Source organism: Lupinus angustifolius, chromosome LG17 (assembly GCF_001865875.1).
Source record: "Lupinus angustifolius cultivar Tanjil chromosome LG17, LupAngTanjil_v1.0, whole genome shotgun sequence".
In the NCBI taxonomy this organism is placed as follows: domain Eukaryota; kingdom Viridiplantae; phylum Streptophyta; class Magnoliopsida; order Fabales; family Fabaceae; genus Lupinus; species Lupinus angustifolius.
The window spans coordinates 6,086,250-6,152,939 of record NC_032025.1 but is presented as its reverse complement, the minus strand read 5'-3'; the positions used below and the strand labels follow the sequence as shown (position 1 = coordinate 6,152,939).

Here is a 66,690-nt window from a genome sequence, read left to right as displayed (position 1 = left end):
TATATATATAGTGTTACATATATGTTTTTAAGATATGCATGGTCATATTCGATTTGTAATTTTTGATAATGATTTGCATATATCTTTTTATGTTTTTCACTCTGGATCTGCTTTGTATTTGATTAAGATTGCATCCATTTTTATATGTTGATATATATATGTAATATATCTTTTTTGATTTGGAATTATATTGTGGAATTAGATTTGTTAATCATAAAATATATCAAATCTGAAGGTTTTAATTCCAAGATTATATTTTTTTATAATGGACTTATATTGTTTCACTTTTGTCTGGTAATTATTTTTGAATTAATTGATACAATATGTTCCTAAAGTAACCTCTATATTGGAAATTGATTAAGATTACACAGATGAGTATGAGATTATTTATGCGAATTGTGTTCGGCCCAAAGGAAGACACAATTTGGCCAAGTAATAACATACATGTGATGATAAATAAGTAACAATTATAAAGTTTTTTTCCATGTGAATAATAGTCGGTCCAAAGAAAGATTACTGTTTGACAGAACTAATTGTTAATATTTGATCATTACATTGAGAGTACCACTTGCAAGTTAATTTATGTGTCCAAAGACTAGAAATTAATGTTGTGCTAGGTATCTTGTGATGAGTCTATTATGTGAACATGTCTTGTTTTATATATATTACCTGACTTGTTTATTTAAATGGTTGCAATACTTATGGTTTGTTGCACTGAGTGGTGACTGGTTGCATTATTAAGGTGTTGCTATTGTTGAAGCATTGTTTCCATTTGGACAATGTTTCCTGTCATGTATAAAATAATAATATCTTTTTATGGAAAATTTAAAAGGGCTGGAATTCGAAATGCAGTCCTTGTGATTCGAATGATTCAATGCTACCAATAGGCTATAATAGATATATGTATTTATTGTGGATATAAATAATATAAGTTTTGGATTAAATGTTGAATCAAACTCAACTAAATGATTTTTATTTTGAAAAATAAAATTGTTTGACATTTTAAGTGAACCTATTAAACAAAAAGTAGGCAATGTGACATCTTTTATGTGAATTATTTGAAATAAATGTCAAATACTAGTGCATATATGTATCTATGCAAGTATTAATCAGCTCAAAGGAAGATTATTATTTGGCCGGATTATATACACACATATGATGGTAAACATGTGATTATTTTAAAGTTGCATATATGAATGATAAACCAGTCCAAAGAAGGGTTTATTATTTGGCATGTATTATGATTAATGTTTGACCATTACAAGCAAGAGTATCATTAGTGATTGATATGAAATATTAAGCCAATTGTATGTTTGCATTTTATGCGAATAGTGATCGGCCCAAAGCAAGATTACTATTTGGTCCAAATTACAAATATGCTTGTAGGAATAAATATGTGATAATCATATGGCTTTCTATGTAAATAATAAGTCGGTCCAAAGAAAGGTTTATTGTTTGACAGAAGTGATTATTAATGTTTGATTACTACATTGAGTGTACCACTTACAAGTTAATATTTTTGTCCAAAGACTGAATATTAATATTGTGCTAGGTAACTCGTGATGTATCACATCATCATTTGAATTTAAGTATTAAAGTTGAATGTGACTTTAATTGCAAGAATAATTACAATTTGTTTTGTTCTTTTACTAGTGCTGCAAATATTTCTACTCAAATTAAGAGTATCCCATTGCTGAATGGGACAAACTTTATGGTCTATAAGGAATCTGTAGAAAGTATTTTTGGCTGTATGGATTTAGATCTGGCACTTCAGGTGGAGAAATTCATTTCTACTCTGGACATCCTCGTTGAGGTTAAAAATGAGAAATTGGAACACTCTAAACGACCGTGTCTAATGATCATAAAACGCTTTATTCCAGGAGCTTTTCAGGGCTCTATTTATGAGGGTTAGAGTGCAAGGAAGTTCCTTGAAGAAATAGAAACATACTTTGCCAAAAATGAAAAGGCGGAGATGAATAGTTTTTTTAGCTAAACTCATGTCCATGAAGTATAAAGGCAAAGGGAATATAAGGGAGTACATTATGGAGGTGTCTAATCTCGCATAAAAACTCAAGTAACTTAAGTTAGAGCTTGGTGATGACTTGTTCTTGCACTTGGTTTTGATCTCGCTTACTGCACACTTTGGGCCATTCAAAGTGAGTTATAACACTCTGAAGGAAAAATAGTCTCTCAATGAGTTTATATCTCAATGTGTGCAAGATAAAGAGAGGCTGAAGAGGGATAAGACTGAAAATACTCATTTGGCTATGACTTCTCAGAATAAGAAAAGAAAGAACAATAAGGATGTTGCGAAATGGTTATTTGTACTTTCCTCATAAAATGTGGAACTGTTCTGCAATACACTATACTAGGAAAACCTGGCATGAAGAGTATTGCTGAGCAATGAAACCGAAATCTTAGGGATATGGTGAGAAGTATGACTAGTCATTCTTCTTTGCAGAGTTTCATTGGGGGAAAGCTTTAAAGATAACAGTTTACATCCTTAATAGAATGTCAAGTAAAACAGTTAACAAAACCCCCTGTAAGCTTTGGACTAATAAAAGACCAAGCTTAACACACTTAAATTTTGGGGTTGTCCAGCTGATGCGCGACCTTATAGGCCGCATGAAAGAAAATTGGACTCAAGAACAATTAGCTGCTATTTTATTGGCTATACTGAACGCTCTTGAGGCTATAAATTATATGAACCCACTTCAAGACTTTTTTTTATGAGAAGGGAAATGCAAGATTTCTTGACGAAGTTGATTTTGGGAAGGAAGAGAACATAAAAAATGTTGTCTTTGAGGAAGAATCTGTCACTAATTGTGAACAAGTTCTTGTGCCTATTACCATTCAAGAAAAAACTTCGATAATAGTAGATAATGTTCAGAATATTGTTCCTGGCCATATTCTTGAACAAGACAACAATGAGGTTCTCCCTCAAGTAGCTATAGAACAAATTCAACAACCTCAAGAAGTAGAAATGTCATTAAGGAGATCCACTAGAGAGAGGAGAAGTGCAATTCCTAATGATTATATTGTATTTCTTCAAGAACATGAGGATAACATCAGGTTAACAGAAGATGATCCATTGAACTTCTGTCATGAAAAGTTCTAACTCTCAAATGTGGATCGATGTCATGAAAGATGAGATGAAGTTTATGCATGATAATGACTTTGGGATCTTGTCGAATTACCTGAAGGTGTGAAACCTATTGGTTGCAAATGGATATTTAAAGCCAATAGGGATTCGAAGGGCAATATTGACAGATATAAAGCTCGTCTAGTTGCTAAAGACTTCACTCAGAAAGAAGACATTTATTATAAAGAAACCTTCTCTCCAGTATCTTCGAAAGATTATTTTTGAATAATATTGACACTAGTAGCTCATTTTGATTTAGAGCTATATTATATGGATGTTAAGATTGCGTTTCTAAATGGTGACATTAAAAAAATGATCTATATGGTGCAAACATAAAACTTTGTGTCAGTTGACTCAAAGTCAATGGGATGCAAATTAAATAAATCCATATATGGCCTTAAACAAGCTTCTCGTGAATTGAATCATAAGTTTCATCAAGTTATCACCTCGTATGCTTTTGAGGCAAATAAAGTTGATGATTGTGTGTAGCACAGGTTAAGTAAGAGTAAATTTATATTCCTGGTATTATATGTCGATGATATACTGCTTGCGAGCAGTGATATGAGACTATTGCATGAGACCAAGAGATTTATAACAAAGAATTTCGAAATGAAAGATCTTGGGAAACTTCTTTTGTATTAGGTATTCAAATACTAAGAGATCACTCTCAAGGTATCCTAAGGTTGTCACAAGAAAGCTATATAGATAAAGTCCTAGATAGATTTGGCATGAAAGATAGTAAACTAGAGGGTACCCCTATAGCTAAGGGAGACAAGTTTAGTGTCGAACAGTGCCCCAAAATTGACCTTGAAAGATACAAGATGCAAAAGATTCCTTATGCATCTGTAGTAGGAAGTCTAATGTATGCTCAAGTTTGCACACGTCCCAACATAGCGTTTGTCGTGAGAGTTGTTGCGAGATATTTGAGCAATCATGTAATGCATCACTGGAAGAAAATCGAACGTGTTATGCGTTACTTAAAGAGAACAAAGGAGTACATGCTCACTTATCAGAGGACTGGAAATTTATAGATCATTGGGTACTCTGACTCCATTCTTGGGTGTCTAGACAATAGACACACCACCTTTGAATATGTGTTTTCTTGGCTGAAAGTGTTATCTCTTGGAAGTCTGCTAAACAGACGCTCATAGCTCCTTCAACCATGGTTTCGAAGTTCATGGTTTGTTTTGAAACATCAGACCATGACATATGGTTGCAATTTTTTGTCAGTGGCTTACGTGTGGTTGATGGTACTAAAAGACCACCGAGAATTTATTGTGACAATAAGTTCGCGATCCTTTACTACAACAATAATAAGAGTTCTACAAGTCAAATTTAATTGACATCAAGTTTTTGGTTGTTAAAGATACCTTAGTTCATTGGAAGTCTATATGTTTTATGATTTACTTTGGACGTCATATATAGTTTTATGCATAATAAAGTTGATGATTTATTATTCTACTTTGAACTTATGTATTGTAACTATTGTGTTGCAATTAAGGACTTTGGATTTATCTTACTAAAGAATAAAGAATGACCAGTTGGAAATAGACATGTTTAAGATCACATTGCATGAAATTTCCGTGTCACTCATTCATATTTGATCTATGTCATTTAGTATATTGGTATAATGATCATCATGATCGAGTCACGTTTGAATATGATAAAGGCCACAGTGGTTCCATAGTTTATATATGAGATGAACTAGATTGTATTAAGGAGAAGTCTAAATATAAATAGCATATAAATGCGTGCCTAAAGAATATGTGATATAATTGTTTCAGGAAAAATATGAAGCCCAAGTGGGAGATTGTTAGAAATTCATAATTTCTAATTTAGGTGGACATCATATATTTAATACAATTATATTGGCTATTTATTTTGGGTTACAAAATAAGTGATCTAATTTCTGATAACCCATAGAACTTCTAAAATTGATAATGGATATAAGCTTAATGAGTGAATACTCAAACAATTGACCTATAGGGGATAATGAGAACCCTATAAGTTAACTCATAAGGAACGGTTATGGTCCCCAATACACCAAATCATCACAAATAGTTTTCACATCTTCCCATCAGAGACAAAACGAAGGTCCCAAAATGAATTAAGGATTTGGTTGAGGAAGACCATCATACCAAAACTCTCTCAAAAGGTATATCAAATGAGTAGATCAGAGAACATAGATTCATGTATGACTTTCTATCATTGTTTTATATTATGTGTGAGAATCATGAGATTCAAACTCTTACGATTGATATTTCACCAATCATCAGGAAATATCTAACAATTGATAGTATAAAAGTTCTTACAATATGAGTGAATATATTATTTTCTCTATCAATTAATACAAAAACTTAAATTCATTCAAAATTGAATAGTAATAAATACAATGACCATAGATTCAACTAATATACTCATTATCATGCGGTATGATATAAAAATTATATCAAGCATGCAACTAAATTGATGAAACTAGAAAAATATGGTCAAAACTAGTCACATCGTATAAGTGAAAACTAATTTGTGCAAGAAAGTTTTCCATATTTTGTCAAAATAACATTTGAACCTTGAACCCCATTGTTTGCAAATAATAATATTTATGCTTCTAAATTTATTAATACAATGTATAATTAATTTTTATGCAGATTAGTTAGTATGTTTAATTATGAAACCGAGAACATGTGGTTGCTTGGTTGCACCAGCAACATCAAGAGTCACCAAAGCATGGCCACACGAATTTGTTCTTTGATTTTTGTTCCATCCCGGTCATAATCAGACAATTAACCATGAGTCTCAAACATAACGTCCATTTCCCTGCCTAACCTCTCTTGTCCGCCTTAAGTAGGTTCCCCCGTGGTAGAAACTATAAGAGCTCCCGACATAGCATTAACTGCTCATGACATAGCATTTAATGTTCATGGCCTAGCATTTAATGCGCCTCTGACCCACCATTTAATGCACCCCTTACCCACCTTCAATGTCAGATAACAGACTGCCTGCCACGCCGCCTGAACATTCTGCCTGTCCCCGAAAATTCGCGCAGAGCAGATTCGTAGGACAAGAAAGGACGATCTGAGTATGTTCCTTATGTCTGTTAGATGCTGACCAATGGCCAGATGCCAACTCAACATTCACTACGCTCTATAAATAGGAGACCACACATGGAGTATAATTAACTCTCATTCCTTCATTCATTCATTGCTACACTTCTTGCTCTAACCTTTCTCTTATTTACTCCCCTTCTCTCTCTAGAATACATTACTGCCTTGATTGTCGGAGAACCTTTTCAGGTACCTCCCCGGCGGGTCCAGACGATTATCCGACCAAGTCTGCTACTCTCCTACATGTTCTCGATCATTCATCATCAGCTCTCGACCATCCGTCCTCCATTATTGATCATCCAGTCCCAACAACAAAGAACATTGGTGCCGTCTGTGACTTACCTACAACATGGTGACCACCCGTAACCAAGCTCAACCACTTAGCCATGCAGAACCACTCAACCCGAATCACAATACCCCTTCCATTGAACGTTGAACACTAGTGCAACCATCTCACCAGGCTAGCCAAAGTCATCCCCCAAACACCATCCTAGAAGCACCCACTACCCAATAACTCCTCCACATGATACAAACCCAAGGCCAAATTATCCAGTAACAAGCCCAACTACTAGCCGAGTTGCGCCAACATCGACCAGAACCCAGTAATGGACCTTCACGGCCAATTGCCGATGAACACTCCACTAAATCCACTGAAGCCTCTAGGATAGTAGCCCCCCAAACACAAAAACCACTCACATAACTCACCCCCCGACCATAGCTCCTCACGAGCAAGACATCCTTTCACCGAAACCATTATGTCTTCACCACTCCCAAAACAACTTACCCAAACAAACAACATCGAACAATACGACGGAACAAGTGACACACGAGATCATCTGGATACCTTTGAGGCCTCAATGCATTTCCATGGGGCCACCGACCCCATCATGTGTCGAGCATTTTCCGTTACTCTGAAACGGGCTGCCCTACAATGGTTTACCCGGCTTGCACTGAACAGTATCGACCAATGGGCCACTCTCGCCAATGGATTCAACATCCGCTTCACAGTAAGCAAAGAGAAATCTCACTCTTCCTACACCATGTCCGGTATACGACAGAAATCACATGAACCCCTCTGAGCTTACCTAGACAAATTCAACTCAATAGCCATGAAGGTTCGCACCCTGAGCCCGGAGGTGGCTGTGTATATCTTGGTGACAGACTTGTAGGATGGCCTCTTCATGCAAGAATTGGCTAAATATTCAAACCTCACAATGGAAGAACTCTGATCTAAGGCTCAATAATTCATCAATATAGAAGAAACCCATCCTAACCGCCCACCCACCGACCATAGAGAATACCAACTCCCCTCATGGGAAACCAAACGCCCAAAAACACACGAACACCCTCGAGATGATCCACACCGACATCCCAAAAAACCCAAATACCCCTCTTACCCCCCCCCCCCCTCAATGGCAATCGAACCAAAATTTTGCAAGAAGTTATGGCCGCCCATTTAGTCCAGCTCCCCAAACCCAATCCAAGCAGGAGATTAGGGACCCAAGACCGCTACAAATATTGTGACTTCCACACCTTCTTTGGCCATGTAATAGAAGAGTGTACCCAACTGAGGGACACTATCGAAGACATGATCCAGGTCGGGCATCTCCGGAAATTTATAGCCCGGGCCCTCCAAGAACGACAACCACCTCTTCGTCGTTCCAACCCTCCTTAGAGACGCCCCCCAAACAATCAACATGAACGTCCTCCGAACAGTGACCAGAAAGACCAATATCGCTCCAACAATAGGCGACAATGGAGCCCAGTGGACATCAACACCATATCCGGCGGATTCGCTGCTAGTGGTACATCCAGGTCAGCCCAAAAAAGATATGTCCGAGAGACAATGCATTCAACTGTCTAAAAACCTCGCCAATATCAGGGCCACTAGGCATCACCTTCGATCTCCTTCAAAGACCGTGATTATGAAGGCGTCATCCATGGTCATGACGATCCCCTCGTCATCACCGCCAAAATGAATAATAAAAAGGTGGTACGTTCGTTTGTTGACCAAGGCAGTTCGGTGGACACCATGTTTCAAGACCTGTTCAAAAAAATGGAACTCATAGACAAAGACCCGTTGCCATATGATGGACAGCTTGTTGGTTTCATTAGACAAGGAATCAACCCCTAGGGCTATGTTGATATATGGCTGACTGTCGGAGAATACCCTCTGACTCGGACAATTCAAGAAAAGTTCTCGGTCATCGATTTTGTCTCGGCCTACAAGGCCATACTCGATCGACCAACGCTCAACCATCTCGAAGCAATAATCTCCACTCCACACCTCTGCATGAAGTTTCTCTTATCTAACCTCCGGGCATGCACGATTAGGGGAGATCAACATAGCGCAAGAAGTTGCTATCAGACGAGTCTTCGACCAAATCAAACTTCAACACGAGCACCACCCCCCAAGAAAAAACAATGGGGCGTGCACCTGGCAAAGTTAGATGTCAGGGCAGATACAGAAGACCTACGACCTCAGCCAGAGGGAGAAAAAAATTCCCTTCAACTTGGTCCTTTGAAAGAAAATCTAGTGTATATCGGTCGTACTCTCGATGAAGCTCAGAGATCAAAACTGATCAAATGTCTGAAGACCAACAAAGATTTTTTGCCTGGTTCGCTGCGAATATACCCAGAATAGACCCATCTGTTGCTTGCCACCGCCTCACGAGAAATCCAGGAGCGCGATCGGTGGCCCAGAAGAAAAGAAAGATGGGCGCCGACAGAGCAACCGAGGTAACTCAAAAGATCTCAGAATTACTAGAGGTCGACTTCACCCGAGAAATAGCATACACCACTTGGTTTTCAAATGTCGTGCTGGTCAAAAAATCATCGGGGAAGTGGCAGATGTGTGTGGATTATACAGACTTGAACAAAGTGTGCCCAAAGGATCCATACCCCCTTCGAACATCGATCATCTCGTTCACAATTCTTCCGGGTATTAGTTTCTGTCATTTATGGAAGCTTATTCAGGGTATAACCAGATTCCCATGTACCCCCTAGAACAAGACAAGACCACATTCATTACACCCAAGGCGGCTTACTATTATACGGTCATGCCGTTCGGTTTGAAAAATGCGGGGGCTACATACTAGAGGATGATGAACACTATTTTCGGAGATCAAATTGGAAAGAACATGGAAGTCTACATGGACGATATGATCACCAAGAGTTTGCCAACGGAGGATCATGTGAGTATCCTAAATGTTGTCTACGGCCGACTACACAAGTTTAATATGCACCTCAACCCGGAAAAGTGTACATTCAGATTCGAAGCCGACAAGTTTTTAGGATTTCTGTTTACAAGCCAGGGTATTGAAGCCAACCCAACAAAATGCTAAGTAGTCATCAACATGCATAACCCAAGATCAGTTAAGGAAGTTCAGCAACTTAATGGGCGATTGGCGGCCTTGGTCAGATTCCTTCCAACATCCGCCAAGCATTCCCTCCCATTGTTCCAACTCCTCAAAAAGAGCAATAACTTTACTTGGTCGGAGGATTGCGAATCAACTTTCCAAATTTTCAAACAATACCTGGCTACCCCTCCCATGCTTTCAAAGCCTGCACCCGCCGAGACACTATACGTCTACTTGGTAGTAATAGACGGGGCCGTACCCATCACCAGCAAGGCATTACAAGGCCCATAGCTCAGGTATCGGAAGTTAGAAAAGGTCACATACGCCCTCTTGGTGGCAACAAGACGACTGCGACAGTATTTTCAGTCCCATCTGGTGGTGGTCAGAACTAATGAGCCTATCCGCTAGATTTTGCACAAGCCTGAGCTGGACGAGCGGATGACCTCCTGGTCTATGGAACTATCCTAATTTGATATACGGTACAAACCCACAATGGCTATCAAAAGCCAAGTCGTGTCTGACTTTGTTGCCTAATTGACCACACAACCAGGTAGTTCCGAGCAAATATGGACCATATATGTTTACGGTTCATCCAACCCTCGGGGTAGCGGAGTAGGGGTTTTGTTGGATAACGGCCAGGGGATGACCATTGAACACTCGTTGACCTTCACCTTTCCCACATCAAATAACCAAGCAAAATATGTAGCATGCATTGTCGGTTTGTAGTTGGCCAGAGAAGTCGGGGCTGAGAAAGTCTCCATCTGCAATGATTCCTAACTTGTAGTCTCTCATATTACAGGGGCCTATCAGATAAAAGACGTGTTACTCGGAAAATACCTAGCCAAGGTTAAGGAGTTTATGGGCAAGTTCGAAACGACCTCTATACAACATGTCCCAAAGGAACAGAATATCCAGGCTGCCATTCTGTCCAAACTAGCAAGCACGAAGAGCCCAGGTAACAACAGGTCAGTAATTCAAGGGACAATCCTATAGCCCAATGTCATGGTTGTCGAGCAAGCACAGATCCCAAACGAATGGACCGACCCAATCATCAGGTACTTACCCAACAACGATCTACCAGCTGATCAGAAAGATAGACAGAGATTCCTCAGGTATAGTTCACGGTTCACCATGGTACAAGGTTGCTTGTACCGCCGGGGCTTTTCTACTCCCATGCTCAAATGCCTCGGCCCTTATAGGGCTCAGTACCTCCTTCAAGAAATCCACGAAGGGAGTTGCGATCACCACCCCGGCGCAACATCACTCACTAAAAAGATACTCCAGGATGGGTATTATTGGCTAACCATGGACAAAGACGCCTCCGAATTCACTATGAAGTGCACACCCTGCCAATTGTTTGCCGACCTCCACAAGGGCCCTTTAAGAGTTGACAACGACAATGACCCCATGCCCATTCTGCAGATGGAGTATGGATATTTTGGGACCATTTCCACTAGCAACCGGACAACTTAAATTTCTGATAGTGGCGATCGACTACTTCACTAAATGGATTGAAGCTGAACCTCTGTCCAACATCATGACAACCAACATCCAGAAGTTCACTTGGAGAAATATCATAACAAGGTTTGGGATACCTGCTGTAGTAGACATTGACAACGAAACTCAGTTTTATGACCGGAAGTTCAAAGAACTGCTGACAGGCCTCCACATCAAACAACACTTCACTTCATTTGAACATCCTCAGAAAAATGGTCAGGCAGAAGTGGCCAACAAAGTCCTCCTCCGTGGGATAAAAAGAAGACTGCAAGAAGTTAAAGGAGCCTGACCGGAACAGTTGCATCATGTCATCTAGGCTTACCATACAACTCCTCACTCCACCATAGGGGAATCTCCTTTCAACCTTACTCACGGGTCAGAGGCTATGATCCCAGTAGAGATCGGTGAACCCACCTGGCGAACATCACACTTCGACGAAGCCACCAATTCGACCATCTTAAGGCACAACTTAGACTGGATCGAAGAGAAGAGGGACCGAGCCAGAATCAGAGAAACTATCGTCAAACAGAGAGCCACCGAGAAATACAACCGAACGGTAGTACCGCGAGACTTTGAAACAAATAGTTTAGTACTCAAGAGAGCTGACATCGAAAAAACAAAAGGCAAACTGGCACCTAATTGGGAAGGACTGTACCGGGTAACTAGCAAGACTAGCAAAGGGGCGTACAAACTCGAAGACCTAGCAAAGAAGAAAATCCCTCGTACTAGGAATGCGACAAATCTTCGACAATTTTATGCTTAACAATGCAAACCCCGTGCCAAACCTTTATAGGACTGAGCAAAATAATGTAACTGAATCCCACTTATATGTTAACGAGGTATTATTCAGATGTCTTTTCCAAGTTCTTTTAGTCGTCAGCAATACACCCCTCAGAGGCGTGGGCCAGTCCCCCTCTGATGGCAGTTCAAATTCGCCAACCCAAGTCAGGACCAAGTCCTTTTAGTTGCCAGCAATACACCCCTCAGAGGCGTGGGCCAGTCCCCCTCTAACGGCGGTTCAAATTCGCCAACCCAAGCCAGGACCAAGTCATCTTGGTTGCTGGTAATACACCCCTCAGAGGCGTGGGCCAGTCCCCTCTGATGGCGAACAATTCGTGAGCCCAAAATAGGATCAAGTCCCCTAAATTGCCACCTTCCCTCAAAAAGATGGACCAATCCCCCCTTCATTAAACAATTTCAAGTTTACTAAATGGATAGCCCAGTTAATCAAGACTTGGTGGTTATAAAAGTTTATTAAATGAATAGCTCGGTTAATCAAGACTTGATGGTTATTAAAGTTTATTAAATGGATAGCCTGGTTAATCAAGAATCGATGGTTATTCAAGTTTTCTAAATGGATAGCCCGACCAATCAAGACTTAGAGTTTATTAAACAATTTCAAGTTTACTAAATGGATAGCCCGATTAATCAAGACGGGGTGGTTATTAAAGTTTATTAAATGGATAGGTTGTCAAACAATCGTTCAAGGTTCATTATGTTGCTAGTCAGACAATATAAACACGAGAGCGACACACAAAGTAAATAGGTAGGGTAAATCAACATTTCATTCATTTGCAAAATCCATAGAAAATACAAAGATCCTACAGCTCCCTCCCCACTAAATCCTACATGGGACCGGAAGCTTCACTGGGTACTCCCCATCATCAGTGGTCAACTCTCCCTCAGGAGTAATCATGGCATTTATCCGAGTTCACGACCAGTCTACATCCGGTAGAACCAGCCGGACCTGAGCAAAGGCATTATCCCACCTGTCATTCGCTGCAGCGACAACATCTTCCTCCAAGTCCTGGTATGATGCCTTCAGCTAGGCCAACTCTTCAGTCAACCAAACAATGTCACCTTTGTTTGTCTCATTCCGTTCATCGGCTAGCAGCAACTTCGTCTCCAAATGATGCTTCTCCCCTTCAGCTCGGCCAAGGCGATCGCACAGGGCCCCAACTTCCCGTTGGAAAGACCCCATATCGGCCTGGGCCTGCAACGCCGCATCCCAAGCTTCTTGAAGTTGGAGTGTCATAGCCGACAACAGCTCCCCAGCAGTCAGGTTCTGCTCCTCTTGGACTTTAAGCGCCTGAAGGTATTTCTTCTCCAGCTCGTGGAGTTTAGCCGAATGCTTCTCTTGGAGTTTAGCCAAAGCATCCTCCCCGACTCGGGTAGCCAACACCCCATCACCCTCGAGGTACTTAGCCACAGAAGCAGCCAAACCCCGACCTCCCGAACCCTCCTCAAAAGACCCAGCACGGGTAGTGAGTCCATATTTTCCAAAACCCAGGGGTTGAGCAGCCCGGTCTCCACCACCTTGGGAACCCGATACAGGAAGGAGGGCGTGGCGACTACCTTTCCTTTACCACTGCTAGTGGTTTTCCCCTTAGCAGGTTCCTCCGTGCGAGGATCACGGGGACCCACAAGCACAACTTCTTCCCTGGTTAGGTCAAATGGGTAGGCATCAGTCAGGGTGAGCACATCCACCGCTTTAGTTTCAGAAGGAGGAGGCACCATTTCCACCAAAATAGATGACTCCCTGCGAGAAAATTATGCATGAGTGGGCAAGTTAAACCTCACCTTTTTTGGTAACCTCAGCACTCTTCTTCTTCAGGGTGACCCTCCACAAGAGACATGATCAATCGGATTGATCACCCATAGCAGCTGTTGAATAAGAGGTAAAGGAGTAAGAACAAGGTTGCAACTAAGAGGGGGGTGAATTAGTTGACTTAAAAATTATGGCCACTTTTTCTGCAATATCAAGAGTTAACGTGCAGCAGAAAATATATGCAGAAAAATAATCAATATAAAATGAAAGAGATAAGGGAGAAGAGAATACATAGTGATTTTTATACTGGTTCACCTTCTACTCCACCGAAGGCTACGTCTAGTACTCTTGCAGCACAAGAGATTTCTTCACTAAGAATTATGAGTTGTAATTACAATATCTCACCCCGAGATTTCTATGTACCTTACACACTCCCTAATTCTTATTCACTCTTGGAAAACACATTTCCAAGTGACTCTAATCCCCTTTCTTTTCACACCCCGTGAAAGAAAGTATTATGTAACAATATTGAAGAATGTACAACAATGGCAGATTGCCTTTACAAGTATGAAAGTAGTATAACTTGCAATCCAATCAAATCTTTATATATACCAAGTAATAATGCTCTTTGGAAAACTTTGAAACACTTCTAAGCAACTTCATAAAAATGACTTTGAAAGTTTGAGTGCAAGTTGCAAAAAGTATAGAAAAATAACTTCAGAATAAGTTTAAGAGCTTCTAGAAATTGTATAAGAGTTGTGTGTTTGTGTTGTGAGAGTTAGAGCCTTTATATAGACTTTCCAAACACTCATGGTGCCTTTCTGAAAGTGTAGGAGTTGTTTGAAGTGAAGAGATTTCGTCTGGAATGAAAATATTTCATTTTGAAATCTGAAACCTGATGCAACAACTCTCAGTAATCGATTACTAACAGTGGGTAATCGATTACCCAAACTCTCTGTCCATTCTTCTTTTAAAAAATGAATTAGAGTAATCGATTACTCCAATTTGGGTAATCGGTTACTCAACTTTTTCAAAACTGGTAATCTGTTACTCAAAGGCGATAATGGATTACTCTGGACAGTTTTAAGTTGGATAACTCTTTTCTCACACACGTAACCTGTTACTTAGATGAAGTAACCCGTTACGCACTATTTTTGAAAATTGTTTTAAGTATTTTTAAAGTGTTCTAACTTTCTTTAAAAAATAGTTTGAGCATTACTACTTTGCATATTTAAGAGTTTTTAGGATATAAGTACCTATAGAGACTTAATCTAATTGTCTTGAAGCTTTAATATTTTTTGTCTTCATAAGTATTCTTCCTTTTCTTCTTTTTGGTGATGTTGGTGTCTTCATCAAAACTTTACCAAGGTCAGGAGCAAAGATCTTATTCACAAAAGGTATCAAAACCGGATAAAGGATACAAAGAGATAAAATAATACATGCATATTATATCTGTAAACCCAGATGCTCACCAACTTCAGGCTAAAAAATATGATCTCTCTGAGCCATCTTGTAACAAACTACTTCCCGACCCTCTTTAAACCAGTTAACCATCTCATCCGCCACCTCCCTTTCCCGAAGATTCAGCTGGTCGTACAAGAAAGTGAAGGACTTGGCCGATTTTTTATGGATTCCCATGTTCTAGGAAAACGGAAACTGAGTCTGTCCATCAGGCCCATACGCCCACGAATGATGATCACCTTTGACCTTCACCCGGAAAAGACCGGCTTTCCACCCCATGACATATCCCTTGAAGGGTTGGAAGAGGGCACATTCGTTCGTAGATTGAAGCGAAGTCCACCCACGCCGACCCGCGTCACTTTCATCTTTATTGAAGTTGTGCCCCACTCGGAACATCCAATAAAAGAGACGGAGCGTGCTCGGATAAACCCCCAAGAATTGGGATGAAGCTGGGAAGGGGCCACCTGAAGATGTTGCAACACCTGGGCGGACCAGTCGTCGAATGGAACCTTCACGCCAATCCAGCGGCAAAGGTATTCATACATATAGAAGTTATGACGACCCTTATTTTCCAAGAGGATATATTGGCACACACGCTCCTTTTTGGCCGGACTATGCCACGAGATACCCTCAGTCAGATATGCCAAAAGCTCCACTCGAGGTTGTTTATCTGCCGAATAGAAAGACGGGATGCCTAAAACCTCCCGATCAACCCACCAATAAGGAGATTTTGAGCTTATCATCTCCGGCAGGAGCGTATATTGGTCAGCACGTTCGACAAAACTCCTCCCCATGGATAACCTGTCATCAGATGAGGTGTTAGACTCTAAAATGGATATATCATCCAAGACCGGACACCACTTCTTGTAAAAGATTGCCCGGTCCAGGACGTTAGCCTCGTTCTAGTTACCCCCCACCCTCATATCACACAAGAGAGAGGATAAGGACAACCGTTGAGGTTGCCCCTAGGTAGACTAGTGCCTTCGATGACAGAGACCAGGGGACGCAAAAATCGGCATAGGCCCTAACAAGACCTCTAATCATCAGAGCTCGATTCCCCACCAGTCATAACTAAAAGAAAGAAAGAACAAGGAAGGATGATGGATTACCAGTTGAAAAAAGCTTGAAAGAAAGAAGACTTCTGGATGAAGAAAATGCGTATGGATTTAGAGATGATCAAAAAAATCGGCAAGAAAATAGAATGAAGAATATGGGAAGAAGAAACTCATATTTATAGGGAAGACCCAAGCCCAGGTCTCCCCAGAGGCCCAACTCGAAACATAAATCCGCCCGTCCAAAATCACTTTAGAACAATCTAACGGTAGCACAGAAGTCTAGACGACGAAACTGAAACGAGTAGACACAACGATTGAGTATCCACTATTGTCAGAAGAAACACTATTAATACTCCACATGTCAACCTAGAAACGAATAACCATCATGACCTACCCATAGTCCCTAAACCACTCCCGGTCATAGCCTATATCTCCTACCCACCCGTATAGTCCACCAGCTCGGCCATCCCTTCCCGACCTCATCGATTGGGGGAAACTGTTCTATTCCAATCATAAAGTCCTAACCAACATCTCTCTAACCCATCCTTATAGTCCACCAGCTCGGTCGTCCCCGACCAACCTAGTAGACTGGGGGCAACTGTTCTATCCCGGTCATAATCAGACAATTAACCATGAGTCTCAAACATAACGTCCATTTCCCTGCCTAACCTCTCTTGTCCGCCTTAAGTAGGTTCCCCCGTGGTAGAAACTATAAGAGCTCCCGACATAGCATTAAATGCTCATGACATAGCATTTAATGTTCATGGCGTAGCATTTAATGCGCCTCTGACCCACCATTTAATGCACCCCTTACCCACTATTTAATACACCCCTTACCCACCTTCAATGTCAGATAACAGACTGCCTGCCACGCCGCCTGAACATTCTGCCTATCCCCGAAAATTCGCACAGAGCAGATTTGTAGGACAAGAAAGGACAATCTGAGTACGTTCCTTATGTCCGTTAGATGCTGACCAATGGCCAGATGCCAACTCAGCATTCACTATGCTCTTTAAATAGGAGACCACACAGGGAATATAATTAACTCTCATTCCCTCATTCATTGTTACACTTCTTGCTCTAACCTTTCTCTTATTTACTCCCCTTCTCTCTCTCTAGAATACATTACTGACTTGATTGTCGGAGAACCTTTTCAGGTACCTCCCTGGTGGGTCCAGACGATTATCCGACCAAGTCTGCTACTCCCCTACATGTTCCCGACCATTCATCATCAACTCTCGACCATCCGTCCTCCATTCCCGATCATCCAATCCCAACAACAAAGAACAATTTCTTAATGGATTTTTTAAGATGTAATGAATGAGTCTCAGTTATTAATTAAATGTAATTTGTTAGACAAAAGTGGCATCTTAGTTCAACAAAAGACCATTGCCTCACTCACAAGTTCAACTTGGATTTAATAATTGACAGCGTCTTTTTCAAATTTGTACAGCAAAACATTCTATGTTTGTCCCCTTCAAACTGATACAGTTGACCAGCCTAGCATTGTCATGAATTTGTGGGTACCCATAGATTCCTGGATACTTAAAGGTTCATGCGATAGCAGATCCAATAGTTTTCAGCACTGAATACTTATTTATGTCGTGTGAGGATCAGTTAACACCAACTGACCAATAGGATCCCGATCTATCTCCAAATAAATAAGATCTCATCTACGTAGTTGTTGATCATAACACTAACAACATGATCTAGTCAGCACCTGACACAAAACCTTCATACATACTCCCTGAGCATTATAGGCTCCTCCTTGGGCAAATTTACCTGGTTGGTGCACATTGACTGAAATACTACAGTTTTGGTACATCTTTTAAATTATTTACCAAATTAATGCACTTTTTAAAAACTCGGCACCTACGTTTTCATGTAAACTCGACAATATGGTTGCCGAATATATTTTTTTATTCCACCCTAGGTCAAACTCGGCAATTGTAGTGTAGAGTTTTTTTCCACTATTATTTTAATGTAACTCGACAATTGTATTGTAGATTTCACTTTTATTTTTTCCATGAACCAAAAATCGCAATACTATTGTAGGTTTTCAACTTTTTCATTCTTTTATTATGTCACACAATAATGGCAATCGTATTGTAGAGATTCTCAATATTTATATCCCAACCTCATTGTAAAATTGGCAATAGTAGTGGAGTTTCTTATTTTCTTTGATTTTTTAGCTGGTTTTGTCGTGCCTGGATTGTGACTGAAACATCTTTCTATTTCTCATCTTACATGTTCTTAACCAATATAATTAAGCCAATTGCTTGCAACTACAAGGATATGACAAATGCATTCATATTGTTATTACTACTACTAGTCATTTTTAATTCCAATGGATGAGAGGCATAGAATAAGACTTAGCCTCGTTGGCCTAAGGCTCTAGTGGCTAAACGAAGGCTAAGGTTGTAGTTGATCTAGATGCTCTCCCTCCAGCAGCTGAAAACTACAATGGAGTTTACAATTCATATGACTTCCATTCAAGGAAGAAAGAATTCCCTCATGTTAAAAATGCAAGTGCTCAATCATGGGCCTTCAACGTCACTGTAGTTGTGCTCAACACTAGAAGGGAAATACTTAAACAATGAAAATTGTTTATAGAGTTTCAATATGATGAGATACTTGTGAATGTAAATGGAGGTGTACTATTTGATGGAGAAGATTTCCCTGTTTCAGTTGGAAATGGGACTCACATAGTTGGTGGTTCCAATGAAAATTTGGATACCTCCATCAACACAGCTAATCAAACTCTACACTACCATTGTCGATTTTTGTGAGAAATAAATATTGAGAAATTCTACAATACGGTTGCTAATTATGGAAAATTCACTTATATGGTGCACCTTGACCAAAAAATTACAGTCTTCGTGCATCTTTTATAAAAATTACAAAAGTGGTGTATTTTTCATACAATCAATTATGGCACTGCCGATTTTTTCTCTTTCTCCCCCCTAAATCGACAACAGGGGGAATTTGTTTTTTTATAATTTTTTTTCTTTCCCCCCTCTTCTAAATCGATAATAGGGGGAGTTTTTCATTTTTTTTAAATTTTTTTCTCTCTCCCCCCTAAATCAGCAAAGAGGGGGTGTTTGTCATTTTTTTTTAATTTTTTTCCTACCCCCCTAAATCGGCAATAGGGGGAGTTTGTAATGTTTTTATTTTTTTTCCTCTCTCCCCCCTATATCGGCTATGGGAGGAGTTTTCTTTGTTAATTTTTTTCCGAGCCCTAACCCTAACAACACACAATGATCAAATATTTTTTTGCAACACTAATGTTATTAAAAAAACAAAATATTACAATATAAAAATTTTAATTCATTAAAACTCAAAAAACTTTAATGACGTCTGTGCGATGAAGTGCCAGATGGAGGTGGTTTTCTCCTTCTTGGCGGTTGAACTCTTAATTGTTCATTCCGCTGTGAGATTCTCCCTCTACCACATGTCACCAATTGTGTCTCCTCCTCATCTGAATCATCTTCATCAACATCCTCAACCACAACTTTGTCATTTGTATGTTGTATACCAAAAATGTTTGTAGACGGCATAGTAGGACGATAATATTGCCGAGAATCGTATGCCGACAATGATGTACTTGAAGTAGTAGAAAACATTGATGGTAGTGAGATTTGAGAACTTGATGACAAATAAGTATACGAATAATTATAATTTCTGAACCCATACGATTGTTGTTGTTGAGGAGTAATTGATGAAGTATGTGCTTGAGAATGAGTATCTGTTAGAGTTCGTTGCGGAGATTTAGTTTCTGGTATATGATAATGAGGAGTAGGAGGAGCTTCATCAATGTGGGTAGAGTATGCATTGGGGTATAGTTCAGTCAATGCTCCCATCATTTCATGGCCAGATGAGAAGACGTCACATCAAGATTGTGTGAGATTTATAAGTGAAGCTAAAGGACGACTCTGATCACAAATTCTTTTTATAAATGTGTACTGGAATTTTTAAGAGAAAATTATAAGTAAATAATATAATTAAGGACAAAGTTTAATTTATAAAAAAAAAGTTACCATTCCATCAGAGTGTACTCCATCTCTAGATATGTATCTTCTAGTACTTTTTAAGTACCACTGCATATACTCAGAGTAGTGGTTCCAATGTAGGGTATTTGCGGATAAACCATCGTCCACATAGTTTTCCTAATTGTTCCATATTTGAATCCAGTGATGATGTTTATGTGGTCAGTCACAATCAGTTTTGCCACGTAAGTCACATTTATGAAGTTTTTCACAATTCACTGGATCTTGTGGAATTGGTTGACCAAAACCAAATTGCCCCATAATTGCAAAACAAATTAGTGACACACATGATCGGCTTATCTCCGAGAGGTTTGGCAGGAAAGACAGTTGGTAATATGCATCCACTAAAACTGGTAGAAATGTTACTAAAAAGTTAATATAAAAAATATATAAACATAAATATTCAATCAGAATGAAAGTTTGAGTTATTATTTCTACATAAAAATACACAAACATAAATAATATATATTTCTACACAAAATATACAAATATAAGTACATCTGATCAACGTGCATACGGTCAAACATTGCACGTATGATATTAACAGCTTGTCCGAGGATGTTGGTGGTGATTAAATATTGTGACCATCTATTATTAATCTTTGTTAGTTAGTAAAAAAAATTGAATCACTTTTGTTAATTAAAAAATTGAATCACTTTTGTTAATTAAAAAATTACATAGAATGATAAAATAAATATTTATTTTTTCACAAATGGAAAATAAGGTGTATTTATTTATTTTAAATACAATCATATGCCCATGATTGAAGGAGTAGTAGACATCCTCCAATCTCTTTTTGATCACTAATTATTGTTGCACGACATAATCATCGATAAAAACAAGCCAATACAGTTGAACTCCAACTGTATTGGAATGTCTCCATTAAGTTTTCAAGCAAGGGCATATACATAAGGTGGACTCGGTTACCTGATGTATCTAGCATGAGAAATCCCCAGATAATTCTCAAAATAAATTCTCTAACGTGTTGTTGAATAACAACTTCATTAGAATTCTCAGAGAGATCACGAAATGTCCTCTCAAGCCAAGTGAATTTCACTCACTGCCCCATTAATTCATTACCTACTGGAACAACACCCAACAACCGGATGCAAAGTGCTTCCTAATCCATACTTGTCACTCCGATAACAACTTGTCCTTCTACCGGAATGCCAAGTTGGTAAGCCACATCCTCAAGAGCGACGATAGCCTCTCCACATGGAAAGTGGAAAGTATGTGTTTCCGGCCCCCAAGTATCAACAAGTTACCAAAAGCAGTGTTGCGGATAACTTGCAACACTAGCTCAAAAGGTATCGATTGCCAGAAATAAGATATAGGCCGAAAAATACATTCAATGTCATTCTAGACATTATTTGATATATGATTATTTTGCATTGTTATTAGAGAAGTATCAATTGTCCCAGGATTAAGGTGCTCCATTAGAAAGTATGAAGATGTGAAGAAAGTGTGAAGAGTGGATGTGAGTGAGTGAAATGTACATGCAAAGATTTATAGTGATTGTGAATGAGTGAAATGTATATTTACGTATAAGAGATTTTTTTTAATAGTGACACAAAAATCGGCTTCCCCTAAGCTGATTTTTGTTGGAAATAAGTGCACAAGAAACGACTACCCTTTGGCTGATTTTGGTTGAAATAAAACGCATGATACTCGACTACCATTTTGCCGATTTTTATGTGTAAAAATTAACCGCAATCACTCATTTCATTCACTTCCCAATGGGATAATGAATTATTCATTATCTTTGGTCAAGGAATCTCTACCTTTTACTGCATTTACAATGCCATTTCTCTCTGTCACTTGTTCACATGGCTTTGAATGAGTTTCAATGAGTTTCAATGTCTTTTAATGCATTCAAACAAAACAAACCAACCATCCCCTTGAATGCATTGAAACACTTAAAATGTATGATCATTCAATGAGGGAATCTCTGCACCACACCACTTTACATTGTCATTCACTATTTTCACTTACTATTTCTCTGCATGCATTGTCATTCACTCATTGTTTGCATTCACTTTTCTTTCTTTGCATTCACTCTTACACGTGAATGACTTTGACCACAATTTTTCTTTCTATTCATTCATTCACACGTTAATGCATTGTTAATTACATTCATTGTTAATGTATTCATATTAATTCATTCAATGTTAATGCATTCACGTTAATGCATAGTTATAACATTTAGTTAGAGTATATATATTTAGTTATAATATATAGTTATAGTATATATATTTAGTTATAATATATTGTTATAGTATATATATTTTATAGTATATTTAGTTATAATATATATATTTTATAGTATATTTAGTTATAGTATATATTTTTTTATAGTATATTTAGTTATAATATATTAAATATCTTCACTACACATCGTTGAGAGAAGATGTTATAGGTCAACAAAATTACATTGTAAAAGTAAGGATTAAAATATAAACTACTCTTAGGAAGGTTACCTAGAACTCTCCCCCAGTTCTCTAGATTGCAATGGACATGTCTACCTGTTATGTCTCTCGGTTCTACACCATCCACATTTTTTAAGTTGTTCACCTTCAACCTCATTCATCTCATTGTGAATGCGTGCAGTCTTTGGTCTTCCACTTCTTTTCCTACGCATAACAAGATTGAGAATGAATGTTGGACCTGAATAAGGAGGTCAGTATTCTTCATTACCAATTGGTTGAAACTCATATCCATAAACCTTCTGAAGATTATCAGACCAGTAAATTGGTGAGATAAATTGGTTGTAGTCTAAATTCAAAGAAGCGCATGTTGCGATAACATGAGAGCATGACAATCTTAATGATTGAAATTGTCCACAGTCATACCAATTGTCGGCAAGTTTCACTATATACAGCCTCACTTGTCGACCACTAGATTTAGATACAACTTCAACTTCAGAGACTCCAGTCTCTCGTGAAAAATTACGAACCAATTGGCATGTAGATTAACGTTGATTTTATTTAATCACTTTTGTTAACTCTTCGCAATATACATGCCCTGACATAATCATGTTAGAGGCTTCATTTCGATGTTCATTGAACCATTCATTTAGCCTGTAGTATGTTGCTCTCACAAGGGCAATGATAGAAAGAGCTATATATCATTTCAGAACATCGTTAATGCATTTTGCAAGATTAGTAGTCACGTGGCCATATCGTCTCCCTTCATCATATGTTTGACTCCATTTCTCTTTTGGAATCTAGTCCAACCATGCTCCAGCCCTCAAATTTTTTTGACGCAACAAATTCAGCATTCGCTCGAACCGTGGTCGCATCAACTCATAACCTAGAAAATAAATACAAATATATTAATATCCATAATATAAAAATATTTCTAAATTTCAAAAACATAAATAGCACATACCCATTTCTAAAATTTTGTTTTTCATATCAGAATCTCGAAATTCCATATTGAAATTACTAGTAAGATGACGAATACAATAAACTGATTCTACACTAGACCATTCTGCCAGCTCACTTCGGAGTGCAGCTAATAAATCTGTCCCCCTATCTGATATGATACACAAGTTTGGTTGATGGGTAACATAAGTCTTAATTTGTAAAAGAATCACTCTCAAGTTTCTTTCATCTGTCCTTCAACAATGACAAAGGCAACTGGAAATACACTTATGTTTATATCTTGTGAACTTGCTATTAGCAATGTTCCAGTATATTTCCCAGTCAAAAATGTCACATCCACTTGTAGGATTGGTTTACAATATGCAAATCCTTCAACACATGGTTTAAAAGCCCAAAATATTCTATCTAGAATGATTCGACTAGGATCTTCCATGTCATCTACAATTTGGTGACGTGCTTCATATTTTATAATTGTGTTGGGAGAAAAATATTGTAGAGCATTCATCCAATATGGTAACTCATTGTATGACCATTTCCAGTCACCATAAATTTTGGTCAAGGCCATTTATTTTGCAGTCCACGCCTTTCTATACGTGATTGTATAACCAATGCGACTAACAACCTCCTTCACCAGTGCCTTAACTGATATACTCGGATATGCAGATACCAAATTAACAAAAATGTCTGAAATGAGTGATGAATTTAATTTACTATGATCTTAGGAAACTAACATAGATACACAAGTATGGGTTCCACTAATTTTCCTAATCTCCCAATAATCACGCTTAACGTTATAAGAAGCGTGAATTCACCACTCACTTCCTGCACCAAAATGTTTATATTCAGCAATGTATTTGTCCAGTCTAGACTCTACAACAATATAGTCGGACGAATTTTTGATATAAAATTCTCTAATTGCATTTATTGTGGCTTCTTTAGATTCAAATTGCATACCAATAAACAAATCATTATCATTAATATTCGTTAAATCAGTTGTATGTCCAAAATCACGACCAACTTCAGAATTTGTGTTCAAGAAAAATGATGATGGAGTAGTATATGTTATACTACGAGATGAACCATCTTCAAATTGAACATCTTCCTCATCACTACACATTTCAATATCTCCTTTATCACTAAAATCGCTAACAATATCTCTCACCATGGTCATCTACATTTAACAATTAATGACATTAAAACATATAAACTTAGAAGAATGAGATAAAATGTAGAAATTGAATGATATACTAACATCTAAAATTGGTGAATGAAATCTCACTTGAAAGAAAGTTCAGTCTGTTAGAGAGTAGAGAAATGTTTGTATAAAGATAGTATGATTTGGGGGTATATATAGGGTTAGGGCTCGCCGAAAAAATTCATACAAATAACAAACACAAAACTCCTATCATGTTACCAATTTATATATCATAAAAAAATTGACAAAGAAAACTTCCCCCCATAGCGGAATTAGGGGGGAGAGAGGGAGGAGAGAGAGAAATAAAAATAAAAATAAAAAACAAACTCCCCCATTGCCGATTTAGGAGGGACAGAGAAAAAAAATTAAAATGAAAAACTCCCCCTATTGCTGATTTAGGGGAGAGAGAAAAAAAATTATAAAAAAAACAAACTCCCTCTATTACTAATTTAGGGAGAGAGGGAAAAAAAAGGTAAATCGGCAGTGTCATAATCGATTGTATGAAAAGTACACCATTTTGTAATTTTTATAAAAGGTGCATCATGACCGTAATTTTTCGATCAAGGTGCACCATATAAGTGAATTTGCCTGCCAATTATTGTGTGGCATAATAAAAAAATGAAAAGGTTGAAAACCTACAATAGGATTTCCGAGTTTTGGTTCATGGAAAAGAAAAAAGTAAAATTATAATACAATTGTCAAGTTACATTAAAATAATAGTAGAAAAAACTCTACACTATAATTGCCGAGTTTGACCTAGGGTGGAATATAAAAAAAGATACTCGGCAACCATATTGCCAAGTTTACTTGAAAACGCCAATAAAAAATACACTAATTTAGTAAATAATTTAAAAGGTGCACTAAGACTGTAATATTTCAGTCAAAGTGAATTAACCAGGTAAATTGCCCTCCTCCTTATCACGTGATTGGAGTAGACTAGTCTGCGGCTACAACTGTTAAGTTGTTAGTATAATTCCATAGCTTGTAATATAGGAAGAGTTGGGCTTTGAATGTCATGAGTTGGACCTTGTTGTAACTAAAGTTACTATTAATAGAAAGAGGTAGTTAGATTGGTTATTAATCCCAATCTACATTTTCTAAATCTGGTGTACACTCACTTCTCATTCTTTCATCACTTTCTTATTCAATTCTAACAACATCAATCTGAACAAAGGGAAGGAGGGCTGCTCTGGCATAAGCACTGCAATAGTGCAATCTGCAATAGTCAGAATACTGATTAGAATTGGTGAATTTAATTAGGAGAAGGTGTATGCCTAAAATGTATCCGTTTCTAAATAAGTTTGTGAAGTGTAGTTGTTACAGAGTACTGTTTTCTCTTCAAATAGGATCAATCAATTCATACATATAATATAAATATATATAATACGAGTTCTATCTACTCAAAAGAATATAAAATAAAATAAACTAAGGTAAACTAAGAACAAACACTCCATTGATATTTATCCTAAACTTGTCTTTATAACTATTTATGTTTAGTCACAGGCAACTTGAAATTCACATTATCGACAATGGTCCCTGCCATGTGAAAATCAAATGCTTCTCAGTAACACTTTGGTTAATCTTTGACCAAAACTGTTGGCTGCTACTGATCCATTGTACCTGAATATTTGTTCAGACATTCAAATTTGACAACACCTAGACATTTAAATTGTCTTCAATAGTAAAATATAAAATAAAGAGTTCAAGTGTCTAATAGAAAAAGTTGTAAGTTTTCCACAAGAATTCACATGTTTTCATTATTTGACTGGGTGATTATAAAGTTGTGATGTCTATGACTAGTTATGTCCCACTCAACCAAATAATTGCTTGAATTTCTTAGTACCCAAGTCTCTAATATTTTTATATAAGAATTCCTTGTTTTTTACTAAAAAAAAGAGTATATTTTTTAGTTGAGTTTTGGAGGGAAAAGAAAAGAAAAATAATATTTTAAAGTTATCTCACAAATATATTTAATAGCTATAAAATTTTCTCTTTATTCATCTTCAAAATATAACCCGCTAACTGACCATAATCAAGTAACAACATCTATAAGCAATTAAATTAGCTAATTCACTTAGAATAAAATAGTTTATGAAAAATCATAGTCCTTAGACAAGTTCTAATTTGCTATTCAATTCAATTGCCTTCTTTCAAGGCATGAGAAAGTTGAATATTTCAATATTCAGTGATCCAATATGTTATCTTGGAAAGATATAATTCCACCCCTTCTTCGTATCTGATGCCTTGAGATCATATATTATGAAATAATTACTCATAATCTTATTAAAAATTATAATCATAAGCTGTTAATAAATTATATCCATGAATCATAGACATGAAACTTAACACGTGCCTTATTATGGATCACATAGATATATCCCCACCTTGTTACATGTAAATATGTAATCACATGACATAGGACCATAAATCAGCACTACCTCTATTCTGGTACATATTTGTTGTCCCATAGTTTCTGTCACTCCATGTGTCATGGACTTGTGATTGGTCAAAAAAAAATATATTTAAGTTAAAATTTAATTATTTAATATTTTTCTGATAAATCACAAGCTTATGATAAATAGAGTGGTACATGTAAGATAGCATATGTGCTCCCCTTTATTCTTTCACTTGTGTCCAGCTACAAAATGTGTCTGCCAACTGTTTTTAACCTCGTAAGAATCTTAAGCTCCACAATTACCACCTCCACCCTTTCCCTGATCACTATCCATTCAGAAAAACAAAAATAGCCCATAGTGTACTTGCCTTGTTTATTTTTTTGCCAATTCTGTGTATTTGTATTAGTGGATGCCAATCCAAATTATTGTCATGACATATCATATTATCACGACTTTAAATTATGATTAAGATTATGTTATGTTTATTGTAATAGTTTAAAAATGCATGAAAAAACATGCAACATGTTAGAAGATCTTCATCTATGAATTAAATAAAAAATATATACTAGTTTTGATATTATATCTTGACCCAAAATCTTGAGATATTAGATTTATGAGTTCATCTATTTATATGCATATCAACTCATCTACTTATACAAAATGTATGATTTCTTCACACTTAGAACACTCAATACTATTTTATAATCATTAGTGTTGTGATGTGGTTAAGGAAACTGTAAAAACTACGTATTAAATTATAATTAAGATTGTGGACATAGTTTAAAGGTCAAAGCTAACCTGTGAACTATGGGATAGTTCACATGGATGTGAACTGATTACCAGCAGTTAGATCAGTTATCTTGAAATCTCAGCCATTAATTTTCAACCAGTAACTGAGTAAAAATCTCATGCATGGAAGTCGTGAAAGACATCCATGACTTCCATATAAAAAATAAACTCATTCGTGGAAGTCGTTAAAGGCGTTCACGACTTCTGTGTAGGAAATAAAGTCATTATTGAAAGTCGTGTTGCCATAACACGACTTCTGAGTAAATATAATGAACAGATTGTCTTGCAGCTCATTTGGTAAACAGAAAAGATTTTAAGTGTCTGGTTGTGAGATTGAATCTTGAATTCACCATTTTAAACTATTTGTTATTAGGGGTGTAAAAATTCGGTTCGGCTCAGTTTTTGGTGCATTTTAGTGACCGAACCGATCAAAAATATATGGTTCGGTTCGGTTCGGTTCCACGGTTTTTCCATTTACTTTTTTATAAAAAATCAATTAGTAAAATATATAATAGTTACATTTATAACCTTACATTTTATAATTAGTAACACATGTAACAATACATGTATAATAATATATGATATATGTTAGTTTCAAACTCAATATCACAAAAGTTGTAAATATGTTAGAAATCATAAGACACTAGGAAACAATTTAGTAACTAATAACATATATAATACTAACTTAATAACAATTTAGTAACATATATAACACTACAATTCACTAATAAAACATTATTCCCTAATCTCTTGTATATATTTCTTTAATATGCGGTTCGGTTCGGTTCCAACAGTTCCTAAATTTCTAAAACCATAAACCGAACCGAACATAAACGGTTCCTTAAAAAAATAACCGAACCGAACCGCGAAACCGAACCGAACCACATTTTACGGTTTGGTTCGGTTCCATCGGTTTCGCGGTTTAAACCGGAACCGCTTATACCCCTATTTATTATAAATAAGCATTTTTGGAAGATTAATCATTGTGAGCTTTTTACCTAAAAAAGAATTTAAAGTAATGAACATAGGGTTCGAACTCACAACCACTTAAAATATTCTTATTTACTAAATGAGTTACAATGTAACTTATTCATTAAATTACTCAGAAGTCGTATTATAGAAAACCGACTTCCATTCATGATTTTATTTCCTATACAGAAGTCGTGGACGCCTTTAATGACTTCTATAAACAACTTTATCTTTTATACAGAAGTCATAGATGTCTTTCATGACTTCTAAAATATACATAAAATGATAACTGGTTACCAAAATTTTTTATCTAACGGCTATAAAGCAGTTCACAAACTAATATACGGTTACCATATTAGATTTCACCTAGTTCAAAAGCATGCTGCATGGCATGATGTACATCTAGTTCATTTCATATTATAGCACTATCAGTGGCCTGAAACTTTCCATGTGTCAACCACCCACCTTCACCTTAGAGGTTAAGTATCTCTCTTTTCCCCTTCTGGGTGTGAGAAGAAAGAAAACTGAACTCTTGTCACCAAAGTCTGCATATATTTAAAAGGATTATTACCCCTCTACTACTACACCCCCTCAAAAAGTAATCAAAACCTTCACCATTCAAATAATTTTTACTTATCTTCTTGTTTAGACTTATTGCTTATTTTACAGATAGATAAGATCATAAATAGGCATAAGATATAGAGTTATAGACATTAGATAAAAAGAGACATGCTCACTTTTTCTTCTTATCTTCCTAGCCATTTCCTTCCATATCTCACCAATTTCCTTAAACCTCAATCTCATCCTCTTATTGTCCTTCAGATTGATTTCTCTTCTAGCATCTAGATCAAAGGGCTAACATTTTCTGCCTTTTTCCCCTTCTTTTCCATCTTATTGTTTTTCTGGTTATTATCTCTTGATTTTTAAGACATGGGTTTGAGTTCTGAGCAAGTTTCTAGCAGTGGACTTGATTGGAACAATAACTTAATGGAAGCTCAAAAGTTAGAGCTTCTTCCAAAGCCTCATCATAATGAGATGAAGAAATCATCAGAGAGTTTAAAGTGCCCAAGATGTGACTCAACAAACACCAAATTTTGTTACTACAATAACTACAATAAGTCTCAGCCTCGCCATTTCTGCAGAGATTGCAAGAGGCACTGGACTAAAGGTGGAACTCTTAGAAATGTTCCTGTTGGTGGTGTTAGGAAGAATAAAAGGTTAAAAAAACCAACAACAACAACAACCTCTTGCACCCTCACAACTTCAACTTCTATAGTGGATGGTGTTTTGAGTAGCAACATGAATAATATTCAAACTTCTCTTGCAGTGAGTGATCAGAAAAACATGCCTTCATCTTCACTCTATCAAGCAATGATTCGTCCATCATCTTTGCTGCTACAACAACAGAATCTGATGAACATGAGAGACTTAGAAAGTAAAGATTTTGGTATTGGTAATGGCATGACTTTGAGTTCAACTTTGCCTCTTCATCAAAACCAAACCTTACTTTTTCCTTTCTCAACCTCTTTTTACACAAACCCATGTTCAGTATCAACAACATCTTTAAGGTCATCATCAAATGTTTATAACTATGTGGAGGAGTCAACCATCAACAGTGTAATACCAAGCACTAGTAGTGGTATTAACACACAGACATTGGAGATACCAGCAACAAGTGGTGGGATAGGAATGTCCAATTATTGGAGTTGGGAGGATATTGATTCATTTGTCTCAACTGATCTTAAGAATCCATGGGATGATTCTGATATCAAACCTTGACCTGTGGCAAAAATATGATAAGTTTGGCAGTGTTTATAGATTAGTTATATTTAATTTAATTGGGATGTTTGGTTTGTGTTTCACATAATTAGTAATTAAACGTTCTTGTTTTGAGATGTGGTATAATGGTATATATATATATATATCTATATAATTATAATGTAATACTTGGAGCTGTTATGTTTTAGTTTCAGCTTCAAGAAAGGGGTTCCAATTAGTTGTAATTCACTGTGTTTGCCTTTTTCATCATAATTGTTTATTATTTCCTTTAATCTCTATTAAAATGGTATATTAATTTATGCAAATATTCTACTCTACCATTATTCTTCAGCATATATAGGATTTTATTTTTATTTTTCTAAAGGTTTCTGAGTGCTTTATGATGAGGAATGACTATAGATACGGGTCTGTTCCAGCAGTGTTGAAATGACAGAATGTGATAGAAGATTCTTTTGGATATGTGTATATCTTTATGCTGGAATATTAATATTGTTACATGAATTTTATTTTGTGGTTGTATAATAGTAGTTTATTGATATTCTATTCCTATGATATGGCTCTGGGGTCATTTATCTATGGGCTTTTAATTCACTTGATGTTTTCATCTTATTTCCAATTTAATACAAGAATGTGTGGGATCTTGGGCCACTATATTTTCAAGGTTTATTTCTGTTTGTCGTTTCTTCTATTATTGCTCACCTATAGACAAATGATAGACCACTTATAAACATTTATAGTTTTGACCAATCTAGGACCCAAATACAGAGTTAGCAACATATTTAAAAGTTTAAAGAATAGTTTAAAATTTGTACACGGACAGTGTTAATTTTTTACCCTGTCAGCACATCTTCCATCATTGATTTGTATTACTTTTGTTTGAGAGTCAATGATGATTAATAAATCAGTGATGGATGATTTACTAACAGTGTAGAAATACTTATACTATCAGTATATACATATTAAATCTTTAAAATAATGTATAGCATCGATTATAAAAAGAAAATATTAATGTCAAAATTACAAAATTTAAATATATTAATTAAATAAATAACATTTTTCACTAAATATATTTAATCAAATAAATTACATTTCTCCTTTTGTAATCAATTCTTTGTCAATATTGTTGAATACTTCTTGTTGAATATAAGCAACTAGACAATTATTAATTTATGCATATTCCATTCAATTACGCAACCTATTTTTTCACACTTTTCATAGTTGTAAAAACTTTTTCTAGAATTTTATTACTAACTTCAGAAGAATATAAACTAATGCGTAAAAATGTATATTCCAATTTCAACTAACTTATCTTAAAGATTATTCATTCCTTTTAAAGAACCACATTCAACAATATTATGCATGTTAATGATATAAATCTCAAGTTGATTATCAAACATCACTAAATCAGTTGAACAAAAATCATGTGTATAAAAGTTTGCAAATTCAATGACAAAACTAGAGAAAAACTCAGATAGACTCAAATAAGATATACAAAAAAAGCAGTTAGGTATTTGTCTCATAGAGATGATCATGAAGTTCCTTAAGTTGCATATGCATAATATAATAAAATAATTAAACATAATGATGATTATTTGTTTTTCACATGACATGTTATGTCATTTACAAAAACAAAATTGGTCTTGTAGAGTTATAAACAAGAGTGTAATGTTTATATATGTTAGTGTAAAAATTTATATATAGTCACTATATCATTTAACACTAACTTGGATTACTTTTGTGAATAGTCGATGATTAAATAAAGACGAAGGATGATATAGTGACATTGTATAGAACTCTTACACTATCAATACATATATGTTTTCTATATAAATAAGAGCATTGTTATATCTTCCTACTAAATCCTCCTATTTTTATATATAAATGACACATGTCGCTTGTAATTCAATCATTAATAATTAAAGTATACATATGTCATTTTCTTGTAGTAGAAAGATTAGTAGCACCTTACCTGCATGTACTTATAATGTGTATATTCTATCCATGAATACCAAATACTTGAATTTACACTCATACTCACGTTAGTATGTAGTGTCTATATGTGATGATTTATACGGTAGCTATATTACATGACTTTCACAATCACAACTCCCCATAATCAGTAATAAAGATATGTTGTCTCATATACTATTTTATACTAATAAAAATATGTTATATGTTTTTTTCTTTAATTTTATTGACATGAAACAAAATGTAAGACAAGATCTAAGATTACATATATTTATCCTATGCGTTATGGTCTCAATTGTAAGTCACCATAATGGAGCTACATTGGGCTGCTTTAAACTTTTATTCATAAAAAGTCTCCTATCCCAATGGTTGAAATCTACACCACAAACATTATAATGGCTGCAATTACAACTGTCACAATCGCAGCTACAACTTAAAACCAAATATTAAAGAATCATGATGAATGGTTAAACAACTTCTTCAATACTGTAATGCTTATATTTGAATAATCTCATTGATTGGTAAAAACTACTCGCTTTCCACTTCATGCATGTGATGGTGTTGAATGGTCCTAACCAGCTGCCACATTCATTCAGGTTATGGACACATACCTTTGTCATATATTAAAAACTATGACCTCCAAAATTATGAGGGACCTTGCAAGTTGGAGCTGTAAAGGAAAACTAGTCTGTTTATAGCAGGAGTTATTTTACTTTTTGACCAATATAGGCTAAATTCAGAAACTTCATTATCATATTAGGGTACTAGGGTTGCTTTAAAACTTATTTATAGATTGGTTGGTTTTCATTATCACAACTTTGATCACATTTTTTGAGAGCTGCGGCTACAAAGAATCCGGACACAAGTGTTTATTAGTCTGGACTAAATGGCCTCAGAAGCAGCTCCTCCAAAGGGAATAAGCAGCAACAATGAGTGAATAATGCCACCCTGAATCATCAATATTACAGTCAGAATAGGAACTAAAAAGAAACTTCTTGTTTTTTTTCCTGCATATCTAACTACAAAGTAACTAGTAGGAACGGGTCCGCTTTTTGTTTTTTTTGTCAAGTGGTGAAGAGAGATTGACTCAAAAAGATTTATTTGGCTGTTAAGACTTGTGAAATTTCTTGGGTTAAAGGGTTAAAGTATACTTTTGAAATTTGATACTTAGAGCATGCATAACTTATGTTTGGTAGATTTGCTTATTTCTTAAAAGAAAATAAACTAAAAATATAAACCATGTATATTTGGTAATAAAATGAAATTATAGATTTAGTTTCTTTTTTTGTTGAAAAAATAAGTAAAAAGTACAAGCTTCAAAATCATAGAATTTTCAATTCTCATTTTACCTCGTCATAGTTTTATCTCTCTTATTATTTTTTACTCTTCCACCAAACTTCATAACTTTTCACATCATCACCCAAACTCTATAACTTTTCACATCATCATCCAAACTCTATAACTTTTCACATCATCACCCAAACTCCATAATTCTCCTTTTCATCATCTATTTTTTTATTACCAACAAACTCTATTAACTCGTTATAACTTTCCCTATCATCTTGTTTTTTAATATTAATATTAGTTTTTATATTTTATTTTATTTTAACATATTTTTTTAGCTTTTGCTATGCAATATTAAAAATTAAAAAATTTATAGTAAAAAATATATGTGATGGTAAATATTAAAAAATGCATATTTAAATAGTGTAAAAAATAATCAAAATAATCCTAACATAAACAAATAACCTCGTACCATTTTCTATAATTTATTAAAAAATAAGCTTTCTATGTTATACAAACGAAACAGATTAATTTATATTCAGTTTTTAGTTAAGATATCTAAACATAAACATATTATAATCTCACACTTTATAAATTCAAACTAAAAACTTAATTTATACAAAAGCACTCTTATATGTAGTGTTTTTTTTTCCCAACTTATCCTTATATAATAGAGTTTTCAATTCAATCTGTGTATATGTACAATTATTTTCCATTTGGTGTTTTGTTATAACACCATTTGCATCAGTAAAAATGATATTATAGTAACAATTGATGGTATAGTAACAAATTGCTAAAAGCAAATTGAAAATTACTTTACATATAAAAACCGGATTGAATTTTTTGTTCAGGAACCAAAAATTTAGTTTAATCAATTTCTTGTATAGCCTGTGTCTATTTTCTTTTCCATTTGCAAGTAAAGGGAATTGAGATGATATATTTCCCATTAATGGTGGCAAAGTTGGTGTTGTTACCTATGTTTATGAGAATCAATAAAAGAACAGTTTAGAGGAAACTTACTATTTCATTCTGTAAAGTTTAAGGCAGTACCAGTTAGTGATGAATAAGCAAATTGGCCATGATCTAGATTCTGAAGGCACTGGGTCTCATAGCTTTATTACCAAAGCACATGCATCTTTTAACAATCATTATGATCACTTGAATTGCTACTAAGGAGAAAAAACGACCCCACAACCTAGGCCAGTTGCAATGTCAGAATCATATTACATAGCTTTCTACCTTCAATGTCTTGGGCTAACATGGCCTGTCAGAAGAACATATATGTATACATTGATGTAAACCAATTTCAATTCTGCAAAGATTTCTTTTCAGTTTTGACCTTTGATAATTTTCCTGCCATCACATGTAAGTTGAAGTAGTAGATAATTGTGTACTGTTGTACAATGGAGAAACTGATTCTACAACATACATCATGGTTCTATATTTTCAACTGAAGACCAAATGGTTGTTGTGACTTATGAGCATATATAATGATGTAATAAAGTAACTTTATTCTCCTGAACTCCATCATAAATAATAATTCATCTTGGAATTGCAGAATGTATTGCAAATTTGCAACTAATGCAAATGCCATTAGTTCCCCCATCTGAGGGTGATGTCAGACAATAGTCACAAAACTATGAGTAAAAGCTTCAGATTGGTGTTTCCAAAACAAGAAGAGTAATGTGAAACCAATAAGTGAAATTTGAATATTTGTACAAGTTTGAATGTATAATAATGTAAACTTGTATTTATCGTATATAAATTTAAGTGTAGAATCTCATATATCCTTGAAGAACAAAGTTTTATTTATTGTATATAAATTTAAGTGTATAATAATGCATGGTGTATAAGATATATATAAGGGAATCATTATATTTGATCGGTAATAGTTAGTATGTTAGTATTTATTGTGGGCGAAATTCGAACTCACAACCTCATTTATTCCATTTTTTAACATTTTCCACCTTAATTATCAAACCACCTTATCATTCTTCATTAGGAATTATTAATTAATAATTAAGTAAACACACAAGACTAATAGTTATGAAGTTGTTAGCATTAAAAAAGAAAGTTGGTTAAATATAGAAAGTTGATATCCATATTGGGAATTCTTATCTCAATCTGAAAGGAAAGAGAAGCTGTTCAATTAACGTTGTCTTATTTTTAGATGGTGACGTGAGACAACCACCATTTCAATCAGTTAGCCATTGTTGTTGTAAACACAAAGCATAAACAAACACTACAACATACGTGAAAACAACTGAAATAAAATCCAAAAGACTTGGAAGGGGAAGGTGTATCTTTATATATAAACCTTCCTCTTTCGTTCTTCCCTCCTTGGCTCTCTCTTTTTTTTGAGAAAGTTCCTTTTACATTTTCTTTCTCATCATATATCATTTTGGTTTTCACCATCTTTGTTAGCCCTAATTGCATGCATGCATGCATGTCTCGATTTTTCTATTATCAACCCAATATTTTGATTATTTATCCAAACTTCTGCATAGGAAAGGTTTGTTACGTTTTTTTCTTGTTAATTATTCTATAAGAAATTAATTATTTTTAATAAATTATCAAACCATAATGATTATTATACATGTTTTTATTTGTTTCAGAGTTTCCAGTAAATATAAGCAATAAGGCATGGCTTCCGTGGGGTTCTGCGGTTTGAAGCCATTGCTCTTTCGTCGAAAGACAGGTTCTACGCCAACACGTGTTTTTGAGGTAACATTATAAATTTATAACCTTTATTTTTGTTTCAACATTTATTAGAGACATTAGGCTATCTCCTAGCATCAATATATGATATAATAAAAATAATCTAAATTCTTCAAGATCAAACTCAGAATCTGGATATTGGGATTTTGATAATTGTGAAAAAAACTATCTGACATTGTTATTTTCATAACGTGTATCGTAAGTGTGGTTGGTCACATTTTAATTTTAATTGTACACAAACATAATCTACACATTTATTTATCGGCAAATATTACTATTTCTTATGAGCTAGACTCGAATTCTTAACTTCATTTACTTCTACTTTTCATCCTTAACTATAAGATCACCTTATGACTCCCATTTTTATCGGCAAATGTTGCTATTGCTTAAACCATTTACCTTAACTATGACTAGCTTATCACTCACACAATCATAATCCATATATGTCCCACACAGGATACAAAGTAGAATCCATTTTAAAGTATACAATCAATTAAGACAACTTTGGGAGGTGAATTGCCTTTTACAATAATATATGTATGTATTATATAAATTAAAGCTATTTGAAAGTTGTTGAGAATAATAATTAATATTTTTGCTAATATTAATAATTTGGATCACCCTTTGCTTCTTTTCTGTTGAGAATTTAACGATTTTCTGTTGAGAATTTAACGATTTTCCGATAAAATTTAAAACAGCTGAGTGTGGTTGTGAAATTTGCAAGTTTATTTAAAATTGTGAAAGTCAGATAGAATCATTAATATATATATATATATATATTTATTTATTTATTTATTTATTTATTTATTTATTTATTTATTTATTTATTTATTTATTTATTTATTTATTTATTTATTTATTTATTTATTTATATATATATATATTTATTTATTTATTTATTTATTTATTTATTTATTGTATAGCCATTAATACATCAATACTACATTACCATATCTTACATAGTACACTAATACATTAATATACCATAGCCAACAAATATACATTAACGCTAATATAAAGAAGAAAATAATATCCTATATGCTGCACTAATATTGACAATTAATATTTAAACTAATATAGATAGATTCAAAACTGAGTTTTATGGAAGCATGAAGTTCATATTGAAAGAAAGGGGTGTTATTTTTTTTAGTCATGAAAGGGTATCACCTTGTTTTGGGTTTAGAAAATGTAATTTGAGTGAGGGAGTGAAGTTATAAACTCAATAGTGAAGTCACAAGTTTAGTAGAGTTTACTTTAGTTCATCTAAATCCGAATTCCACAACATTTGATTCGATTCATTTCCGACCCTTAAATTCATGTTCAATAAATTTCAGCGCTTGCTCCCAAGCTATATGAAACATTATATTATATTTTACAATCACCCTTCATAATATGTATAAGTATAACCATTTGCAGGTATTGAAAGGATCTTTCTCGCCCAAGAAATCTTCAAAGTCTCATAACAAAGAAAATGGAGAATCAATGGAGTTATCATTTGTAGGTGCAGACCAATTGATTTTAATGGTAGAGATCCATAAGAAGATCTTTGCTTTTAGGGACATCATGGACCTTGATCCATGTAACAGTTCTGCTTCCTTACGTGAGGTGCATTATATATGGCTTCTTTCAACTTAGAGAAAAAATATATAGCATTTCTTCTTTATTCTTGCACCCCTTTTAAACTTATTTTTCATCTCTTGTATATTGCAGGTTGTGCTGAAAACACTGGAAGATCTGCAAAGGCTTTACCCCGGGATTATACGAAAAAACGAAGTGTCTAAGATGAAGGACAAGTCTATAGATCAGGTTTCAACATTTAGTTGCACTTGAAATTATACTAACTACAATGAAGAAAATGATGCTTAAACACTATTTTTGCACGCCTAATTAACTATGCATAAATGTCTAGTTAATAATGCATGTTATAGAGCATAGTGCTATATGAAATATCAAAATTTTACTCAGAATACTAATGTTGAGAATTTTATACCAGGCTATGGCCTATTTCTGTGAAGCATTGAAATCTCTTGGAGAATCATGGATGATGAATAATGATTGGATGGAGAAGCTCAACATTTTGTTACCATCATGCAAAGATAAAAGCAATATGCGCAACCTAGGTATGTGTCCTTGTCAAATGGCTAATGGATTCTATTTTTACCAAACCATGAATCATAATTGTTCCCACATTTTTGAGTTCTAAGTTGCTTTACTTGTTTTGTAGGTGAAACAATGTTGGTAACACTTGATAGTTTGATGAAGTTGGCAAATGAGAGGTTTGATACTGACAGCAGCTACTCTTATTGCTCTTCTCCTAACACACCGAAATCCGTCCTTCCGGAATTGAAGAAATCCTCTGCCAGAGCAGGGGAGAGTCCAAGAAGTTCTTCTTGTGGCTCACCACTTCTTTATTCTCTAAGACTTCAAGCAGTAGGAAAATTGAATCCAATTGATGTAAAGCGCTTATCATTTCATATGTCACCTACACATATAGGACTCCAAAATAGCAAGATAGAAGAGAAACAAATAAGAGAAATGGAAGTAGATGATGATAACAAAGTTAGAAATAGTCATGCAAGTGATACATCAGAAGATTTAGTTTTTGATTTGGACACAATGGAGGAATCAGATAGTACAAGTACTCATGATGTTGTTAAAAAAACACCTAAACTTCAAGGAATTGGAGAAATGGAGATACTACCATTATCTCCTAGAACAACACTTCAATCACAATCTCCCAAACTTGCACAAGAAAATTCTCCCCTGCAAGAAGTACCATTGCCTGTTCCACCACCTATGATACAAACAAGCACTGTGCCACCACCACCACCACCACCACCAACACCATCCACTATGATAATGCCAAAGACTGTTCCACAACCACCCCCTCCTACAATGCCAAAAACTATACCATTACCACCACCACTACCAACAAAGCCTTTTTTGCAGCCAAATTTGGCAGTGACACCACCACCACCACCACCACCTCCACCGTCAGCACTCAACTTGAAGCAAGTTGAAATTGCTGTTAGGCCGCCACTACCACCACCACCAATGCCTATGGTTCCTGGTTCAGTAGTTGCAGCTCCACCACCCCCACCATTGCCTATGGGTTCAGGTGCAGCAGTTGCAGCTCCGCCTCCGCCACCACCACCAGGGGCCTTGAAAGGTGATTCTATTCCACCTACACCGCTGGCAACCCTGCGTGGGATTGTAGGTGCCGTGCTGCCACCACCTCCACCCGGAGTAGGGAGAATCTTGCGCCCCAAGGCAACTACTAAATTGAAAAGATCAACACAATTAGGCAATTTGTATCGAACACTTAGGGGAAAAGTTGAAGGATCTAGCTTGAATGGAAAATCATCTGCAGGGAGAAAATGTGCAATTGGAGGAGCAAGCAGTGGTGGAGGTAAACAAGGAATGGCTGATGCTTTAGCAGAGATCACAAAAAGGTATGATTTTTCAAGCCATCTACAACAGAAAACTCTTCTAAGGTTATATACTTTGTTAACTTTATTAGTCTTGAAATCATAAATTTTCTTGATTTATATATAGCTTTACGACATCGTTTAGTCCATGTAGCCTATCCACTTATTGAGTTTAATCCATGTAGCCGAGGATGTCACATGTGAGAAAAAAACTTGATTATTGTTATTGTTGTACTAGTCTTGAAACCATATATCTCACTTCTTTATTTTTCCCTTTTCTACTACCTTTACTCTTTCCCCTTTTCATTAGATCTTCTTACTTCCAACAAATAGAAGAAGATGTTCAAAAGTACACAAAAGAAATATTAGATCTGAGATCTACTATTACTGATTTCAAGACAAAGGACATGACAGAATTGAGCAACTTCCACAAAGATGTTGAAACCATGTTAGAGAATCTAACTGATGAATCACAGGTGAGTCTAGAAAGTTCAGTCCCCTTTGTTTGGCGGGAGCATATCTTCTGTCCCAAAAAATGTAGCACTTCATGTATTACTTATTATGATTGGTCAGAAAAATACTTAATTATTAAAATTTCAAATTAAATACATTTTTCAACTAATAAGAGGAAATAACATACTTTTTGGGACAGCAAATATACTTCTTTGTTTGGCTGGTACTATTAGCTCTTTCATTTATGTTGGTTTATCATACAATTTCTGTGTAGGTACTATCAAGGTTTGAAGGTTTCCCTACAAAAAAGTTAGAAGCTGTAAGAATGGCTGCAGCACTATACAATAAGTTGGATTCAATATTCACTGAGCTTCATAATTGGAAAGTAGTGCCTCCAGTAGGTCAACTCCTTGACAAGGTTGAACATTACTTCAACAAGGTAAGCTTTTTTTTATCACATTTGTTAATCACCTTGGTGTACTAGTACATTAATTTCTAACCCAAAAGAGCAATTTACAGATCAAAACAGAATTAGATGCTTTGGAACGAACCAAAGATGAAGAAGCCAAGAAATTTAAGGGTCACAACATCGAATTCGACTTCCAAATTCTTATAAAGATCAAGGAAGCAATGGTGGATGTTTCCTCCGGTTGCATGGAGTTAGCCATAAAGGTATCCAATCCAATTTATGTACATAACTTTTATATAAAAGTCGTTAGCATTTAACATATGAACGATCAATAATATACTTATAGTCTAAAAAGTTTTTATAGCGCGGAAGATACACATCATTAAATTAAAATTGTAATCGACTATATCTTCATTTGGTTGAACTTAATGCAGGAGAAGCGTGATGATACTGATAAAGATGGTGGACCAAAAAAGGAATATGCTAAATTGCTATGGAGGGTATTCCAATTTGCATTCAGAGTGTACACATTTGCTGGTGGACATGATGATCGTGCTGATAATCTAACTAGAGAACTGGCTCAGGAAATACAAAGTGATCCTAACCATCCTTGATATATATATATACACACTATATACTATATACTACATAATATATACATTACATATATAAAAGTGGAGTAAAAATTGACCTGGTGAGGTTTCCTTATACCCTTCATCATGGGCACCCTTTTTAGATTCAACACAAGGCCATTTGTATATTAAATGATCTTTGGCAACTTGGAGTTATATTAAATTTTTGGATTTTGGTAGGAGCTAGTCATGTTGGGGAGTTTTCAGAATTAATGGTGGAAACTCTAATTGAAATTTGAAGCTAAACTTGGAGCTTCATTATTTTAGTTTGTTCTATATGACTTGATAAATTTATTCATATAAGTTTATATAGTATCGGTTCTCGTTTGTTGTTTTTGGGTTTGTTCTGTTTGTACCAATCTTTCAGGGAATAAACTATAAAAGAAAGTAAGAAAATTTATAAAAATGGCTTCATTGAGGATTAGTATTAATTGAATTGAAGGTCACTACACATGGAATAGGTTATGCTTCTGATATTTTTTTCTTCTTCCAGATGTATAATTCATAGTTGCAAAGTTTTAATATAGCTAGGAAAGAAAATTCAAAATTAATTTATAAGTATACAATAGTTAAGTATGTGATCTTCGGCTAATCCCTAATAATGATTCCTAAAAGCCCATTAAGCACTTATTTTGTGCACGTTGTAAAAGTTTGTGTGATAAATGATGATGTTCAAAACAAATCATAAGTGGGTAAAGATTGAAATTTGGGTACAACGAAAAATGAAAATGGAAAATAAACATTGAAATTTGGGTACAACGAAAAATGAAAATCGAAAATAAAGATTGAAATTTGGGTACAACGAAAAATGAAAATGGAAAATAAGGATGGTAAGTTATTGCAATGACCTATATCTCTAGATAATATCAATATAAGTTATGAATTTGGGCTAATGTAAAAGGGGTTGGAGTAGATGGCTATATATTTATGTTATGTAAACCTAATATAACAAGGAGAAGAATAGTTAAACACTAATCTTAATTCTCTAATAATATATAGTGGTAGTCGCTCAACACTCCCGGGGACGTAGACACAATTGGCCGAACCTCGTTACCAAATCTTTTGTGTTATTCTCTTGTCTCTGTACTCTTTACTATTTGATTGTTCACTTGTTCCCAATAATTGGTATCAGAGTCAATTGGTAGATGACTCTTAATTCAGACGTTAGATAATGGCTAAAGAGGGTGAAGGCGTGGTGGCTAGACAAGATGTATCAAAGGTAGTAGCAAAGATATAGTAGATGAGTTGAAGGAGAAAGAAACATGGCGGAACTGTAGTGTTGGTGATGTATGTGTTGATCCAGAACCTCGTAAATTCATGTATTGGGTTAGGATCAAGGTGGAGATAAAGACTAATGTGTTGAGTTTAACTCAAAGACAGATGCTGACAATATCTATCTAGATGTTGAGAGAATGTTCTCATTTGAGATGAGAAGTGGAATATCCTAATGGCGTGTCTGAGACGTCATAGTGAATGATGTTAATTGTTAGCAAATCTACAAAAGCACAGAGGCGCTGGCTGACTTTGATGTAGGGTGTAACATGGGCATTGGCTTGGATGCAAGGATGTGACACAGACATTAGTTAGCATTGACGCAAGGTGTGTGTTGTAAGTATACTCCTTATGGTGGAGTATGATAGTTCTTTTGAACTAGGATTGTCGGAGTCGACAATGGTGGTAGCAGTTGAGGCTTTCCAAGGAAGTTCCAAGGTTCAGTTTGACTAAGTATTGAAGAGAACGATTGTTGGTGAACTTTTGTGTAAATGTTCCACTATATCGAAAGACTTCCTAGAAATAGGTGGCTAGGCGGCGTGTTCCATTTGATGGTGGTATAGGAAGCTGCACTACAAGTTTGGAGAGCTAGACTCTTGATAACATCGTCAAGGATACTCAAAAAGTCTATGTTGTAGGGGAGCAGTTAAAGAGAATTAGACATTGAACAAGGTGGAATCATATATTCACTAAGGTGGAGATTCTTGTGTAGATTTCCTAAGGAGCGATATATTCTTCTATTTCAATCAAGGTTGGGTGCAAGTGGGTGTACAAGAGGAAGCCACTAGTATCAGAAAAATAAGGGGAAAAGTTCAAGGCTCGTCTTGTAGCAAAAGGGTATTCACAGCATAAGGAGATCGACTACAATGAGATTTTCTCCCCAGTGGTGAGACACACTTCTATGAGGGCAATGCTTGCCTTGGTAGCCAACCGGGATATGCACTTAGAACAGATGAATGTAAAGACTGCCTTTCTTCATGGTGAATTAGAGGAGAAAATTTACATGACACAACTAGAGGGGTTCAGTGCAACTGGACAGAGTCACTTGGTTTACAAGTTGAAGAAGCCTTTATATGGGTTGAAGCATTCTCCCATACAGTGGTACAAGCAGTTTGACACTTATATGTTGAAGTTTGGTTATAAGCGATGTGAGTATGATTGTTGTGTTTATGTCAGAAGCATTGGCGATGGTTCTTTTATTTTTCTGTTACTTTATGTTGATGATATGTTGATTGCTGCTAATCATTTGAGTGATATCAATGAGCTGAAAGTCATGCTAGGTAAGGAGTTTGACATGAAAGATTTGGGGGCTGCTAGGAAGATTCTTGGGATGGAGATTCACAGGGATAGGGGAGCTAGAAAACTATGGCTCTCCCAGCAAAGCTATGTTGAAAAGATCTTAGAGAGATTTGATATGAGCAATGCTAAAGTAGTGAGCACTCCATTGGCAAATCACTTCAAGCGCTTTCCCTATATCAGTGTCCAAAGACAGATGAAGAGAAGAAATATATGTCAACGGTTCCATATGCCAGTGCAGTGAGTTGCTTGATGTATGCTATGATTTGTACCAGCTCAGACTTGGCACAAGCAGCTAGTCAAGTATGCAAGTACATGTCGAAACCAGGGAAGCAACATTGGGAAGCAGTCAAATGGATTTTCAGATATTTGAAGGGGACTACAGGTCTCGGTATCATGTTTGGCAGCCAACAGAGTAAGCCTTCAGTTATTGGTTATGTTGATTCGGACTATGCAGGAGACTTGGATGATAGAAGGTCCACAACGGGGATTGTCTTCACCCTTGCAGGTGGACCAATTATGTGGAGATCATCAGTTTAGTCTGTTGTTGTTATGTCCACAACTGAAGCAGAGTATATGGCAGTTGGTGAAGCTTCTAAGGAAACTCTATGGCTTGTGGGGCTGGTAAATGAGTTAGGCATTGAGCAAGGTGGAGTTCCGCTGCATTGTGACAGTCAGAGTGTTATCTTCTTGATAAAGAACCAGGTGTATCATGCTAGGACCAAACATATTAATGTGAGATTTCATAAGATCAGAGAGTTGGTAGCTTGTGAGCATATACTATTCCAGAAGGTTCACACTTCAGAAAATGCAGCTGATATGCTAACCAAACTGGTTACCGTGGACAAGTTCAGGCATTGCCTGAGCTTGCTGAACATTCACTGATGTTGGACTATGGAGCGCCCCTAACCCAATGGCGGAAGATGGAGATTTATGATATTCGTCAAGGTGAAGATTGTTGTGCAATGACTCATATCTCTAGATAACAGCAATACAAGTTATGGGCTTGGGCTGGTGTAAAGGGGTTGGGTAGAGGGCTATATATTTATGTTATGTAAACCTAATGTAACAAGGAGAATAATAGTTAAACAGTAATGCTAATTCTCTAATAATATATAGTGATAGCCATTCAACGCTCTCAAGGATGTATGCACAATTGGTTGAACCTCGTTATCAAATCTCTTGTGTTATTCTCTTGTCTCTGTACTCTTTACTATTTGATTCTTCGATTATTCCCAACACAATACATTATACATAAATACTAATGAGTAGAATTAGAATTGTAAGTTCCAGAGAAAATTACATATAGAAAAATCTATTAGCACTTTATCCTATCATATTAAATTGGTACTTTTAGTAATTGCATAAATTATTTTTGTACTATAAACTTGTTTAATTGTTAAATGGGTTTAAAATCTATGTATTATTGTAAAGTTTTTCACACTGTTAATACATTATCAACTATTAATTTGTATTATTTTTATTTCAAAGACAATAGTTGTTATGTTAAGATATGAATGGTAAATAAAAATACTTATATTGTCAGTGTATACATATTAATTCCTTAAATATTTATAGAACACAATAATATAATATATGGTTTATTAGGGCGTATGGCAATAGTTTATATTGATTATGTATCTTTAGTTCTCAATAGAAAATTATTGGTGTGATTGTTTAATGTTAATTAGTTGAGATTGAATGAAAAGAAATAGATTGTAGATTATTCACTTGAGTTTGAAAGATGATATATATAATATTAATATTAATGATCGTAACCATTTTTTAACACAAATAGAAAGGAAAAGGAGGACACTAATTACGATTGTTCTTTCGATTCTTAATTTAATAAAAAAACATTTGTATTAATAATTAATTTTATTAAAGAAATTGTTTTAATGAATTGAAAATGGATTAATAAAAAACAATATTGGTTATCAATCGTCTTCATGCTTAAGAGATGATAGAATGGTACTTGTAACAACTACTACTTCTCAACTTAGAACAAAAACTAAGATTTAACATGATTCATGACCTTGCCATTAAATTCCAAAATTAGTTATTAGATAAAATATTTTCCAAATTATTAATTATTAAGAATAATTTTTAATTAAGAAAGAATTAAGAGAGAAGAAGCAACATGAAATGTGAATCATCTGTCTGTCCCCATAGTTGTCACATGCAATGCTACTGAAAGCTACCACTTCTTAATCCTAGTTGGGGGAAAATTATGGCATAAGAAACAACCAATCTTTTAAATTCTGGAAAATAATTTATTTAAAATATGTTATACTTTATATTCAATTATCTTTGTTAAAGTTAATTGACTAAGGATATAAATACATAATCACTATGGACATATAATCTTTGTTATTCCTCCTCTACCTATTTTAATAATGGAGATTATCTATCTTATTTGGTGTCCTCATTTGATGTCTCAGTCTAATTAAAAATATAATTATAAAAACATAAGTTAATATTTTTATATCATTTATTGGAATTTGGTTGGTTAGAAAAATGAAGACGAGATATTTTTAAGAAATGTAATATTTGTCTCTATTTTAAAGGTTTGTCCAAGTAAATATTGAGTGTCATTTCTCTTCTATATTCCTAGATGAATTTTGTGTTTCTATCTTATACCGTCAACTCATATATGAAAGAAACCTGTAGAGATAACTTTGAGTTAGAGAATAATGTCACAGTAAATAAACTAGGAAATAGTGCATGGTATGATGCTAGGTTCCTCTACAAATTGTAGAGTGCAGTACTGAAAAATAAAAATAATTGGACCAATAAATATTTATAAATATCATATGTTAAAATTTGGGTTTAGTATTGAACTCTCTAGTAATAGAGATAGTCCACCCAAATGCATAGGTCATACGAAGAAGAAAAAATGGAGAACCTGATATATATTATTATTTATAAGAAAAGAAAATGATGATGGAAGCCACATCGAGGGGTTTATGACTTTGTTTGTGGCAGAGTCGTTGCTGAATTGTTCTCTGACTATATTCCATCAGATAAATTCATCTTTTTGTTGAAAGTGCAAGATCAATTGCTGAATTAGTGACCTACATTTAACCTTTTCAAAAATGCATTACGTTGACAAGCCGAAACATTAAAACCCCACATGTTTTCATCAGTATGTTTCTATGCTGTGTAACTTTATAAATTATATAAGCTTTATTTGATTTAACTCCTCAAATTGCTTATAGATGAACGATGGAAAAAGTATACTTACAAATATAATCATCATGCATGTCAGCATGTGCTTATTCTATAGTAGTTTATTGTGTAAGCTGAAAATTATTTAGATAGAATAATATTAATTAGCATGTGCCAAAAGAAGGTGTTGCCGTAAAATCAAATGAACACAAAACTTCATGAGAAAATAATACACATAATTTTAATTAATAATTATCACTGTCCTTAACTCTCTCTTTTTTCATTTTCTAGTGCAATTATTGTTTACTTTCTATTTAATATTTTTACTATTATCATATTTCGTGTGGTTGCCTCGCCTATGGTTTTAGGATCCTTTAATTTGCTAATTGAATATTGGAAAGAAAATAATGAAAATTAAAGACCTCAAAATCATATCTCAAATACATTTTATTGTTTTGAGGTACTTTATTTCCATTCATTTCTTTAAAATTCAATTCGCAAACAAAATCTTTAGGTACTAGATAGCAAATCCTATTAATAAATATTGAATAAACACAAATAAAGAAAATAACAGGCTGGGAACCATGAATATTATCCTTGCTTTCACAGAAATTAATTTCGCTAATGGTTATAATTTTTTACTATCTTACTGACCAGTGCTCAAAACAAATGAATCAACAGAATGCTAGAGATTGAATGAAGATCCTTTCAGGTTTTTGATGATGTATAAAGTCAACTTGTGGAAGCACGGTGTTTTTGATGATGTATAAAGTCAACTTTTAGATAGTAATTGGTGATGGTCCATACCTCACAGAATTCTAGAAGTACACTAATTAACACCATGGATTTCGGAATTAAGTTTGTATTTGAGCCTCAAAATTAAAATTGAACTACTCAGCTTTAATTGTAATTTTATTATGAATAAATTACACTCACGTCCACTAAATTTTAGTAAAATTATATAATTTACTCATTATTTTTTTACACTTATATAAACTTCATATTTTTTATATTTTTATTACACTGACCACCCTTGTATAAAAAATAAGTATAATCTTTTAAACAAAAATGTGATAAATGTAATTAAGTTAAACAAAACATGGTATATTGTGGAGACAAATCAATGTATCTTTATTATTTTTTGTTACAAAATGCATCAACAATTTTAAAGAGATATTGTTTAAATCGCTTTTATATTATATCGTGACAAACCAAAAATAATAATGAAGTATTGACTCATATATTATTTGGACTTGTATTCAAAATATACCATGTTTTGTTTAACTAAATTTTATTTATCATATTTTTTGTTTAAAATATTACATTTAATTTTCATGTATGAGTGAACAGTGTAATGAACAAATTAGAGAGTTTATATAGGTATAAAAAATAAAGGATAATTTATATAATTTCGTTAAAATTCATGGGTGTCAGTATAATTTACTCTTTTATTATTTAATGTTGAACCAAACAATCAGCTAAAATGGCAAAGGTTATCTACTAAATATAAAACAGTGTTCAACTAAACCAAAAAGTCTTATTAAAAAAAAGACGAACATAAAATTATTTAACTAAACATAAAATAGTGTTCCTTAAGCTGTCAAAATTGGGTCGAGATCAAAATAGGGATATAAATAGTCCATCCTAGTCTAATTTTTAGGTATTACTAATAATTTATCCTCACTCTTTCAGAAAAGGAACTAATCATTTTCGTGATTTGTGGCTATACCTCTCAGTAAATGTCACTTTCAAGAATCAAACACTCGACTTAAGGATTTAGTAAAATCAGCTTACATCGTTAGACCAACGCATTGTTAGTCAACCTTAGTCTAATTTAAATAAGGATCACGTGTTCCAAAAAATATATCTTCCTGTCTCAAATTAATCACGTTTCACTAAGTATTATAAAAAAGTTATTTGTTATTTTTATTATTTATCTTTTTAATTAGATTACACTTTTTAATTGGATTCGAACAAAAATAAAATATAAAAAATGGGACATATAATCTCATTAGTCTAATCTCTAGTCTCAACATTACTTTTTTTTTTTTTTTGGCTATGATGATTTTAATTTTATATGAGATCCAAAGGATTAAATCTCTAAAAATACATGTAATATTTTTTAGAAGAAAAACATGCGGTAATTTGCATTCTATAAATAAATAAATAAAAAATCAAAGGAGCAGTTCTTAGCTTTGATCCAATACTTCAAGCAAAATGCAACCTACCCTAAAATGATAATCATGAACTCTAACACATTTTGGAAATCTACATCATCTATCCATTGGACTAAAAAAATAAAAACATTACCACACCACAACAATTAAGTATCCAAGATTATTACAAGAATGAATAACAAATGTAGCAATGCGATAATAAATGGGGAATAGCTCATGAAAACGTGGCATGTAGTTTATCTTGATCTATACCTCTCTTATGAAGTGAATGTGGAATGTGTGTGATGGAAAGATGGTGCCTTGTTTGCATAAGAAAAGCATGACATCAAAAGCGTCCCATTTCCAAACTCCCCCACCCTCCTTTCCCACACAACCTGCCCCTCCATCCTCCTTCTGGTTTCGTGGTCCCCACATCCACGTGTCACACAATCTTACCACTCAATTCACTTTTGCGGAAGATTTGATGAAACTTATTTTTCTACATTTTTAGAATCTTTTTAATATTCGTTTTCATCATTTCTCTTACTCTTTTGTAAAATGGATGTGATATCCATCAAATTGTCCTTTTTTTTATTAATTCTTGAAATTAAATAGATAATATATTATTTGTTCTCCTAATTTATTTATCTCATTGTTAATAAATTTATTTGCTGATCAAAAAATAAAAATTCTTCATATAGCAATGAAAAATTATTACATGATCCCACAAAGCATCAAATTAAATAAATTTATTTCAAATCAATTATAATCAAAATGGTGGAACATATAATAATTCCCATTTTCACACTATCTTATCCTGATCCATTCACTACATATATCTAAAGTATACTTATGCATACGCCATACACCCACCCTTTCTCACTCTTTCATCTATTGTAGTGCCATATCTCTCATCAGTACTTTTAGAAAGAAAAAAATAAACAAATAAAAAGAATAAAGAAAGGGGGAAATAAAAATAAAAGGGTAGCTGAAAAAGTATAATATGCATGAGAGATGATAGAGTCATAGAGGATTGAACAAAGTCTCTTTTATCATTATCTTTGATCATGGATAGCACAGATTCATCAACATGCTCTCAGCATCCTCAACTCCCTCCAGGGTTTCGGTTCCACCCAACTGATGAGGAACTCGTGGTTCACTACCTCAAGAAAAAAATTGCATCTATACCTCTTCCTGTGTCCATCATCGCTGAGGTTGATATCTACAAGTTTGACCCTTGGGAGCTACCAAGTATGCAACTTTATCACACCCCATTTCATTTTTCAATCTCTTTTTTATAACCCACTTCTTCATTTTCTAGTTTTTTAATAACAACGTTTTAAATTATGATCATATAGCACATGCACCATGCAGTCATAATTGTTATCATGTTATTTTTTTATATTATAGACAAAGGTTAGTATGTTATATTTTTTGTAGGTGATACTCGAATCCTCGACTTTTTTTCACTCGAATCTTTCACACCCTAACCATCAAACTATCTTATAACCTTTTACTTCTTCAAATTTGTTATAAATTAGACTCAAACCACAATTTACTACACTTTATTTCTTAAACCCTTAACTCTGACTATCGAACCACCTTATAACTCTCGGTAATCATGATATACTTATAGAGATGATAGGAACCATAATATTGTGGGCACAATTTTAATCATGAATATAATATAAAATCCTTAGTATATATACATGAACCACTTTTTGGATTCAATTTTTTTTTGGGTTGTGCAGGTAAAGCAGTGTTTGGTGAGCAAGAATGGTACTTTTTCAGTCCAAGGGATAGGAAGTACCCTAATGGGGCAAGACCAAACAGGGCAGCAACTTCTGGGTATTGGAAAGCCACTGGGACTGATAAGCCTATAGTAACATCTGATGGGCATCAAAAAGTTGGAGTGAAGAAAGCACTTGTTTTTTATGGTGGGAAGCCTCCAAAAGGAGTTAAAACCAATTGGATCATGCATGAGTATAGGGTTGTTGTTAATAATAATAATTCCCTTATTTCTAGCTCTAATAATCCTCCTCCTCTGCCTGCTGATCCTCCACTCAATAACAAGAAATCTCTCAGGGTATAATATGCATGCCATCTACATATAGGTTTCATCAACTTTGCTATATCACATCACTATACATTATTCTTTTCTCTCTAGTAAAGAAATGATTAATAATTTTTACTTATGTATTTATCAATAATGTATATTAAGTAGTTGACATGGTTAATAATTGATTATCTTGATTATTAATCTTGTTACCTAGGTGGTGCATATTAATTAGATTTTATACTAGAATATAATATTTATGCATCATTGGTGAATGTTTATACATAATCAATATATCTTTCATCATTCATGTGTGTTACTAATATTTAAAAGTCAATATTGATTAAATATGATTGGTGGATGATACAATGATAGTATAAAAAATTCTTATATCGTTGTTACATACATATTTTTCTCTTTATAATATTAATTTAAAATGCAAAATAATATTAAATATATTTTTTCCTCTATTTTTGGTTTTGAAGCTTGATGATTGGGTTTTGTGTCGAATATACAAGAAAAACAACAATAGCACAATGCCAAGGCCACCCTTGATGGAGCATGATAATGAGCTTTCTATGGAGACCATGCTACCTACTATATCAACTTTGTCAATGGCTAATTACACAAACCATAACTCTAAACTTCTATCATCAAGAAATAATGGCTATGCACCACTAGTACTTGATCAAAATGATGACAACTTCTTCAATGGAATCTTAGCAGCTGATCAGAACATGCAAAATGGTTCTGATTCTCACCTAAACTCATAGTACTATAACTTCCATATATAACATGCACTACTAACATCACAGTTTTGGAATTACACAGGGTTATCTTCCTCTCCAAGCAAACGATTTCGCGGCGATCTTAATGGTGGAAGCATCACCATTGCTGAGGAAAACAATTCTTTTGTGTCTTTGCTTAGCCAACTTCCTCAAAATGCAACATTTCACTCAAATGCAATTCTTGGGGATGGTGTAATGAGGCAACAATTTCAACTTCCAGGCATAAATTGGAACTAATGGTTTGGTTTGGCTTAGGTTACACTACACCATCTGATAATGTATAATGTAGCTGCCATTATATATAGGTATGTTAATTAATGCAGGTATTTTATTTTTCACTTTTAAATGTAACCATAAGATATACAGAACGAAGAGGTCGTGTCAGGTGTGGTATATATATTATTTATATACTTTGAAGCTTACACTAAATTAAAAGGATATGCTTTTGCTAGCATGGAACATGTAACATGTTGCAAATATGGTTAAATATGACATGCAAAGTTTGAATTATTGAGATATTATTTTGTCTAGGTGGTGTATCGAGTATTTAAATAGTATAATTTTAAATTGCATAAAATTCCAGAGAAATTGGAAGATAAGTTTGAGGGAAGGATAGAGTGGGCAGCAAAGAAATATAGTAAGAGATATTTTGATTTGAACTCACTCAGGCGGTCACACATAATGTGCTGCTATCCACTGAGTTAAGTTTTATACATATATTTTTATTATAAAACTGGAATCTAACTTTTTCTATTTCTTCTTTTAATTAAAAGTAGTAAACTGTAAACAGATTATAATTATAGTTTTTATATAAAAATCTTATCCAAATAACATTGAATGTCTGTAAATGTGATTTTTTGAATAAACTCTAAATATGTTCAAGGTGTGTCTCAATCCATGTTAATAATTAGGGGTGAGCATGTTTCAGGTCGACCCTAAATGTTGGTTGAGTCATTTTTTTAATATGGATCTGGTCCTAAATCCGAAGTTAATCTGATCCTAAATATGAGTCAATCTTTAAATTTGAACCCGGCCTTAGATCCGATTAAACATAATGCATACTCATTTTAGATAAAATATTCTCAATGTTATTAATTATTATGAATATATAATTTGACATATAAAATAATATACGTATATATAATTAATAATGTATATATGATAAAAAATTAGAGAACTAATAATACTTTCGACCAAAAAGATGTTTACTACTCTGTATAATTGAATATTGAATAGAGACACATACAAATATGATGAGTGGGTGACCATGAGACGAGTCGGACTGGACCATGCTTGATCTCTACCCTAAATATTGACCTCGTCTAATTTTTGAACCAAAAAAGATAGAATCGATGAAACTGAGCCTATTTCAGTCCGGTCATGATCGGGTCGTACGTGGTGAACGAGTCGGGTTATGCTCACTCCTATTATTAGTCATGTTTCTCATAAGTTATTTTTAATTACAAATAATTTTTTTGGGTGCATTACAACTAATATTTTCTTTTATGTTTTCCTTCTAATATAGTGAAGTATCATAAAAAAATTGAATTTGAGATTAATTATTATATACCTAAAGTTAAGATGCCAATAATATTTGAATAAACTCTTGTGTGTATTAAAAAATCAACTCTTAACTCAAATTGGTGGGGTCTTATGAAGTAGCCTCAAACTTGTTATATGTTAGAGATGTTATAATTAAGAGTAAAAAACTCATTCATAAATTACTATATGTTTTTAAATATGATCTAATGCCAATTTTGGGCCAAATAAAATATCTTATTTCACCAGTAAATCAGGCATAATAATGTGTGTGGCTAACATCTAAATCTTTTTTATTATTAACTGACATCTCTAAATATCTGATGATGAAGATGATAGTCGTAAAGAATGGAGTATAGAAGATTATGAGTTTAAGTCTCATCATCAACATAAAATGAGAGTTATAAGGTGGTTTGATGGTAGAGTATAGGAGATTGAGCGTGAAATCTTACTTATAATAAAATACTAACATATTAATAACTAACATACTAACAATCGTAAATAAAAAAACATCTAAATCTTTTTTTATTATTAACTGATATCTCTATCCGATGACGTGGGAGTATTGTATGTCATAATCAAGTAATTGATTTAATTGATTGTAGGTAAGGATGAGGTATTGGATTAAAATTCCAAGACTTCAATCGATATCTTGTTGTGTGTCATAATTCCTGCTTTTGCTTCATCTAATGTATCGCCATGCCATTGGCTCCTAACAATGTCATTTTATTACTGTCTTTAATATTTAGGTCTCTTTCTAATGTACGTATCGCCAAGTTATTGGCTATTAAAAATTACCAATTTTCTGTTTAAATATAATGTATATACGATGCACTAAATTTACAGAAACACCCAACGTACATATACTTAGTTCTAATCAATTATTATTACAGCTAATAAATCAAAAGCACAAAGAGCAGTGGAACTAAATAAGCACTGATAGATTCAATGTACCAACAAATATTCAAATCCTTTTTTCTAAAGTTTAAATCAACATTTCAAAATTAGAATAAAATATTTAAGTAGACAACTTATCTCCTTAAATTAATTGATTGTATGACATGTGTCTTATTTCACTTATCTCTATAAGTTTTTATTTTAAAATATATTACAAAATAAAAAGTAAAATGCATATCAAACAATAAATAAATTTAAAGAAATAAATTATCTCCGAGTATGATGATATAATTTATTCTCCTTCAAAATTTAATAAAATATAATTTTGAATGACACTCTTTTCTTGAGTTTTCCTAAAATTAGTACAAAAATCATTCATCGTTTTATACCGGCACATAATTATAGTGAAACCATTTCAAATTTAGCTTAATTACATTTATTGTTATTTTATTTAAAGGATTTAACTTATCTCATGTGTTGCATAAGTAGTTAATGTAATTTATGTAGTTTATATATGTACAAAAAAAAATGGTTTATATAATTTTACTCAAACTTGAAAATGTCAACATAATTTATTCTAAAAAAATACATTATACATATAATAAAAAAAATTGATTTCTCTAAGACTGTTTTTAAAGTGTGATGTTCTAGGGTTATCTTTCTCATAAGGTTGTTTTGGAGTGGTCTAATATCTTTCCCACACATAATCAACTTCCAAATTCAAACTATCTTCCAATTTGTAAGTGCCCATTCACCCCATTCCATTCTACCAATAAAGCAATGGGTGACAACTTCAAAAGTCTCTATTATTAATTCAATAAAAAGTTGAGTAAATTACATTAGTGAAATTCATAAGTGACTCATTTTTTTTTTATATGTATAGTTTTTGTATTACATTAAAAATAATTTAATATAAGAAAATGTGTTGAAGAATAATGATATATTGTAAAAAAGAATAAAATTAATATTTGGAAGTTTATGATAGTTATTAATGAATGAGTTACAAAAGTAATTTTGGAATGTGGAAAATTATATCATGGTAGTTATTTGTAGTTTCCCTTTTATATACAGTATAGATATACAATACATCAATCCTACACAAGAAATAATTGTGATATTTTAAATAAAGAAGTTGTGATAATTGTAATTAAGTTAAACAAAATATGATATATTGTCGAAACAAGTTTATATAATATAATAGTCAATATTTCTTCAATCTTTTGTTTCATTACAAAATATATTAATAACTCTAGATATTGTTTAACTCTCCCTTATATTATATTGTAACGAACCAAAAATAAGAAAAATATATTGACTAGTATACTATTTAGATTTGTTTTCACAATATAATATATATATTTTTAACTTAGTGATACTTATTTCCTTATTTGTTTACAAAATTACACTTATATATGAGTCAGTATAATGTATGTGTATAAATTAGAGATTATTTGTTTACAAAATTACACTTATACAGCATAATGTATGTGTATAAATTAGAGACTTGTATATATAAAAAGAAAATAATAGTTTGTTGTAAGAAACGTAAACAAATATTTAAATCCACATTTGTGGCGCCCTTAAGATGATTACGACAAAAGTGGTAAGAAAAGCCTGATGCACTGTGAGAAATCAACTACACATGACTCGTCGAAATTGTACGGTGATCTCATGAATATACAAATTTGCACCTTCGTGGAGAATTTCCCAATTTTATGTCACTTTTTTACCATTAGTTCACGGAGGCACAAATTTGTAAATACTGCATAATGTCTTAGTTCTGTCAAAAAATTTAAAAAAATAGAGTAGGCCAAAATTTGCTTTGATAAACAGAAATAGTTAAACTTAAATAAAGTCGTACAACCCATAATCAAAACACACTTAGCTTAAACAAGTTCAAATGTAAAAAGTACCACATATAACAAGTTATCATAGGATAACGCTGATGCACTCGTATAAATATGGGAACACATTAAAACCCTTCTAAAAACGAGATATTGCGTGTAGGTAAACTCATTTATTCATTATATTTGTATTTGGTAGTTTCTCATTTTGATGAGAATCGAAGGACTATTAAATAGCTATGTTATGTAAGAGCAAAATCTTGATATTTGATTATTAATTATTTTGTAGAAGGTGGTGATTCTCCACGAAGAAAATATGAGAAAAATGCAAGTGAGTTGCTTGGTTTAAAACATGGAACTGCATGGCCAGCTCCTCTAAATGTTGCAAATGTAAGCCCCTCATATTCTTCATACCACCCGCTAACCTGTTCCAAACAGATTACATCATTAAATTGTGAATATCTTATCTATATGTCATATATGATGATTAGGAATTTTATCTTCTTATATAGTAAAATCAATCATAGGATTAATAAGTCGATGGAAACATCATCTTCCCATCACTGCTAAAGGCATCAACAAAAATGCAAAAATGAAACTTCTAATAAAATTTTAGAACTATCTATCATTAGATTAATATCCAATTATTCAAGCTAAATGATTAATTAAATTAAAAGTTATTACCACTCTATATATATCCTTAACTAATTAATTGAATGTGAGGGGTGAATAGGACTCAATCACCCAGTTTGGTCGGATTATGACCAAGCTCGAATATGATTGATTTTATTAGGTCTAAGTTTGATTTTAAAAATTAAATCTAATCAATATTTAAGGTCGGTTAAGGGATAAATATGACTCAGTCTGACCCTTCTTATAATCACAATTGTATGTATTTATTCAATTGTATACAAAGTAATAACATCTCTTTGACCCAAAATATTTTGTGGTTTTTTAATTTTTTCATCATGTATACTTACATATAAATGATTAACAAAACATTTACATAAATATAATTTTATATGTCAAATTACATATTCGTAATAATAATAATAAGTAATATTAATAAAACTTTATCAATATACACTATATTTAATGTCCTATTTGAATTTAATTAATAAAGTGCTAATTACAACTTTGTATATTACGAGGACTAGATTTGTTCGTTAGAAGGATGGAAGCAATATGCCTTAATGATTCCTTACCTGATTTTCATGGTACCAAGGACTCCATTGCTTAGTAACAGGCAAAGATAGAGTACTTAAGCTGTACCTTGTTGACAACACCGGTACTCTACCATCAGTGTCTCCACTGAACCAACAACAATAAAAACAAAAATATAAGAATAACAAAATATGACAAAATTCAATGAATCTCAAACTTTACATTCAATAGTATTTACCTGTAAACCCAAATTCTAAGTTTTGCTGAAATAAGCTTCTTGTAAATTGGGATCACAGATGGCTTAGAATCTGCCCAGTCATCAAATATCTTGTTGCTGCATTTAATTTGAAACTTAAGATAAAGTTTATTTAGCAAAAGACAACCACATATGACATATTTAAGAACTTTGGTTATTATAAACAAATAATAACATTGTTCAGATTCTATTTGGATAAGTACACTGCTAAAAATATTCGCAAAAGAAAGTGAAAAATGGATAGAAATGTTACTTGCAAATAGTCCAATTCTTTAGATTGTAACCATCACTTGCATGCAGAGCCTTTTGAACATCTGGTCTATTATAATAAGCTTTAGCATAACCATCCAAGCAAGGATCATAACCACCCATTATGCTAGGCATCTAGTAAACCAAATCCATAAGAAAATTTCAGAACAACTTATATAAACAATACATACACAACAAATTAATTGGCCATCAAGTTTTTGTTTTCATCATTTCAGTATCAAACTATTAGGAATTATTACACACACCATTCGTAACAAGCGCCTTTGCATCGATTGATCGTTCGAGCTCGCGGTACTGGCAAAGCAGACAGAGGTATAGAGGCTGTAGATATCAATCTCCTTGTACTGTTTGAATACTTCACCTACACCTTTAGTACAATCTTCATTAGTCCATGGATCACTGTTGTTAAAGTCACAACTTTTTCTGATTATTTTGTGAGTTTCATCAGATATCACAGCATGGCTCCAAGCATAATCAACAAGACCTATCCAATCCTCAGCATCAGATGTTTCAGGGTTACCTAGCTGCAAAAGAATAAAATAAGAGCATAATGTTGTGCCTTTCATGTTATAATAATAACAAGTATAGAATTTGGTTTACAAAATATACTCAGATATTGATAGTGGAACATAGGTAATATCTTAGCTTGGAATTAAAATATAGAAATGCTGAAATAAAAATGAAATATTTTAATTAAAAAATCCTTTATGCTATGATTTTTATTGAGCACTTGGTTTGATTATTAAGCTATGTAGGACCATACCAAAATTCCCTTGAGATTAATATGAAGGGAAGGGTCATTGTTCCTATCAAGAATGAGTTCAGCCAGCTCTGGTACATACTTTCCTGAAATATGTATCACAATGGAAACTTTAGATTATAATGATAACATGTACATATTTTACATATATGATCCTGTTAAAATTAAGAGTGTAATATCTATGTACTGGCTGTGTAAAGATTTATACACACTTAATGTATCATTAATCATTCATTTATATTACTTCTATTTAAAAGTCGATAGTGATTAAAAATGAATGGTGGATGATGCAATGACACTGCAAAAAACTCTTACATTGTCATTAAGTGTATACATCTTTTTCTCGGAAGTGAGTGACAAAGAATGACTTGTGCTAAAAAAAGATCTTTCAATTTCAATACCTGCATAGCTCTCCCCTGCTATGTAAAATGTCCTTGTTCTATATGATGGAAACTTGAGGAACCAATTGTGTAGAAAAGAGTAAGCATCATTAGCTGTTACAAATAATTGAAAGAGCACAAGTTAATATTTCAAAAAAATAGTATATATACAATAGAAAAATACATAATGGTTGCTACTCATTATGCAACAACAAAGATAATTAAATTAAGCAATAACCTGTCAAGTCATCTCCCAATTGTTCATAGTCACTTGTTGTATTTGAGTAGGAAAAGCCAACTCCAACAGGAGATTCCAGGAATAACATGTTGGCTTCTGCAGCATCATAAATAACAAGAACTATTAGCACCAATAAATAAAGTTCTATGGGGAAAAATAATGGAGCAGTAGTATATGGTTTGTCATCATATTTTTTTGTGAATCTGGATCTCTCAAATTTGGCCAAGTATATGGTCTGGATTACTTGTCAGTTATAGTTTCATACCTATATATTATATATAATAAATTGGAAATGATAGGAAAATGTTTCCCATTATTTAAAAAGTTTCAATAACTCAGATTTTAAGTTACATTAAATTAAACTTTATTTTTAAAATTATTATCCCAACTCATTTTTTGTGGGTACAATCATTAAATTATCATCATAATTTTTATATGGTAGCATACAAAGCAGTAACATTGAGTTAGAAAATATGAATATGAATGTGAATGGTTTATTGTCCTCATACCTCTGTTCCATGAGAAGTTATTAAATTTAAGGCCCTGACCATCACTATCAACTAAAAATGGACCAATCTCTTGTGTTGCTCCATATCCCACAGAAGAGCATCCAGGTCCTGGTACAAAAAATCATGCTGTCACCTTAGTAAAGAACATATATTACTTATAAGTATTGCCAGCAAATAAAACCAGCATTTTCTTACAAGTGAAGTGTTCATTCCATATGGTTTTGGAGACCATGAGAACAAGAGGAAACATATTTACAAACATCATAATCATCATTCCCTACACTATTTACTCAAAATTTCTATTCACAACTATGTTATATGTATATAGAGTACCTGACATTTTTTAGGTATATAGCACAAAGTATTACTACTCTGTACTATAAACCCAAAAAATATTAGAAAAGTGTCGACCCCACGTGTATACAAAATTTTTCATTATCTCTATAGTCTGAATATTATTACATATGGTGTCTTATAGAGTAAAAAAATAAAGGCCATATAATTAGGATATGAATCTACCTCCATTAAGCCATAGCACTAATGGCTTCTCTTGTGGATTGGTCATAGCTTCATAAAACCAGTAAAAGAGTGCTCTTCCATTGGTTTCATTAACCATGACATAGCCAGCATAGTGTTGGAAATCTACATGAGGTTGACTAGGCAAATTAGTGACAAGATCACCATTATCACCAAAGCTCAATTTCCTCCCACCATTCCATTGCCTATGTCTAGAAGAAGCTATAGGCTTAAAACATAGAAAAAGTAAAAGAGATAAGGTGTATAATAAACTTGTCAGCTTTACTACTACAATGTTATCCATATTGTGGAAGCTAACACTCACAATAACTAAATTGGAAATGTGGTGAAAGGCAAAGAGAAATTCATGGCTATTTATAATGAGGAAGGAGGGGTACTTGGTTCCACTATGCTTTGTCATGGGTAGAAATTTTAGAAAAGTGGATAGAATGAGAGGAGTAAAGATCTGATGTCCTACATTTTTTCATATATGTTATCTATATCAATGAAAATATATTATGTCATATCAATTTTAAATATTTATCATTATTTTTATTTTTGTTTCATTATATTATCTCAAAACAATATATAAGACAACATATCTCTATTCGCATTAGTAAGCCTTGTCTAGCAACATGTCTCTCATTTCTCTCTTTTTTTTTGGTTGAAGATGCTATATGACGTATGTAATGGATTTTAGGCAACAGCTTCTAGAGCATCCATGCATGGGACAATTGAGTGAGTGGAACCTCCAATTAGCATAACATGGGTGGTTGGACTTGATTATTATGTATTCACATGACTAATTATAGGATGAGATTGTGAAATTAATGTTTTAGTTCTTTTGTTATGATTATTATATATGTTCACACTTCATTCCATGAAAATGTTTCACAGACATTTAGAGCATCTCTATTAATAAATAGTAACTTAATTTGATTTAGGCCTCTCACAAATTTTATAATTGAATATATATCTTTAGAAATTAAGAATAATTTTTTTTTTCTTTCTCGTAATGATAAATATCAATCTTATTTTTTCATGAGTTTTACAACATATTTCATAATCTATCACAATTTTTCTCTCATATTTATTCCTATGGGGTCCACATTTTTTATTTATAAGAATGACTATGAAATGCTCTTATACTCAAACATAATTTGACCACTGTGATTTTTTGTACATGCAAACTAATAAAATGTAAAACTGTAGCATAGGTTATCAAACTTTGTTATTAGAATAATATCACTTCGAGTAGTTAAATCTTACCTGTCAAACCTCACAAACACACCCATTCAACTTTTTTCTCATTCCCTTTTATCATTAAAATGAATGGTTGTCCCTTATAATTTTATAGTCATATGTGTATTGAAGTGTTTGTGCAAGTAGCTAGTTTTCTGAAGGAAATCAATACTTAATAGGTATTAAGTTATATAACAAAATACTAACACATTAAATTTTCCTTATCTTTTCAAATAGATATGATGAATATTTCTTTGTATAACCAAATGTATTCCTTCGCTTTATGAGTAAGAATTGACTGTCCTTATAACAGGTGATCATTCACAAAATTTGAATTTTATCTTGACATTTTGGTTCATCTGAGGAATCCAATAGATCCTTACACCGTTAGATTAATATATTGTTAGTATAGATTTGCTCAATATGTATATATTTTAGAATGGCAAATTACACTGGTGTTTCTTGAATTATAAAAAAGTTGTTTGGAATTCAACAGTTTCACTTTTTCTTTGGTACATATGTTGTTGAGCAAAATTGTTATAAAATATAGGACTCTAACAAGTGATACATATCCACCTTTGTTTCTTAGTTTATTTTATTCTTTAATCAATTCCATGTTTCTAAAAATTTATTTACTATTTTATTAAAAAAATTGATTACAAGATGTAAGAAAACAGCATATATTAGTAGAAGAACAGACCTGGTCAACATGAGTAATGGAGAATCTATTGGTTGGAAAAATGACGTTGTGTACTTGTCCCTGTCTGAGAATCAATGGTGCTATATAAAGTGCGTTTGTCTGCATTTGGTTTATATAAATAAATATAATAAGAAAATTAATTCCAAAGTTACTTATCTGGATAAGATGTTAAAATGACAAGATTTTCTGATTTTCAGCATAAGCTGAAACGTTTATCCTTTGTTAATAAAAAATATTTTTTTAGTAGTGATGCAATAAGGTATATTTCATAGGCTGCATGAAATGATATTTTTTTGGATGAAAATTAAAACAACATCCATAGTTAATTTTGGATTACTACCTTCTAGTCCTTCCTCTATTAGTTTAATGATACTATCCCAGGAAAGCATATAACACAAATTATGAACTATATCCAAATATCAGCCATAAAGAACAAAATTTAAGATTAGTTTAACGAAAAAGTAGTATTGCTATGTCTTTATTCTGTCACGTGCAGTGTATAATATCGAAAAAGGTCATAGCTAACGCACCCAATTATATCTTTCTTTCTACACATTGACCAGTGATTCTTGTTGATCTATGATCATATCATGGAGAAAAAAATGCCTATGGTATATTCCAAAATGGTCGCTTCCCTAAAATATATACTCAATATCTTCTATTGCATAAAGTGTTGCATTTCATGCCTTACTTGTTATTTAAGATTTTTTTCCTTATCTTATCATTTATTGCATTTACTTATTTGGTCCATTAGATATAAGAAATTGAATGACTAAGATTGAATGTAACTAGTATAATTAAGGCATCTTACTTTTATTGTTCGCTATCATCGTTAGATTTTAGGAAGGAAATTAAATCTTGAAAACAAGATTTTACTGTATTTATCATGTGCTTTATAACACTAATTAAAAAGTGACATTTTTATAATTGTAAATAATATATATATATATATATATATATATATATATTTATGAAAAAGCTAAATGGGCGCTTTGGAGAATCTCATCATCACAGAGTAGAAAGGTAGGGCTTTTGTGGCGAACCTTGTGCGTTATGACTCTAGAACTCGGGGAACTTGTAAGTGCTGAGAGGTAATGGAAAATATAAATATCATTGATTTGTTGAATAATGACTTGGATTCGGATTTTATCAAATTTAATTAATCACAAGTTGGGTATCATGCAAATTTATCCCTTTTAATTTGTAATTAATTAGTTTCTTTCTGGCATGTCACGTTTTGAACTTATTTTGTTTTTATACAACCCTCAAATATTAATCTCTTTTGCAAACTTATAATTTATTTATTTCTTTACACTTACACTACAATGTCAATTTGGTTCAAGTGATACATGTTTGATTCCTCTTAAGCAAAGTCACAGGTTCGAGTCTTATGAATGGAAAAAATGTTCGTTGTGTGAGTTAACTACACATACTCGTGGGTGTTCCCATCTCGGACAGTATTACCTCCATTACGAGGATATATACATGTGGGAAACCAAATAAATATCAATCTCTTTTCAAAAGCAAAATATGAAAAATAAGTTTTATATTTATCAATAAAGTTTCTTAAAGAGATTAGACATGAAACAATAATTTTACTAAAATAATAATAACTAAAAAACGTGTATATTTGTAAGCTTGGAAGGCTTGTTTTTGACAAAAAGGTTTGTTTAATAAATGATTCATAATCCGGTTAAAAACCGAGTTATAAATGGTTCAAGTTTTACACCAATTTTAGAATGAATTAAGGTCCAAAATTGGGTTTTAGTTAAGGCGCAAAACCGGTTTTTGATTCAAAGTGGTTTAAAACCTAATCATTTAAAGTCGAACCACATCATTTAAAGTTTTAGTTCAGTTTGGTTTATAATTTGATTTGACATATTTGGCTTTTTTAACAGTCAATGTAAGGTTGGCAAGTTTATCTCATCTTAGTCATTTAGAACAATATATGCTATTATAGTAATGATCCTTACCTCTTTGCTAAGGTGAGTGGGTAGGTTAATAACTTCTAGGTCATGAAAATAAACCTACTAGAAAATTAAAGGTAACTAAACAAAGGAATGGTGATACTCTCCGGTAATGTAAATAAGATAGATTGTTTCAAAAAGAATCTTTAAAAGAGGTTCTCATCATAATGAGTGGAAAATTCTTTATTTATTTATTTTTAATAATAAAAATGATATTTTATTGTATATAAAAAGATATAAATATTACTGTTATTTTTTTCTCAATATTTATCTTGGCAGTATTGAAGATAATCCTAGTTCTTGACAAAACTCATTTGCCACTCATCAAATGAGCATTTATTGGCCAATAGATATCCACCTATACCAACAGTGAATTCAACACTAAGAAGGAGACTTTGAATCTGATCATTGCAAAAAATGCCTTTTGTTTTATGCTCAATGACCTTAAAGTTTACCTTATTTAAACATTTCAAGAAATATGCAACATGACTATATATAGATAGCTCAAAAACCATTATAGCAGATTTCCACCTCTTGTTGTGTGCGAAATTGCTGTATGGCCATTTAACTTGATCCTTAAGGAGACACGTCTTCATATGCCAACTAGACCTAAACATTGTTGTCACTTTGTCAATATTGTGCATGCATTTAGCTACCTAGACTTAGTGATAGGCTCAGCTTTATTCCTTCCCTAATTTTACAAAGATTCATTCCCACTTCTACTCAACAACTCATTCTCCATCAATAAAAAAAAAATACAATTACAATTAAACTTTTATCCACTTAGAAAAGATTTATTACATGAATTGAATTACATCATAATATTTAATTAAAAAATAAGTTAGGAAAAAACATGAATTAGAATTACTTTATTTGATCAAAATTAAACTATTGTCACTTAAACTACTTAGTTATGTAAAATTTCTTAAATAATAACATAAAAAAATTATGTAAATTGTTTTCAGTAAGGGGATTATTTCATAGAAATTAAATATATATATGGTTTTAAATTATAGGTGGCAAAACAGGTTAAGTCCGTGGGCTGGGCCGCATAGCCCATAAAGTTTTGCGAGCATGACATACATAATTTACCTTTTTGCCTATTTCACTCGGCTCGTTTGCTCGCCATGTTCGCAAGCATTTCTATGGGGCAATGCGGCGACCCGTGAGCTTGTTGTAATAAAAAAAATTCAAATAAATTAAGATGTATTGTGATTTAATATAGGGCTAAAAACGAGCCGAACTGAGTTGAACCAGAACTCAGCTCGGTTCAGCTCGATAAAGATTGGTTCAGCTTGAAACTCGACTCGAGTTCGATATATGTTATTTTTTAGCTCGAGTTTGGTTCGGTTAAAGTTCGTGACTGTTCGGTTGAGTTTGAATTGGTTCCTTTAAACAATTGAAATTATTAAATTGTTTTAAAAAATAATGCATAATGTTTCCATATATAAATATAATATTGTTTATATATAATTATAATAAATATAAAAAACAATGCACACATTATAATAAAAATAAAAATTAATTTAAATAATATATATATACATATATATCGAGTCAGTTCATGAACTAAACGGGTTGAACTGTATCCAACTCAAGTTTGACTTATTTATTTAATGAGTTCAATTTCCATCTCAAATTCGACTCATTTGGTTCATGGACCAAGTTTATCGAACTAAATAACGAATCGAGTTTCAAACGAATATCGAGTTAGTTCGGTTCATTGTCGATCCTAATTTAATATCTTAAAAAAGTTGTAATAATATAATATAGTTTGTACGTTCAACTTCAAATATCAAAGTCTTTTAAAAAAAATCATCTTCAACTACTTTATTTAATTTTTACTATTTTATTGTATTAAAATTTTATTTTTATACTTTTTATCAATGCTCGCAGGCTGCCTGTTATCCCATTTTAAAACGGGCAGTGCATGACATTTGTCTGTTAAAACAACATGAGCATGTCCATGCCCGCTTAAAATAAAGCGGACATTTGTAGGCACGAGCGAAATGGGTCAGGCGGTTTTGCCATCTTTATTTTAAGGTAAAGTTCACAAA

The 66,690-nt window shown here is 33.5% G+C and overlaps 5 protein-coding genes across 5 annotated transcripts; 4 read left to right on the top strand and 1 right to left on the bottom strand.

Annotated features, from left to right (window-relative positions):
- On the top strand, positions 8,833 to 11,865 carry LOC109330824. The gene is made up of 5 exons (XM_019565101.1): positions 8,833 to 9,223; positions 10,405 to 10,570; positions 10,661 to 10,942; positions 11,028 to 11,322; positions 11,419 to 11,865. Exons 1-5 carry the CDS (start codon positions 8,833 to 8,835, stop codon positions 11,863 to 11,865), a joined length of 1,581 nt encoding a protein of 526 aa, XP_019420646.1.
- LOC109330670 (dof zinc finger protein DOF2.4-like) lies at positions 29,705 to 30,969 on the top strand. The gene has a single exon (XM_019564931.1). The coding sequence runs from the start codon at positions 29,875 to 29,877 to the stop codon at positions 30,721 to 30,723; it is 849 nt and encodes a 282-aa protein (XP_019420476.1). The 5' UTR covers positions 29,705 to 29,874; the 3' UTR covers positions 30,724 to 30,969.
- Positions 36,182 to 41,950, top strand: LOC109330689 (uncharacterized protein At4g04980-like). The gene is made up of 10 exons (XM_019564957.1): positions 36,182 to 36,487; positions 36,591 to 36,699; positions 38,110 to 38,298; positions 38,404 to 38,499; positions 38,687 to 38,813; positions 38,918 to 40,145; positions 40,432 to 40,597; positions 40,849 to 41,013; positions 41,094 to 41,246; positions 41,418 to 41,950. The coding sequence occupies exons 2-10, from the start codon at positions 36,619 to 36,621 to the stop codon at positions 41,595 to 41,597; spliced, it is 2,385 nt and encodes a 794-aa protein (XP_019420502.1). The 5' UTR covers positions 36,182 to 36,487; positions 36,591 to 36,618; the 3' UTR covers positions 41,598 to 41,950.
- Positions 50,448 to 52,870, top strand: LOC109330540 (NAC transcription factor 25-like). Its single transcript, XM_019564761.1, has 4 exons — positions 50,448 to 50,758; positions 51,259 to 51,593; positions 52,049 to 52,310; positions 52,395 to 52,870. Exons 1-4 carry the CDS (start codon positions 50,575 to 50,577, stop codon positions 52,586 to 52,588), a joined length of 975 nt encoding a protein of 324 aa, XP_019420306.1. The 5' UTR covers positions 50,448 to 50,574; the 3' UTR covers positions 52,589 to 52,870.
- LOC109330538 (serine carboxypeptidase-like 31) lies at positions 56,602 to 61,056 on the bottom strand. Its single transcript, XM_019564760.1, has 10 exons — positions 60,728 to 61,056; positions 60,209 to 60,316; positions 59,700 to 59,795; positions 59,483 to 59,575; positions 59,085 to 59,167; positions 58,567 to 58,845; positions 58,305 to 58,435; positions 58,034 to 58,129; positions 57,837 to 57,942; positions 56,602 to 57,056 (listed from the first exon to the last, which is right to left on the bottom strand). Exons 1-10 carry the CDS (start codon positions 61,026 to 61,028, stop codon positions 56,910 to 56,912), a joined length of 1,440 nt encoding a protein of 479 aa, XP_019420305.1. The 5' UTR covers positions 61,029 to 61,056; the 3' UTR covers positions 56,602 to 56,909.

Bases quoted from the DNA above. Each gene is read 5' to 3' on its own strand.
- LOC109330538 (XM_019564760.1), bottom strand. From the start codon at position 61,028: ATGGATAACATTGTAGTAGTAAAGCTGACAAGTTTATTATACACCTTA. The intron at 59,576-59,699 runs GTTATTGCTTAA...TATTTGTAACAG, and splicing joins ATTGGGAGATGACTTGACAG to CTAATGATGCTTACTCTTTT. The intron at 57,057-57,836 runs GTAAGGAATCAT...TGTTTGGAACAG, and splicing joins CTTGGTACCATGAAAATCAG to GTTAGCGGGTGGTATGAAGA.
- LOC109330824 (XM_019565101.1), top strand. From the start codon at position 8,833: ATGTCTGAAGACCAACAAAGATTTTTTGCCTGGTTCGCTGCGAATATA. The intron at 9,224-10,404 runs GTATAACCAGAT...CTCATATTACAG, and splicing joins TTTATGGAAGCTTATTCAGG to GGGCCTATCAGATAAAAGAC. The intron at 10,943-11,027 runs GTGCACACCCTG...CCCATTCTGCAG, and splicing joins GCCTCCGAATTCACTATGAA to ATGGAGTATGGATATTTTGG.
- LOC109330540 (XM_019564761.1), top strand. From the start codon at position 50,575: ATGGATAGCACAGATTCATCAACATGCTCTCAGCATCCTCAACTCCCT. The intron at 50,759-51,258 runs GTATGCAACTTT...TGGGTTGTGCAG, and splicing joins TGACCCTTGGGAGCTACCAA to GTAAAGCAGTGTTTGGTGAG. The intron at 52,311-52,394 runs GTTCTGATTCTC...GGAATTACACAG, and splicing joins TGATCAGAACATGCAAAATG to GGTTATCTTCCTCTCCAAGC.
- LOC109330670 (XM_019564931.1), top strand. From the start codon at position 29,875: ATGGGTTTGAGTTCTGAGCAAGTTTCTAGCAGTGGACTTGATTGGAAC.
- LOC109330689 (XM_019564957.1), top strand. From the start codon at position 36,619: ATGGCTTCCGTGGGGTTCTGCGGTTTGAAGCCATTGCTCTTTCGTCGA. The intron at 38,500-38,686 runs GTTTCAACATTT...ATTTTATACCAG, and splicing joins AGGACAAGTCTATAGATCAG to GCTATGGCCTATTTCTGTGA. The intron at 40,598-40,848 runs GTGAGTCTAGAA...ATTTCTGTGTAG, and splicing joins ATCTAACTGATGAATCACAG to GTACTATCAAGGTTTGAAGG.